General features: G+C 42.1%; 1 protein-coding gene, 1 long non-coding RNA gene and 1 pseudogene across 2 annotated transcripts in view; 1 reads left to right on the top strand and 2 right to left on the bottom strand.

Moving 5' to 3' along the window:
* Nucleotides 1-1,229, bottom strand: part of LOC147452576 (pentatricopeptide repeat-containing protein At5g27110-like) — a 3,701-nt gene extending 2,472 nt beyond the window's left edge. The window contains exon 1 of the mRNA XM_086518211.1: nucleotides 1-1,229. This exon is cut by the window's left edge and continues 2,472 nt beyond it. Within this exon, the coding sequence (XP_086374337.1) occupies nucleotides 1-1,088 (1,088 nt within the window). The 5' untranslated portion in view covers nucleotides 1,089-1,229.
* Nucleotides 1,230-14,687: 13,458 nt separating this feature from the next.
* On the bottom strand, nucleotides 14,688-40,679 carry LOC147452574 (uncharacterized). Its single transcript, XR_015188996.1, has 4 exons — nucleotides 40,442-40,679; nucleotides 37,487-37,547; nucleotides 14,923-14,962; nucleotides 14,688-14,799 (listed from the first exon to the last, which is right to left on the bottom strand). It is a non-coding gene; the product is annotated as an uncharacterized LOC147452574 (long non-coding RNA).
* Nucleotides 37,761-38,604, top strand: LOC147452575 (uncharacterized; annotated as a pseudogene).
* Nucleotides 40,680-72,089: the final 31,410 nt, after the last annotated feature.

Below are 72,089 nucleotides of genomic sequence, written 5' to 3'. Positions count from 1 at the left end.
AGAGAAAAGGCCTGTCTTCCGTGCCCATTTTGAGCGTAGGTTTCGATCATTGCAGTCCAAGCAACAATGTTGCGTGTGATCAACTGGTCGAATACCATTTCTGCATCTGCAAGGCTGTCGCACTTGCCATACATGATAATAAGTGCAGAACCAGTTACCGAGCCTCTGTCTAAACCACTGATATGCAGGCACGCATGCACTTGACTTCCAATAGCAAGAGCAGCATCACCAGCACATGAAGCAAGAACGCTTACAAAAGTGTGCTTGTTCGGTAATATCCCCTCTTGCTGCATCTGTTGAAAACAACCCCGTGCTACTCTTCCTCGCCCCAACTGCTCACAGACACTAATGATAGTGGTCCACGAGACTACATTCTTCTCTTGCATTTTGTCAAAAACTATCCTGACGTACTTCAAACTGTTGCATTTTCCATACATGTTAAGAAGAGCCGTATCCCATACGACAGTCTCTGCTCCAAGGTCAACACTCTCGATCCTTGTGTGCATTTGGTGAGCTAGAGTTATCTTTACCTCATTTGCACATGCGTCAAGAGCACTCACATATGTGATCTTACTCGGCAATATTGCTTCTTCCTGCATTCTATGAAAGGAACGAACAGCTTCCTTGCTCTGCTTGGCCCGTGCCAATGCCCTGATAATGAGGTTCCACGAGAATCCATTCCTGTAATACATTGCAATGAACAAGGTAAGCGATTCAGAAAGAGCCTCACACCGGCTGTACATTTGCAGAAGGAAATTTGCAACATAAGTGATATGGTGGACGCCACATTCAACAATAAGGCTATGTATGAACATTCCAAGAAGCAACTTGCGTTCATCTGCACAATGCTGAAGGAGTAATGCAAAGGCTGAAGAATCCAAGGAAGCGTGCGAAAGATGGAACTGATGCAGGTAGTCATCGAAGGGGATTCTGGTAGTGTTTGAATGACCCAAGAGCTCATTCCCGCCATCGCAACCTGTGGGTGCATGTTCAACGGAGGAGGTGAAGCTTCTGCTGACGATGGAGGCTAGGTTTTGTTGCTTGAAGAGGAATCTGTGCACTCTCCTACCCGAAGGGTTCAGGAGCATGCTTTTCTAGGCATGGGCATTTCTGCGTGTCTTCTCCATTCTCCTTGCGAGGACAAGGATGACTCCTGCATTAAGGACGGAGCTCGAGCCCGTAAGCGTTCGTTTCTCGTCAAGTTTTGTACCTGCTGAAAGAAAGTCCAATTTCCTAAGAGACCTCAACGCTTGGTTGGCCATACTAGATTTGGGCATGTGTTGATGTACACATAATTCATCTTACATAGTAAACATAATATTTTATTTCATTTTTAAAAATGAATATGTAATTCTTTGGAAACGTTAACGCAGTGTGCAAATTAAGAGAGAGCATTGACCTAATAAGCAAGATGTTTGCTCGTTTATATCATTAACGTTGCCACTGATGAGTTACCGACTGAAATGCTAGGAATAAGAAGAAAAGTAAGGGTGAAACTTTTCACACTACATGAATTCTGCAAATATATTTTAACTTCATGAACTCATCAAGTGCCAAACAGACACATGGTGAAGAGTTGGCACAATGTCTCCAAAATATATTGGGAAAGGAAGAGATGCCATGCTCCGTATTCAAGTGCACAGTCAAAATTTATTGGGAAAGGAAGAGATGCCATGCTCCGTATTCAAGTGCACAATCAAAATTTATTGGGAAAGGAAGAGATGCCATGCTCTGTATTCAAGTGCGCAATCCATTTCACCACATAAGAATCAAGAACGAGGTTAGAAACTTGAAATTTTAATCGGTGAGAGGTCATAATTTGTTCAGAATGTGTGGTGTACTTCTTGTTTTCATCCCTATTCTTTGCTTCAATGAGGCGTTCCTTGCCATGATGCCTATGCCTTGTTATGGTCTTTTGCAAGTCAAGGGTCGTCGATCTAACACTCATCTATTGCAGATTCACTCATTGATTTCAATGTTGCTATATCGTTCAATGATAGATCAACGTTCATTCATAGCCCCTGGATCATCAATAGCAATGATGGTGTGCACACCTGAAGAATTTTGATTCAATGATAAGCACGAAATCACTCTAAAGATGGCTCCAGAGAAGGAGAGTTTTTTATAGAATGGTTTACGCAAGGCTCACATGGAATGTATCTCATGAGACCATCTACTAGTTCAAATGGTTGCATGCATTACGTATGCAAGAGAAAGTGATTGCATACTAGCTTTTTTACAAATTGTTGTTTAGTATGTCTAAATTCAAAATTTGAATACATGTCAATGGTACTTTCGAATATAAGAGCATTATATAGTGTTCACATGCTAAGTTTTTGGTTCAAATGTGCAATCTCATGATAGTGTTGTCTCGATTTGAAGTCCACATGACGTTCTATTTTCATGATAGTTTGAGCAGTCTTTTGGATATTAGTGCTTCGGGCTATGATAAGCTAAAAGTATCCAAGCTTTATCTTAATACAATTAGGACTAACAACTTTTTCAGGGAGGTGTGTGTGTGTTGGGGGGGGGGGGGGGGGGGGGGGGGGGGGGGGGTTGGGGGGGGGGGGAGTGTCCAAAGGGGGATGAGGAGAATTTCTTTTCACATTGAATGACAGTGATTTTAGAATCATGCATACATTAATGCATGCATATACAAAACTATATTCTAAGAATAGCAAAAATAGAATTGGGGCTTCATTTTACTATCACTGACATGATTTTGGTAACTCTAGTAGATTCCATGTTAACTCTCTAGCATAAGAACATAAATGGGTATGCCATTCTTCTCACACATCTTGGATGAGAAGTTCAAATATTGTCAAGAAGACTTTGTGATATATGTAATGCACTTACATGACCTTGAAGAAGAGTAACAAAGTCTGATTCACAGTAAATACATACAGAGTTGGTGTTTGGTCAAGCATGGTAGTATCTTCCCTATCTAAATATCTTTTGAGGGATATAAGGGTATGGGGTGTGTAATTGACTAATTTCTTAAAGATGTTGATATTAAGCAAGTGACATACAGCATGGGGCTCATCCCACTCGTGCTTCCTTTTCACTATTATTGACAAAGAAGGTGACGTATTTTTTATGCATCCCTAAGCTATATTTGATAAATTGTGTGTCAGTTATATGTATCTCAAGAAGTTCTTTATCATGTGACTAATCCTATTGTGGATGTGCTTTTACTAGCTAGCTTCTCTTTCGATTCTATCATAGATATAAAATCATAGATATAAAATCACAAATGAGCATGTCCACAATTTTCTAGTTGGTAGTCTTATATCTTTCTCTATATCCCAAATAAATCCAATTGTGAGCTATGCGGATTATGATTCTTCAAGGTGTAGACAAGGTTATATATTATCATTGACGTCTTGAAAGTTGTCCTTATCTAATTAAATAATTTTAAGATAATTAATTAGAAAGGATGATGAAATCATGAAAAAATTATCGATTACTTACATGAACAAATGATAAGTTCTACAATTTTGTTAGAGAGAAAGAGAGAGGTGTTTTACATATGAAATAAGCAATTGAGATTGAGCTCGACGAACTAAACTCATGACCGTGTAATTGCCATGCAGGACCCAAGTGATGGTGAATATTCAAAGGGCATCATCGCATGAACTTTTCTTACGATTTCCATTATTGTATGTTGTACTTGTATACAAGTATGGACATCCATCAATTGGGCCAAACAAGGCCATTTGACTCATCCAATTGCACCATGTGTTGCTTCTTTTAAAGTTGGAGTGCTTGTGTGCGGTGCATGTGCAAATATGTGCACTACATGGACATATTGGCCTAGAAGTATGTAAGAAATGCGGAATACAATAAGGATCTAGTAGCAAGGAGAGTAGAGAGAGATATGATGCAAAGTACATTAGTGGCAAATCAAAAACTTTAGATTAGCACACTCTCACAACGTGATGGCGTCATCCACCGGCTATGCACTCTCAAGGTAGAGCTTAGAGGCGATGTAGATAACTAGAGCAAGTAGGAATACAAAGGACTAACAATCCTTCAACACGGATGTGTTGTGTGCGTCAAGATGCACACCATTTATCGGATTACTCATGAGAAGGCCTCCTTATATAGATGTAACGGAGCCTCTAAACGCCCATGTGTAGCCGCCCTTAGATAGCCAAGTCCAAGTAGAACTTGTTCATGCATCCATGTGTGTGTGGCCGCCCTTGTGTAACCAAGTCCAAGTAGGACTCTCCTAAGCGCCCATGTGTAGCCGCTTTTGGGTAGACAAGTCCAACTAGAACTCGGCCACGGCCAAGGAAATCCGACCACCATCCATGTGTGTGTGGCCGCCCTTGTGTAACCAAGTCCAAGTAGGACTCTCCCAAGCGCCCATGTTTAGTCGCTTTTGGGTAGACAAGTCCACCTAGAACTCGGCCACCGGCCAAGGAAATCCGGCCACCGGCCAAAGACCACCATTCGTCGACCACCGACCACCGGATGGTTGTTTTCCGATTGTCTACTTGAGCCTTATTCATTGCACGAGAGGCATCAATGCACAAGAGATCAAAAAAATTCCAAAGGTGCATCAAATCTTCCATTAATTGGTCCCCAAACTACATACATGAACATGAGATATATACAACAGAGCATTTTGTCTAGTAGCAACTAGGTATAAACAGATCCCTAATGGTGCAAGCAACTCCCTCTTGGATGAAAATGCACCTCATTCATTGCATGAGAGGCATCAACTCACAAGAGATCAGAAAAAATCCAAAGGTGCATCAAATCTTCCATTAATTGGTCTCTGTGCACAGAGAAATCTAACGTTGATCAACAAAACTCAATAGGCTTCAAAATAATAACCATAAAGCATAACATCACATATGATACTAGTAACCATAAGAGCATCAAGCTATCATGAGATGGTTAGATATCCACAAATAGAACTATTAGCTTGCATAATCAAGAGAGTAAAAATTGCATCCAATGTACAAAGTTGGCATCAACATCCATAGCCTAGCAAAAATTGTATAGAAACAAGATGCCTAAAGTACTTTACACAGCTAAAAGCTCAATTTATTATAAATTTGCATCAATTGTGCATAACCAAAATTCATGCACAATTCATAACTCTGACATCAACAGTTCAAAACAGTCTATGTTAAGAGAGCTCTCAATGTCTTGTAGTAGGCACAATATGATTGGCCAAAAAAAGATGGATCACAAAGCCATAAGTGTCAATGCAATCTCATATTGCATGATTTCCATCACAAAAGCCTCAAGCATGCACCACACAACAATATGTATGTTGACAAGAGCATAAATGTGTGAAATCAACAAGATTTGATTGAAATGAGACAAGAAAATGATTTAATGTTTGCTAAGAGCACATTTGAGGCACTATTTTCTCAACAACTTGATGACATATAGAAAAGCTTTCTTGGAGAGCAAACCTCTGCATTCTCAAGATTTGCAACCTTTGCATCCTCTAGCAGCTTGATTGGAGAGCAAACCTCTACATCCTCAAGCTCTGCATCCTCAAGCTTTGATGGTCTACTCGTGGTGTGGCCATGAAATAGATTTGCAAAGGCCACTTCTTTAGCCACTTATTCAGTGTTTCACTACTTGTGAATGGTTGTTAGGCAACAGTTGAGCTTAGCAAGATGTGGCTTGATTCAAAGCTACTCACGACTGGTACAACTACATTGTGTATTTGAACTGTTGTGTCTTCAGCGTTGATGAAATTATGAACTGTTGTGTCTTCAGTGCTTGGTGAAATTATGAAGAGATTAGTGGTGTCTAGATTAATTAAGGCCTATGATCTGAGGCTTTGATACTAGTAGGGGGAATCTTGGCTATGGCAGATGATGTCCATATCATGCCATGAGAGAGACATAAAAATAAGAAAGAGAAAGAATAAGCAAGAGAGAAATTTCACGATTCAAGAACCAAAAGAAAACACACACTTTTTCTATTCATTGATTAGCCTTTAGAGGTAAGATACAAGACCCTTTTGCAGAAGATGATTTAGGAGGTGGTTTTTGAGATGTAGCCGACCTAGTGATATCTTCCTTTTACATTATATATGATGATTCAACCCATTGGTTTTAGAAGGGGTACAAAAAAGGCATATCCTCGAGGGTTTATCCCCAACAATGTCCAACCCCTATGTATTTAGGCTCTGTGTGTGTGTGTGTGTGTGTGTGTGTGTGTGTGTGTGTGTGTGTGTGAAGGTAGTCGCGTGTGTTGCTGTCACACCAAATTTTGAAAAAGAAGCAGGCCATACTTTGCAACAAATTGCAAGGGGGCAAGTGGTGAAACCTCTACCTCCATCATTGATTGTTAGATTGCATCTTCCATCATCTCTCTTCGCAGGTGAGCTTCTGTAGATGGCCACCGCTGCCTTGCAAAGTTGGTTGAGGGTCCAAGGTCGTCCCTCTAGCAAAGGCTACATGCAAAGTTTCCCTTTTTCCTTCACAAATGAGAGGCAGCCACCTCGGCATGGCCAGAATTCCCTTGCCCCAGTGTGACATGTGCCTTAGGTGATTCAGTAGATCCCACTTCTCAATGGTGCTCCTATTTGTTACACCCACCCAATGCCCAGCCCCCACTCCCTCAATTTTTTTGTCAATTTTCATCGCAACTCTCAATGCTCCACTACATGTGTCATATGTTATCCCTTTGTTGCGCATGGTATGGGTGTGTATGCACAGCACCATGGCCATGTTCTACTTTCTAAAACCACAATTGGCCAATAGCTTATAAAATTATGGTTTGCATTTGATCGACCAAAATCGGTTAAATACAGTCCCAACACCTAGTTAAGGGCTTTGTAATCACCCAAGGTGAGAGGGGTCCACCTTTCAAAAATACATATAGCATGTGCGTTCAAGCCGTACTTATAAAACCCCTCTACACACTCACTTCAACATGAATTAAGAGACTCCTTTTCTTTTACAAACCTATAACTTTTTTAAAACTTTCATTTTTAACCTCTCGTGTACATGTAATTCTACTCTTTGAAGTATTAAAAAATCCCTCTAAGTGAATTCACGTGCTACACTTACATATTTTGAGATGGACCCCACCCTCGAGTGTGAGATCTCACTAAAATACAAGCAAATATCCAAATCTTCTTGGTCATCTCCAAAGGCTATCTACTCTTAAAAAATCCGGATTAAGTACATGGGATTACACCGGATTTTAATAAATAGGGATGAAATAGTTACAACCCTGTAGACCAAAATAGTGGCTTTCAGGAAAAAGTATCCACAAAATTGGTGAGTCCTTTTGGACCTTGATTGTCTTATTCTCCTTATTCACTTGACGCCTCTCTGCCTTCAAGGCTCTCACTGTTGTTTTGTGGTTTTGGCATACACTTCTTGCTTGTGTATGCTTGTGAGCGAATAGACATAGAAATGCATTGAATTTCTTAAACATATACTCTCTCTCTCTCTCTCTCTCTCTCTCTCTCTCTCTCTCTCTCTCTCTCTCTCTCAATCAAAATGGAGCTATAAGAAAAAATTTGCTTGAAGCACATAAACACTTTGAACTTTGCCTTAACTAGATACTCCCTTGCATGCTTGGAGTATTAATTAATGAAAGTCACAAAGTACAAATGATTCACAAAAGAGAGAGTATGCATCAAATCAAAAACTTCAATGTGGACAGGTTACAATTTACGAGTAGCCCACACAGAAACATCCTTAGGAATATTAGATTGTTGCATTTTTCCCAAAAGACTATCCACACACACGATTTAGTGGTGCCTCAAGAGGGGGAAATGAAGCAACCATATCATATCTTTGCCAGTGCAAAAAGCTGGCAATTCAAATGACAAAATCTGCATGCTAAAGTTTTGCATTGAAAAAAGCCTTTGAATCAAAAACTATGCATGCTCAGTCTTCCACACATATCTCATAGGCATTGAGCATATACACACCACGAAAGAAAGTTCCATATGTCAACATATTATCACCAAAAGCAAAATCATGCACAATTTATCTATCATCCACGACTTTGATTACAAGAACAAGTTTTGCAAGTGCAAATATACATAAAAGGTTCTCCTTGATCCCAAGTACATACAAAGCATCAAAAAGTGTGAAAGAGCTACCATCTCTAGTAGTGAACACGATCTTCCCAACTCCCTTAACTAGACAAGGGACATTATAGCCAAATATAATAGTATTCCCATTAGGAATAGTCTCAAGAGATGTGAACAAATCATGATAAGACATAATGTGCTTAGTTGCATCAATGTCAAATTACCATACATGATCCACAGATTCTACAATGCATTGTGAAGACATTGCACCCTAAAAGCCCATTCTACATCCAACACAACATTTGTCGATGGAAAAAGTATCTACAATGGCTATATTTGCTTCTTTCTTCCGAGCCTCTTTAGCCTTAAGCGCAGGACATTGCTTGATGAGATGATCCTTTGTCCTACAATAATGAAAAACTAGCCTTTTCTTTCCTTTTCTAGACTATTGATACTTACTACTTTTGATGAAGTAGCAATTTTGGGGGTATGCATGCTACCTTTAGAAGCATTGGAGGTGGCAAAAGTGGTATTCTTCTTTTGATGTTCAACCACAAATGCATGCTCAAAAGAATGTTGCTTGGTCCTTTTTTTATTGGATTGGGCCTCTTGAAGCACTACAAAGACAAGACTATTAAACTTTACATCATCAAGTAACAAGTTTATTCTCGGTCACAAGTCTAAAGGTGGAGGCAAAAGTTTGACATGACAAAGCATCAAGAACTATCTACACAAGAATACGAGGAATTCTCTTACGGATGGCATTTAAATTCTCGCTGAAATATATAACTTTGCAAGAAATAACATCTATATCATCCTTCTTGTGCACAACCTTGGACTCTAGCTCAGGTAAGCAATTTTTGCCACATTTGAACCTACTTACAAAGGAGCTAGTCTATCCCATGCATGTCTAGCTATTTGTGTTGAGTGAATATGTGGAGTACTAGAATGCTTAGTAGAAAGCAGAATCAATGCATGAGCTTACACATCCTTAGGTAAAATAATTCTAGCACTGGAAATGCTAGAATATACTCCATCATTTGAACACCCTTTGTAAGAAGGAGATGTTGCATCATGTATGCCCAAAGTGGGTAGTTTTTCCCATTTAGTTTGTCCTTAGAGATAGCATGTGGAAAACATCATTCTTGTCAACCATGGTTCATGACTACATCCGATGCAAAAGTTTCTATGAAAATTCTGACTTTGTGAACTTCAAAAATACAACATTGTGTGCCTTGTGTGTCGTCATAGGACAAATGTTTTGAATAACCTACAAAGAAACTAGTTGTTTGTACCTTGAACAAGTAGCGAGAAACATAAAGGGTTCCTTGAAACCATGTTCTCTAAGGAAAAATAAAAAGTTTTCATTAATGCAAAAAACCTTGTCTAGCATCATATAAATTTTACTTCCGAACATACTTTCTAAACACGTATGGAACATTATATATTGAATACCGTCGTATGTTTTAAAGACAAAAAACTTCCCTTCAATTTCGGATCCTGTAGCCTTTATGAGCATACCATGCATCTCACTCCTGTGAGAGATAACACCAATTTGTGTTCAAAACTGATGAAACCTATCAAAATGAGAGTAAAAAATCAATCATTGTCAAAGTGAGAGCAATTCTCGACCACGAAAAACATCAACAAGTAAGCTATAGTTACATAGAAAGCATGGCAAGAATACGAGGAAAAATGGACAAAGATTCTCTTGAAACATAACCAAAATCTCTAAAATCTCACCAAAACCACATAGACCATAAACAGACACTCAGTGTCTTAGTAGAATATTCGCACATGGTATACATAAATTGCCAAAAGTCTAAAAATCTAGCTCGCTCATGAATGACCAACCCTTTGGATAAATGTGCATGTCCAAAATCCCTATAAACCTATGAATCTACCATATGTGAGCTGTAACTAACTCAATCAATACCCGCATATGCATACATAGCAAAAAACCACACAAAACCGTGCTAGAAAACTTCGTGAAGTAACCCACACTGTCATACATGAGAACAATAGCTATGCCACATAAACCACACTAGAAAAACGTAACCTATGAGAAAAATGCCTAGAACCTGGCACACTACCTCATTGGTCAAACAAATCATCGCAACCAAAAATCAAGCACATGGATAAGCAACCACTTGTTTGCATATAGCATACATGTCCTCTAGGATTTGTGCTTGGGAAAAGTACAATTTGGCTCACAAAATCCCTATGAAGATTAAGATGTACCCAGGAGCTAAAGCATCAGCTAGAACCAAAATCTAGCATGAAATTGCACATGCAATGATGCAAATTTCAGCGCTCTCTCTCTCTCTCTCTCTCTCTCTCTCTCTCTCTCTCTCTCTTTTGCTTTGAGCTCTCCACAAGACCTCTACTCTAAGCTTTGATACCACTTGTGAGTGTGCTAGGTGCGAAAACGATACATGGTGCATGTGGAGTGTGAGGGAGAAGAAGAGTAGAAGACACGTTGTGTGGGTGGAGCTACTCACCACAATGTGAGAGAGCCCCTTATTCTTCTATCTAGTAAATAATCGGATGTGTGTACAAATGATGGTCGATCGGACGTGTTTAGTGCATCCAGCCAGGATAAGAGGCACACCGCCTTTACCCCAATACTTTTCAAGAGATTTGACTGATAGAAAAGTGCTACAATCAAGCTATTGATGTCCCACCTTATTTAAGGACACATCACTTTTTGCAAAAGGGTATGATGATGCTATCATTACAAAACAACATGACAAAGGTTAAAGTGCCCTTTATCCTATTAAGGTCACCCAACCATTTGAAAAGTGGGATTTAGTCTTTTTAGGTCCCATTACCATGTAGCCTGTAACATTCAATCATGATATATATCATCGTTGCCATCAATTAAATGATGAAGTGGACTGAAGCTAAGGCTACTTGCAAGGAAAATAGCTAAGTTTCTCTTTGAGAACATTATTACATTATTCAAATGTCCTTTTGAAATTGTGAGTGACAATGGTACCCATTTTATGAATGAGGTGAAAAGAGAACTCACATCAAGTTTCATGATATCCCACCACAACTCTACACCTTATTATCCACAAGCAAATGGCTAATCCAAGAGTAGAAACAAGTCTCTACTCTTTATTTTGATTAAGACAGTAGACGCTCATCATAGAGATTGATATTTGAAGCTTCTATAAGCTCTATGTGCTTTAGTTGTATATCTTAATGTCAAATCATCTCAATAGAAATTCCATTTAGTGCAAGCTTAAGCCAGGACATGAGAGATGGCTAGTTTCATAGCTCAACATCTAAGTCTAAAGCTCTCACCTGGAATAACTCTCAAATAACTAGATCATTCCATTTTGGCAATCCCAATGGTGAGCTAAAGCTCTTGATAGGAGTCAATCATGCTCTCGACGCTACCTTAGGCAACATTCATCACGATCAAAGGCTAGTTGATCAACTAGCACGTGGTGTCCATTCTCCACTCAAAGCATCGGTTCCCACTGCTACCACAAAACATAACTAAATACAGTAAATCAAACCATGAAGAAGCCACAATCATTAACTATAAATATCCACAAACATGAATCATAGAAAGTAGTACAGCTGGAGGTATGTACTGAATCTTCTTTGATAGTTATGGGAGAAAACATACACTACTGAAGCTCAATATATTTATGTTGTGTGAAAGTTGACATTTGTCTATGTTGCAAAATCATTAGACAAAACACTACCACCTAGAAAGGTGTGTCACCATAGAAATGAAAATTTCATTACCTAAATAAAAATAAAAAGAAATTCTTTACTAAGGTCTCAAACCTCAATGTCTAGAGGGAAAAAGCCAAAGAAAAAAAATCTCTCTAGTATAAGTGCATGCGTTTTGAGTGCACCATAGTCAATATACACAAGTCAAGGGTCTAGTGCAACTAGGAGGGATAAGAGAACTCTCTCCAAAAAATAAAATTTGCAATCTCCTAGCTCCCTGTCTAATGGTCACTGTTGGCTAGCCCTAGCTTTATATGCATAGTAGAATCTGTAGCACAATTTATGGGTCTAGGGATAACATCTGCTTGTGATTGTGTCATCAATGAACTCTATGGCTGAAGATCCCTCAATGGCTAAATCTTCCCTAGCTCTAAGACATGGGTGTGGTCAAAGGAATTGTAAGAGATCTATGTGAATGTGCTAGGGTCTGTGTTCTAGGTACCCAAATCTCTCAATGTCCTCTATAGAATCTTTGTGTTTCTAATGAATGTCTAGATGTGAGCCAACCATGGAATAAACCATCACGTGCACTATGTCTCTCAATTCAAATTGATGTATCATCACTAGATAACGTTTTGGTCCATGTCATCATGAGGGGCACGTAAACGTGTCTAGTGGCCCTACAATAAGCTCTTTGTGATAAGCTATAGGTATGATATGTCCTAGGTTGCTCATAGATAGTGCTACTCCTATGAGCATCCTCTAAGATAGGATCTATCTAATCTCGTGGTTTTTCAAGTGTTGTGGTAGAAGTTACTCTAGGAAAACTAGTCTCTAAATCCTTGGGTGTGACCTTTACTCCAAGGGGTGACAATCATGGTCTATAAGTACCTCATCTATCCCTGTCTTTCATGGGCAATCTACATACTCATTTGTTGATGAATCTGGCCCTTGATGCTCATGAGCATGTATCTCAATGGCATCATTTTTCCCCGAGGGATTCACTCTATATACAAAACGGGATGCCACCTGCGAGCGGACAACTTTGATAAAACACTAGGAAATATGCCCCCCCTTTCTACGCTTATACAACAACCAATGAAGAAAACTATCATACCCCTATCTTACACATAAAATTTAGGTCTCACATGATCTAGCTGAGTAAAACTAGTCAAAGAGTGTGTCGCATAGTGACTGACAACATACTAAGGAAACGACTCGGGTGTATCCTCAATGTGTCTTAGTTTGAATTTCAAACTATGTGCTTAGTCAGTGTGCACTCTGGATACTTTTCCAATTCTGACCCATCCAAAGCTAGTGTAAATCAACCCTTGACCTGCTCCAAATCAGCCCTTATTTATGACCGGCTTGATGTAAAATTTGGTGTGTGACCTGATAAAAACTTCCCCAAAATTCATCCAAGTTCTATTGCACACCAATGACCAATCATTACAAGTAATCAAACCGAGTTTGTTTTTCCACAGATTCTCGTATGCAAACAGTAAGGTTTGAAGCATGAAAATGAACACCTAACAATGTAACAATCTACCCACAACTTATAAATTCCTTTTGCCTTTCATCCCGCGAGTGTGCAATCTTGAGTTTTTCTATCAAGATCAATTCATGAATTGCATCAACCCACTAAAAGAGATCACCTTCAACCTTTTCCTATCTATATGTGATTGAATGTTGTGCAAAATTTTCCAGCCAAAAATTGTCTCAAATTTAAAATCGATCTAGGTGCACAATTAGCATGTGAGGTGTTTGCACCTCCCCACGTATGCCATATACACACTCTAAGAAACCACATTATCACGACCATGTTGTGGGCATATCTTGCAATCAACACACTTCAGTAACCACGTCAATTTTCCATATAAGAGTGAGCCACAATTGGCCATACACATCAACCAATTTACCACAAAGCACATGTTTCTCCAATAGGTCTTGAGTACCATCCCAATGTTTTCACTAACAAATTTAAACATAAAGCATGTTCATAGCTTGCAATTGGTGTGCTTCAAAAAACAATAATTTTTCTTTTGTTCACAGTCAAAAGAAACCACATGTAAAGCTGAACACTCTTCAACAAATTTTTTTGCTCAAATAGATTACATGTATAGTCAAAAGCTAATTAAGGTCCTTTTGTGCTTTGTTGAGGGTGACAGGTTTGGCATAAACATCACATCATGTTTTTCCAGCAATCGATGAGAAAAACAATCTCATTAAGAATTCTCACACCCACATTAGTGTCTTGCACGATGCAAGCTTCAAGTTATATGATCACATGTGGTACAAGAAACCCACACCTTTCCTTGCCATATACATGCTCACAACATCTTTCTAGTAACATGCTCCAAAATTAAATAAAATGTCAATGCACAAAGCCACAAGCCTTATACAAAATGTTGGTGCACAAAGCCACAAACCAATGGTCATATCCTTTTATCAACTCACTTAAAGACACCAAGTCCAATGCGAGATCCATATTGGAGAAATATTTCTATCAACACGCTCAAAAACACAACATTCAAATGCCAACTAGTGAGCATTGTCATTGGCAAGTGCACAAAATAGACCACTATCAAAAAATCTTTAGACCATACTGATCATACGATAGCATTGAATCATCTTTTTCACAAACATACATAACAATGACACAATGTCAAAAAGGACAATGAAAAAGCAATAAATATGAGTAACTAATCCACATAAACGCTTATATCGTAAATTCTTCTTCTTTAAATTTCATGGATGCTCTAAAAATTATTAGTCTCATCGTTTATAAGTAGAGATCTGCTGAGGTAGTATGATATAAACAATTGGAAAAATACAAAGACACTTTGTAGCTAAAACGTGTGGCCTTGTACCATATTGAAGCTCTTCATAAGATACAATTCACATTATAAAATACTTAACATGAGTAACTAACCCACTTTATAAAGTACATGTATCATATGGCATCTTTCATGGAAGTTTCACATAACAAAATGTTTTGTCATTATAAGTAGAGGTCTTTTGGGGAAGTATGATATAATCCATTAGGAAAATGCAACAAAAATCTGTAGCCAAAACTCTTGCACCTGCACCATATTGAAATTCACCATAAGATGAAAACTGATGTTAATTAAGAATCTAAAGCTTACAAGTTTCATAATTTACAAAAGGACATAATTATGAAAAGGAAATGAAGAAAAAACATATACCTCAAAAATCAAACTTGCATATTATCCATCCCCATTCATCCTACAGAAAAAACTCAAGCATGTGAGGATGATTTTGAGCATATAAGAGAATTTAACTAAAAATAGCCATCCACACAAGATCAAATAACCTTTCACATTCTTCAAATAATCAGTAAAGACCTTATAATCATTCGCATCAAGCACATATTTTCTTGTTGTGGCATCATAATCCAAGTGCGCTTTAGCAATTATGGAATCCAAAGATACCGCTTGATTGTCCACTAAATCATATGTGTAGCTTCTTGTACCCTTGGCCACTTGATACCATGATAGATGAACCTCCACATTAGGAGGACGATCTAGAAGATCAAAAGGACCACAAGTCTCTTTGAAACTACCTCCTAGCTTCCTTCTCATGCTCACAACTCTTCCCAAGTACCATGTCCCTTTGCTTACTCCTTGACTAGTACTTGCAAATCGACCATGATTTTTCTCCTTTGCACTGTCTTCCATTGTTGTCTTCTCAAACAAAACAGCACAATCTGATCCGATTACAAGACATGTGCGTGTATCTAATTGAGTCTTCTTTTCCAATGAGAAAAGAACTTCTATTTTTACCCTTGTGAGCTTATCCTTCGACAATGTAGGATTCCCATTTAGATGGCTTACAAGAGTGCTTTTGCATATGGTCTTTGAATCAATCAAAACAAGAGACGAGATTTCTTTCACTCCACTCTCCTCTTCATCAATAAGAAAATCCAATGTATGGCGGAGTTCACTTTCAGCCATGATAATGTTCTCATCCTCGGTATGCTTATCAACTTGAGTGGATGAGTCCTCTTCATTGTCATTGTCAATGTCAGCAACACTAAGAAGATAGGAGAGATCACACTCTATCCATGCATCAGTACACCAATCTTTATGTTGCATACCTAGTGTTGAACACAACATCTTCGCTTCCGATAAACCCTCTTTTAGAGCGCTAATCATATGTCCATCACTTTGCACACTGCTATAATCACCGAGATTAGCTAATGAAACACTTGCTAAATGATTCATCTGAAACCAGATATTCTCTTTCTTTGCATGAGCCATAGGAAAAGCAAGAGATGATCCTGCTTGCATTTCAGCAATCCTATTTAGAGCACTTGTGCTACTCAACAAATCATAACCATCATAGCATCTCTCGTTTCTTATCATGCCTCCTACCTTGCTGAAGAAGTTCTCACAAGAATCAGAACCTGTGGAGGAAAGAGGAACCTGCAAGTGGCCATACTTGTCCCTGAAAGCCTTTATCAATAGGACGACAAAATGGCAAGACAACTGAATGTCCAAAAAGGTTTCTCTACTTATAAAAGTCTGCTTCAAAGAGTATGCTTCATGATCCATAATCCACATGCGCCATACATTAGGAGAAATTTGGACTCACTTGTGGGCCCTGTAAGAAGTGCCACGTTGGCTTAGAGAGAGAAAATGAAAATGTTAAATTGTGCATTTTATGTGATACTTTTCTGCGCAACAAAAAGCCAAAATGACATTCTTTGGTAGGTAGCCGCCGTCTTTATCATTCTTATCCTTCGGTCTCTTGTCAGGAATCCAACTAACCGTATGACTAATGATTTGAAATGCCAACTTACAAGCGTTCCCTCCAGAAACATAAGCCACACGAACTCTATCAACTCTAAACTTGAGAATATGGCCTTCCCTCCCAAAACCTGAGATATTTCATGAGTTTCGAGTCTCTGTCTTCTTCTCTATCAACTCTAGGAATGAAGAACGCTTCTTTTCCTGATGAAAACACTAATTTGAACTTGCAATCCTCAGCCCCTTCATCTTTAACACTTACCCAAAGAAAGAACACACAACATCTTCATGTTGATGTATTGCAAGAGTACGCACCGTTGGAGAAACGTAGGAGGGAGTCTTTCTTATCTCAACGGGAGAAAGAACTTAGAAGGACAAACAAGGAACATCATTTGGATTTGTATATCGATGGGTCTATTTATCCAAAGGACCCTACGACAAATGTGCCACCTCCCTTTGCTAATATCACTTACCTCTTACATTTCACAGGCGATGGCAAGGATGGGCTATTGGGATACACCGAACATTTGGAAATGAGAGGATTGAATGCAGAAAGGCAAAGAAACTTCCTGGCGATGGAGAACATGCAGCTGAAGAAACTTAATGAAGCATGCTCAAAAGATTTCATCAAACAGAGAGACAATCCAAGGCCTTGAGAAGAAGATCACAAGTTTGCAAGAGAAAGACACCGTGCTTGGTAGTCGGAAAAGAAAACGAGATCTGTGCAACATTGAGAACATGAAGGTTGGTAGTGGTGGCCTGAAAAAACAAATATGAGCTTTAAGGTAACTTGAAGTTTGTTTCTTCAATGTGCTTCATTAAGAAATGGATACACTTTCCTATACATGGTCATAACACATGGTGCTTTTTTGGCAGGTCTTTACTGCATCTCAACTCGAACGGTGCAGGCTTCACTGCCGGAGTGCATTACAGCCGTCTAGTTCCAAAAGAAGTAGCTGAAGAGATGATAACTCAGAAAAAAATTTGTAAGTTGAATGGGAGGCTTCTTACCTCCTTCATAAACGAGAATCAGCAAGAACCAATGGAAGTGCAAGCAATACTTGATGAGAGTGGCATCTTGCAGATGGGATACAGGGCACTCTTTAAAGCATTAGCTAAAAAGTCTCAAAATAAACTTACAGAAAGGATCATTGCTGCCAAAGCCATCACATGTAAAGACTGCTCGCCGACACGTAAACGATGAGGTGTTTGAGAAACTTGGGTCACCATTCCATATTGAAGCAACGTTCTTAGGCAAGGGCGGGAGAGAGGTATAGTTTAACAAGCACAACAACCTCTTCGTTGATCTTGAAGCATTGCAAAGGTATGCAGTTCACTTCTTTGACATCAGTCGAGAGGAGTGCAGTGCGGTTCTCAAGTTTGTTTTGAAACTCGACGAGTGCGAGGTCCTGAAGAACAAGAAGCTGGAGAGAGCCACCATTACCCTCATGAACAGAGCTCTGGATCCATCAATAACGAAAGAGGATCCACGATACTTTAGCGTGCAATCCAAAAACAAAATTCTAACTCTAGGATCATTTCAGTTATACTTCGTTCACTCTATGATAACAAAAATATTGATTATTTGGTTGTTGATTTTGTTTTTTCGTTGTTCATTGCAGGTTGATAAGGAAAATTTTGAAATCCTCGATTGGGTTTTTAGTCAAACCCAAATTCCTTCTATCATCAATGAACAAAGAAACGGAGCCGTTCTTTCAATGGAAGGATTTGGTGACTACACAGTGGAATGGCACATGGAAGGTGACTTAAAGACTCTTAAGTGTATGTACAACATAACACACGGAGTAGCTGTGGAAAATCCATGCTTATATTGCATGCCTGATGCACAATCTCTTGAGAGTGTGCAATGGAATAGAGCTCGCAACAGAAATCTTCAAGATAAGACTTTTAAACCAGTGCTTAATATTCCTCTGAGTAGAGTTCACGTCTGTACACTTCATGCACTCTATTGAATAATTGAAAAGGTGGTTCATTTGTACATATGTTTTGCATGGACATTAAAGCCAGAGAGTGAGTCAAAAAGAGTGATCAAAGCATTAGAGGGAGTGCTCTCAGACATTGGTTTGCATGGAGGCAATGTCAAAATCGAAGAGGACCCTAAGATGTCTCAAAGTCGGTACAAGGTACAGAGGAAAGCATCGATAGGCGGAGTGAAGGCAAGAAGGTTTCTTGGGTTTAGCCTCAAAGATTCAGATAGAGAAGAAAGGAGAAACCTATTCAACAAATGGAAACAGTTACATAAAGTGGTTAAAGACAATGCTGGTGGTGGGGCAATCCAGAATCACAAGGGGAACATGTGGAAGTAAGCTCACATCATTTCAAGCGGCCTTGCTAGATTGGAAAAAGACTTATCTTAAAGGTGATGTCACTTGCGTTAGAACCAAGCGAATAGGGGCCCAATAATCTCCAAAGGGCCCTATTCGCTTGGTTCTGTCTTGTGACCCAAGCATTTGGAACAGGTGGATAAGAACAAGTCATTTAATGTTATCAGTGATAGATTTATAGGCCTACTCACTCACTATGCTCAAACTCAGGCACGGTCACATAAGGAGTAATTATTCCAACCATGCGGTTTGAGACTTTTAAGTTTACCCTAACGCAGTGACTTCGGTGCGCACACAATTAATAGCACACAGGAAGCGGAGAGAGGCAGGGAGAAAGAACCTGTCTTTGCAATATCCAATGGCGCCGATTTGGATGGTGATGTCGCAGGCCGTCGACAGCAAGAACCAGAAGGTGGCGATGGCGATGGCGACGCAGCAGCAAAGGACTCGACCCAGTGGAGGTCACTCAACACAGGACCATGAGAGGTGGCCAAGGGGAAGAGCACAAAAAATGCAAAGGCAACGGCGATTTGTTTGTTCTACTTGGACATGGATATGGCAACTGCAAGGGCGATCGGCGTCTAACTCTCAACGCAAGATCACGAGAGGTGGCCAAGGGGAAGAGCGCAGAAAATGCAAAGGCAATGGCGATCTGTTTGTTCTACTTGGAGATGGAGATGGTGACTACAAGGGCGATCGGCGTCTGACTCTAAACGCAGGATCATGAGAGCTGGCCAAGGGGAAGAGCGTAGAAAAGGCAAAGGCAACGGCGATTTGTTTATTCCACTTGGAGATGGAGATGGCGACTGCAAGGGCGATTGGCATCTGTGTCTGACCCTAAACGGTCACTCAAAAAGTCACATGGGCTGTGCTCACAAGGACAACCAGTAATAAATGGTCTCAGATTCCCATGCAGTACGATTTACCAACCACAATCTCGCGCATAAGTGAAGTTGTCACCCTCCCCGAGGTAAGCATTCTAAGTTTAGAGGCAGTACCCCTGCCAAACATCTCAACTATTCTGCCTCTTTTCGTGTCCTCTACTGCGCATCATTCTACTTAACTCTACCCCCATCGATGCTACGCGGTAAGAAAACCATCCCAACTCCATCACCTCTTACTCTCGCACATCCTTCTCCTACTCCTGTTTTGCAGTGCTTTAGTGACGCAGAACTCTACACACAGTGAAGAGGTATGCTACTTACTACCCTTCTGTGCACTTGTATTTTGTGTAGTCAGTACCAGGCAAATAAGGGAAGGTAAACCCTGTTTGCTGCACCTGTTCTCTTGGTACTGATCATCGTCTTTACCATAGGATGTTTGCTTTTACACTTTTCCTTGGTCAATACCAAGCAAATAAGGGAAGGCCACTTAGTTCGATGCCCCTATTCGCTTGGTACTGACCTCGGAAAAGTTAAGCGATGTCTGCTAGTACAGAGGTCAATACTAAGCAAATAAGGGGAAGGTAAACCTTGTCTGTTGCGGGTTTAGGGTTTTTTTACCAAATACGCGTTTTGAATTTATAAGGGAGAAACAAAATTACAACTTAACACCGGGTTTTGAGTTAGAAAACACTAGGGACAGGCGCAAAGGCCAAGTTTCAGACTTTACAGAGAGTGGCCTACTAATTTCCGGGGGTTTAGAGTCCGCAACAACCATGTAGTCATTTTCCTTCACAGCCAGACTATCTCTTCCTGAAGCCTGTTGGCAAAGTTAATGGCTTCCTCATATTTACTGGCTAGCTCAAGCACTTCATCCTTCATCTCCTGTAGCCAATTATAGATAGTCTCTACAGAGCCATTCTCGGCGAGCAATCGCTGCAGGTCTTCATGCCTTCTTGCTTCCAGAGAGTCTTTAAGGATTGAGATCCTGTGCCTGACGATCAACATTTGTTCCCAGCTTCAGGCTAGCATCCTGCACAGAGCATTTAGCAAATAAGCTCTTCAAACTAGGAGCTTGGAAATTGGGAGCAGAAAGCAAAGAATTACCAGTGGCTTACCTCAATAATTGACTCCCGTGTTGACAGCAGCCACTCCCGACATGTGTCGGTCGAGAACATTAAGGGTAACATCGGGGGAGGGCAAAGGGGGGACCTCCTGAGGAGGGCCCGGATGTTGTGCTGTTGGCGCTATGGGAGTATAGCTTGGGAAGGCATCACCAATATCCTAAGCTTCTTGTAGTTGTTCTCCAAAACCCTGAGGGAGGTTCTGAAAAAACTGCTGGTTAAATAGACTAGATGAACATGCCTAAAAAGCAGAGCCTGGGTTCTGGCTTATGAGTGGTCTGTGAGGGGTGGTACCGCCATGCGATTTCATGAGAGGTAGACGTGGGAGAGAGAAGCAATGGTACCACCCCCCCTAGATTAGGGGAGGTGATGGGAGGGAACAACATGACAATTAGGACCGCATGGACTTAAACGTCTCCTTCACATTGGTATTTTGTTGCAGGGGATGCAAACCTATTCGCTTGCTATTACACTTTTCTGAGGTCAGTACCAAGCGAACAAGGTATTTATTTGCAGGGGATGCAAACCTTTTCGCTTGCTATTACACTTTTCTGAGGTCACTACCAAGCGAATAAGGTATTTAGTTGCAGGGGATGCAAACCTGTTTGCTTGGTACTAACCTCAGAAAATATAAGTGATGTCTGCTATTACTATTTTCTGAGGTCACTACCAAGCGAATAAGGGAAGGCAAACTCTTTCCAATGCACCTGTTCGCTTGGTACTGACCTCAGAAAATATAAGTGATGTCTGCTATTACTATTTTTTGAGGTCACTACCGAGCGAATAAGGGAAGGTAAACTCTTTCCGATGCACCTGTTCGCTTGGTACTGACCGTAGAAAATATAAGTGATGTATGCTATTACTATTTTCTCAGGTCATTACCGAGTGAATAAGGGAAGGCAAACTCTTTTTGATGCACCTGTTCGCTTGGTACTAACCTCAAAAAATATAAGTGATGTCTGCTATTACTATTTCCTGAGGTCATTACCGAGCGAATAAGGGAAGGAATATTCATTCCGCTGCACCTGCTCGCTTGGTATTGACCTCAGAAAATATAAGTGATGTCTGCTATTACTATTTCCTGAGGTCATTATCGAGCGAATAAGGGAAGGAAAACTCTTTCCGATGCACCTGTTCGCTTGGTATTGACCTCAAAAAATATAAATGATGTCTGCTATTACTATTTCCTAAGGCCATTACCAAGCGAATAAGGGAAGACCAACTCTTTTCGATGCACCTGTTCGCTTGGTATTGACCTCAGAAAATATAAGTGATGTCTGCTATTACTATTTCCTTAGGTCACTACCGAGCGAATAAGGGAAGGCAAACTCTTTCCGATGCACCTGGCTGCTTGGTACTGACCTTTTCTAAAATCTAAAGTCCCTTGTGCTGACAAATGAATTGTCTTTTGGTGTTATGCTATTTGTAGAGATGCCTCGTGTATAGGCCACGGCTAGGAGGGCAACAGGTGAATCTTTGAATGCTCAAGCAAGAAGACGCCGATATGAGGCGCACAGAGGTGTACTGCAAGAGCTGTGCAGGATAGAACAACACGTTCAACCTGCTATTTCACGTCTCCCTTTCCAACGAGTAGTGCGGGAGATTTGCAAGCAGTGGAGAGTTGGCATGCGATGGGCCAGCAGTGCACTACTTTGCCTTCAAGAAATTGCAGAAGACTACCTCGTTGAATTCTTCGGCGATGGATATATCCTGGTTGCCCATGCACACCGCGTTACTATCATGCTGGGGATTTTGTTACTCTTCGGAGGCTTCGTTTCCGCTACAATGGGCTGCTTCAGCCAGTGCCTATCCGGGATAGTAGAGCCATGGATATTCTCAACATCCCCCCTCTCCATCCTCGTGCACGACAGACAGAGCCGTCTAGGGCTGAAACAAACAGCAGAAGGACCCGATCACGGGTTGAGAGAAATGACACAGATGGGAAGGCTGAGGTAGCCGCAGAGGGGCATGAGCAAGCCAGAGTGGACCCCGAGGCAGTCATGGAAGAAACAAAGACAGTTATCAAGGAGCCAGCTAGACACCAAAATGAGCAAGTCATGGAGGATCCGCAGCCAGTAAGGGACGATGAGGGGCAAGAGTAAGCCAGGGTGGACCCTGAGGCATCTATGGAGGAACCAATATTGAAGAAAAATGATCCGGAGCCTGTGCCTGTTAGGGAGGAGCCTGAGGCAGCTGAGGAGCTAGCTCGAGAAAGGCAAGGGCAAGGCTCTGTATCACAAGGGCCATCCAACGTATCAGATGAGTCAATTATTTTAGAGCAAATCAACGAAGAGAATGAAGAGGATTTGAGAGTTCTGTTTAGCTCAGCGCCTCTGCATGCACAGATACTGCTGCCTGGAAGGTTAGAGGAGGCCTGTATTTTCAACCTCAATCATCAAGACTTCCTGTGCATGCGCAGCTTCACCAACTCCAACGCAACGAATGAGGTCGTCAATGTTGCTTTGTGGTAATTCTCATGCTCTTTAAAAGTCACGTTTGGTTCATTAAATGGGTCTCTATCGAGACATGGGTCAATACCAAGCGAAACAGTGGCTTATGGAATTGGATAGTGGTACTACTTGCTCGGTATTGACCCATGTCTTTGCGACAGTCGTCATGTTTTTCTTTATAATGGCTCACTACCGTTAAGACATGGGTCAATACCAAGCAAGTCAGTGGCGGATGGAATTCGATAGCTGTCCCACTTGCTCGGTATTGACTCACGGGTTTGTGGCAGTGACAGCCCGCTGAAATACCTCAACTCTAATCTCTGCCATTTATTCATGTTAGCCACGCTGTCTCGCTTCTTTCCCCTGAGGTTCAAGACAAAGTATACGTAATAGATCCGCTGATATCGCCTTATCTGCAGAACAACTGAGTTTCCTTTTTGAGTATGATGAACTAGTTTAGCAGAGTCAACTTTGATCTAGCGTGCTTTCTGGTCACTACATACAATAAATCGTGAGTTTTTTCTTGCCTTGTAAAAACCATGTTGCATTTAGAAGCTGGCAAGGACCAATCCTTGCTGTCAAAGGATGGAAGTGACAAAGGAGCTACACGACCCCAACCAATGAAAGTTCTCGGTTCCACATATGACATATCATAAAAGAAAATTTCATTATGTCTTCCTCGGTACATTTGCTCACCAATAAACGCATGGAAAGCATAAAAAATCACAACTATGCTCTCAACTAGTTGCCAATCTGTCCTATTCGATGGATAAATATCTGAAACATACCAAAGATAATATCCACCACTTAACCTTCTAATATAAGCATGCACTAAGCGAGATGGTGAAAATAACTTACAATTGGGTCGATGCCTTGGAAAACTTGGAGGAGATGTTTGCAACCTTAAGTCTGCATGCTGGAAAGCATGTTGTATGAGGACCTCTTTCACCCGCTTGCTTTGTGCACACACTTTAAACTCTTTAACTTGTCCCTTGAAAGCCTCCACGAAATCATTCCGTTGCCTCCTCTTCCTCCTCCTAGTTTGTAGTAGAACCCAACTTCCGATAGTTATTCGAGATGGTATCCATGCTTGATCGTCTGTAGTATAACTGTTAAAAATGCTAACAGAGTCAATGGTAGTGCTAGGCCTTCGAGAAGTAGACATGGTGTGCAGTAGAATACACAGAAAGGTTAGCGCAAATATGAAAAAGGGAAGAAGTTTTGAGAGGGAAGTAGAGCTACTCAAAGTCATATTTGGGCGGGAACAAAGATACTAGATAGAGTCTTCCATGAAAGTTCTGAAATTCCTCGGTACAGAGTTAGTACGACTTACGACATTTATGCCTTGAAAACGTGAAATTGTTTAATTTGATGAACAAAAGTAAGGGAAGAAGTTTTGAGAGGGAAGTAGAGCTACTCAAAGTCATATTTGGGCGGGAACAAAGATACTAGATAGAGTCTTCCATGAAAGTTCTGAAATTCCTCGGTACAGAGTTAGTACGACTTACGGCATTTATGCCTTGAAAACGTGAAATTGTTCAATTTGATGAACAAAAGTAATATTTCCTCCCTTTTTTTAAAAGAGCTTGACTCCAAAATGTCGATTTTCAACGTAACATTAGCCTCTTCCTCATTGGTCGAGCGCCACTCTCTCTCTCTCTCTCTCTAGAACTTAAAGGCGCAAAAGTGAGTCCAACTTTCTCCTAATGGTCGAATCACAATGGAAGATTATATAAGTATTTAAGCATGAGAGTTACTCCTTGATACTATTTAAAGCTCTAACATGTGACAATACAAAGGTACAATATAAGATTGATGATGTAGGTACCTAGAAAAGAAAGACACCCTCCCAGTCGCTTTGACCCGATAAAATAAGTTGAGAGAAGGAGATAAAAATATATCAATGTATGATGAGACTATCGATAGGTACATCTCCGTAGCAAGTGTTCGCTCTCGACGTATAGTGGATTGGGTTTGCAACAAGCTTAAGCAATTTTGAACATTGCAGCTTGCTATTCTTTGTGCGGACCTCCAATTTTGGCGATCTTTTCTTTCAATGTCACCTTGTTGAAGACCATGCTCCTCAACCTTGAAAGTTTGATATACAAGAGCTACATGATTTAAAGTAGCCAAGTCTTGGCCAAGGACTAATCTTCTAGATGCATTATCAAGAGGATTAATCAATTTCTTTCCATTGTGAATGAAATCTGAATCATCCAAACCAGAAATAGACCCATCAATCTCAATGAAAGCTGTGAAAGGCCAAGGTTGCCATAACATTGAGAATCTATTTCCTAGAGATGATGTATAATCCTCTAGCATAAGCTTTTTTCACCTCAAGTCTCCATCAGAAGCATCGCTCACAATCCCAACAACCACCTCCTTCATCGTCATCCAAGAAAGGTTTCAGATCAAACATCTTGTCTTCAACCTTATAAGTGTCTTGCCAAAATCCCCAACAAAGAGTAGGTAGCAAAATAAGTTTCTGCATATTGTGCATAGACACATTAAGTATACAATCTTCCTCCTTTATTCAAACATGAAATGATTATATAAAGATAGATACCTAATGCATTTTGTGACGCATTTGTGTTACTGTCGTTGCAAGGCTCTACAATAAGATTAAAAAATACACTTGAAATGTTAAACACACTAATTATTTTTCATGTAAAAAGAAAAAAGATTTTCTACTCACCTAGATTAGTGTTGCATTTGAAGAAACCATGTAAGTTCCTTTGTTCCTTATCTTCAATCGGCACTTTGCTTGGACTGCCCACCTTTGCTATCTTTTCATCAATGTCTCCATTAGCCGCTTTGATATGAAGCTTGGACTTCACATGTTCAATCATGCATGGGCCAATCGATCCAGTTTTGGAAACAAAGGTATCCATTTCTTGTCCAAACTACATTCCACAAATATTTTTGACAAATTCTCATACTCTCCAAGAGTGTCAAGAACAACACTAAAGATGGGAGAATTGTCTCTTTCAACGGTGGAAACTTCAAGCAAGGCTTCATCCACCTTCTCCTTATTTTTGGACTTCATGTCCACTTTTGAGAGCTCCGCCATTTCATTGTCGTGCTTTTGCTTTCTTCTTTTGCCCACTCCAAGGTGGCGCCAATGAGCCATTGTGTTGATGTGTGAGTGTAGAAAGTTAGAAATTGTATCATGCCCTCCTTGCACGTATGGATTTTCACATTCGACACACCAAAGTTGGAACATAGCTTGCCCATCCTTATCTTTTGACATCAACTCAAATCTATCATGATGCTCCATGGCTTTAAGTTTCTCTTTAGAAACCTTGACATCTCCTTCCCACTTTCTAACTTCCTTTGTAGAGGCTAAAGTGATCTTTAGCATCTTGTGTGAGGTGATAGCCACATCTTCACACATAGGAATGTCATGATTACCAACACTAGGTATTTGGTAATGTATATGAGGACCATTGCTAGAGCTCAAGGTAGGTGGATCATTGCTTAAACCCATGGAATCCACTTGTGGATGCTTGCATGCATTACTTTTTGCTTTTTTCCGAATTGTCACCTCCTCCACTTCAACTTCCCACCTCTCCTCTTGTGATGGTGCTAAAGGAAGCATTTTGGACCCTCCCAAAAACACAAAGTCATCACAAAATATCTTGTCACAAAAGCAATTTCTGCTCTCAAGTCTTTGTAAGTACCTCCGAACTTTAGAAGAACAAAGCCTAAAGTTGTGTCTTGGTCTAAACTACCCTCATTCAAATGCACGACAATCTCTTTTCTTGCCATGGGTAGCTCAAAGTATCCTGGAGTATATATATCTAAATAAACAAAACAAAGCAAAAAAATAAACAAGTTACTCATTTAAAAAAATCATAGTACCTTTTTACAAAAGTTCAAGCGCACCCTAAAACCTAAACATTCACTATTGCATGATACTTAAATGGTATTCCCTATTGGCTTTGTAATTCACCTAAAGATAACCTTGGATATTTAGCTGGATTACTTTGATCGATATGTAGCTTGAGTACCTTTTCCTCAAAACTTAATATAGCTATTGGTATTGAGTGCCTACCTTACTCTTTCACTTGGCTTTCCCATAGTGGATAGCTACCGGGCAAAGTTGGTACTGTCCTTGTTAAAATTAGCACATGTAGTACATGTGATTCTACAACATCTAGATTCTACATGTGATTTAGGCATCATCTGGGACTCTACATTAAAAAACACATATGGTTTTTCTAGCTCTTATTGTCTACCTGGTTAATTTTCATAAGCACCATATAAAGCTACATTGGGACTCTACATGAAAAAATATACGGGTTCTTTGTTTCTTATTGTCTACCTGGTTTTCATAAAAACATTCACACTATGCATAAAAGAGACATTTTTTAACTGAGTACAACAGGTAGTTTTTAGTTTTTGTGGATCTCTAAATTAATGCCGGGTTGTCAGAAAAAGGATTGTAGTTCTTGCTGCTTATGGGATCTAAATTACTGATCTTTTTTTGGCACATCACACTACAAGAGGCTATTCATATTAGCGACGCTCACACAGCGACGCTCAAAAAAAATTTTCCCGACGTCGCTATGAGCGTCGCAAATTTCTTTGTAAATTTGCGACGCTCATAGCGACGCTGACTGGGAAAAAAATAACAGAGAGCGCCCAAAAACTCAGATCTCAGATCTGAGTTTTTCGGCGCCCTCAAGCAAGGAGCAGGTAACGCTCTCCCTCTCTCTCTCTCTCTCTCTTTCTTCTCCACACACACACACACACACACGAGGAGAGGAAGGAGAGCCAGGTATGCTCCTTCCCTCTCCTCACTCTCATGTTCCCTTCCCCTCTTTCTCTCTCCCTCTCTCTCTCTCTCTCACACACACATACACACACATAGTGTTTTTGAGAGAGAGAGAGAGAGAGAGAGAGAGAGAGAGAGAGTACAAACATAAACAAAAATGCACACACACATACATAAACAAAGAATGCACACACACATTGAGAGAGGAAAAGAGAGAGAGAGCATGCATAAACAAAAAACGCACACATTGAGAGAGGAAAAGAGAGAGAGAACATGCATAAACAAAAAACGCACACATTGAGAGAGGAAAAGAGAGAGAAAACATGCATAAACAAAAAAACGCACACACATTGAGAGAGAAAGAGAGAGAAACTAATTTAACGTCGTAGGAAACTAATTAAAATTAAAAGACCTAAAGATTTAGCCGACGAGGAGTTGAACTCAAGACCTATTATTCAAGAGGGAAATGGCATAACCAATCTATCATACTTGGCATGGGTGATAGAAAGGTTATACCATTTATCTCTTTTTATTGGCACACACATCCACACGTGCGCACACACACAAGAAGAAGAGAGTTATAACGTCGTAGGAAACTATCCTAAAAGACGTTAAAGATTAGGTTAGATGTAGACTTACGTTAAATTAGATTTAGGTTTATTTTTAATTAGATTTACGTTTATTTACGCTAGATTTAGATTTACGTTATATTAGATTAGATTTAAGTCTCCATAGACTGCGATGCCTGCATGAAGCGGGTGAAGAAAGCCCTCAATGGAATATAGGGTATTGCTGCCTTCACTCATGGTGGGCTCCGTCGATCCAAAAGTACTGGTGAAATGTCTTCAGAAGATAGGGAAGAAGGTGGATCTTCAGGGCGGAAAGAGTCACTACATCCCCGACACAATGACCATCCAGACAACCTCTAGTCATTCAACAGCAACTTCAAAGTTAGTAACAAGAGCAAGAACGGTCTAAAGGGCCAATTGCTGTCGTCAGATGTGGATGGAGATGAGGCAGCGTCACCGCCGGAAGTTAACTCTCACATCTTTAGTGATGAGAATGCCAACTCTTGCCGAGTTATGTGAAAAATTATGTGTTAAATCAGTTTCAAGGTTCTTATAATCCCTGTTAGTTTAGTTCTTTGTTTTTAATATAACATAATTTACGTTAGATTTAAATTTATGTTATATTAGATTAGACTTAGGTTTATTTAGGTTTACCCACACACACACATACACACACACACACACACACACACACACACACAAGAAAAAGAGAGTTTTAACGTCGTAGGAAACTATCCCAAAAGACGTTAAAGATTAGGTTAGATGTAGACTTACGTTAAATTAGATTTATGTTTATTTTTAGTTAGATTTACGTTTATTTAGATTTACGCTTATTTACGTTGGATCGAGTCCACGCAAGAATTACTTACGGTTTAGGGTTTAGAGTTAGACGAACAGTGAAAAGATCTACTGTGAAAAGATGTTAAGATGTTGTGAAGTGCTACAGCTAGAGAAGAGGCAAAGGGGTTTTGTCCACTACATGCAGTATCATGTAGACGTGGGTCTGTAGATTTCTTGTACCCACAAATATAGGTATTGACCAATAAAGACGAGATTATAACCCGGTGGTTCTGATCTCTGTGCACCTCTAGACCGAGGTGTGCGGGGATTGGACATGACTAGAGAATGTGAGGTAGAGAGAGAGAGAGAGAGAGAGAGAGAGAGATAAGATGAAGAATGCCAATAGAATATTAAATTTGTTGTCCAGGTTATAAGATTTTTATCCTCATTATGAGTAGTGACGAGGATATGGTACCGTCCAACCGAAACACCTATCTCTCAACGAGGGTCTTATGTCCTTGTAATCAATGCAAGCATGCTGTGCGACAGACAAGACGTGTTTCTTTGCAGCACGTTCGCGAATTTGGCGAGTTCGATCCATCTATTATAGATCGAGTTGTTGCCAATTATAACTCGTCGGACTCTGACGCTGGCCAACAAGCAGTAATCTTGCAACCCAATAGACGTGTTCGCAGGCGCTTTGGTCAAGCAGCATATGTGAGGCCACAAGATGTAGCCTCTGACAGCTCGGGGGATGATCATGCAGAGCACATTCCCAACGAGGCAATGTTTGAGTCCGAGATTGATGAAATGATCGAGACGATCATGGATTCAGAAAGTCTTATCTATGATGATATGAAAAGTGAAGCCAATACGCCATTGTATAATGGAGCACGTATGTTTAGATTGAAAGCACTCCTGGTTCTTCTCAACATGCAGGCAAAGTTTGGATGGAGTGACACTAGCGTCACAACGCTTTTCAGGTGATCTATTACAATTAGTTTACTTTAATAAAACTCTAAATGTATAATGATCTGATAGATTTTTACACGACTGTATCGTATTTTTATGTTGTGTAGATTGCTTAAAGAGCACATACTACCAGCTGACAATGTGATGCCAGATTCCCGAGATGAAGCAAGAAAGATTTTGCGAAACTTGGGGATGGATTACAATTCTATCCACGCTTGTCCTAATGACTGCATTCTTTTCAGAGGGGAATACATAGACATGGAGAAGTGTCTGAAATGTGATTCCGAAAGATATCGAGTAGATCTCCACGGGACAAAAATTCCACAAAAGGTTTTGCGACATTTCCTCTGCTTCCTCGCATCAAGCATTTCTTCGAATGTAAGTCCATGGCCGCCCTAGCATCATGGCATGAGGAGAATAAATCTTCGGATGGTGTGCTACCAATTCCTGCAGATTGCGCAGCCTGGAAACATATAGATGGAACATGGTCGGATTTTGCCAGGGAAGCTCGAAATTTGCGCTTAGGCCTGGCTATGGATGGCGTAAATCCATTTGGTCAAAGATCAACATCTTACAGTGTATGGCCCGTTGTCATCGTCAACTACAACATTCCCCCGTGGTTGACTACAAAGAAGGGGCACCTATGGCTAAGCTTGATTGTGCCAGGGCGATATAAAGTGGGGAATATGGATGTGTATCTTCGTCCACTATTGGAAGAGCTACAACAATTGTGAATTGGCATAGAGGTGGTGGATATGAGCCGACACACAGAACGACGGAATGCTTTGATCAGAGGCATTCTAATGTGGACCATGCATGACTATCCCAGGCTAACAGAATGCTTAGGTGATCTATTGACACTCCTCACTCAGACACTGTAAATCTTGTTTTTTCCCATAGTTGATCTATTATCATGTGTATACATGCAGGGATTCAAACAAGCGGATACAGAGCATGTGTCACATGTGGACCTAGACTGAATGCACGTAGGGCGCCCTCACTGAAGAAGCAAATCTACGAAGGTCATCAAGCGTATCTTCCAGAGAATCATGTGTTACGCGACGGCTTTTTGGGAAGAGAGCCACCAAGGATGTCTGCACAAGCATGGTTAGAGCAGAAGGAGATGTGCGATGACGAATTGCCTCCAGGGATGAAGAGACTATCTCTATGGTACGAGTTACCATACTGGCCCCGACTCATGATCAATCACTTGCTCGATCCAATGCACATATTCAAGAATGTGGGTAATCTACTATGGGACCATCTGACCGGTAAGAAAGATACTTTGGGAGCCAGAGTTGACCTTAGAAATGTGGATCGTATGGAGCAATATTGGCCGCAAACAGCGTCTGATGGATCGATAAAACTCCCTAAAGCACCATGGATTTTCACAGGAGCCCAAGAACGCAAAGTAAAAGAGACCATTCGATCTTTTCGGACCCCCATTGGCGTAATGCACTCGCTCCGAACGTGTTTTACTAAAGAAGGAAAGCTTACCTGTTTGAAGTCACACGATTGGCATAAAATGTGTCAGGTACGTTCATAGTGGACTTTAATATCATTGCATAAAATGTGGACTTTAATATCATTGCTGCACATACTTTACAGTTTATTTTACCGGTTGCCATTCAGGGATGTTTGTCTCTCGACATCCGTAACACAATCTACAAACTTGCAAAGCTGGTGCAATGGATCTCACAAAAGGAGATCAACGTAGACTCCATACCATTCGCCAAACTAAATGCTGCGGAGCTTGTGTGCATGTTTGAGAAACATTTTCCTACTACCATGCTAACCATTCAGGTGCATCTTCTTGTTCACATAGTTGATGAGGTGGAAATAGCTGGCACAGTTCATTCCAGATGGATGTTCTTCTTAGAACGTTTCATGAAAACGCTTAAGGGATATGTGCGTCAAAAGGCACGTCCGCAGGGTAGCATGGCAGAAGGTTGGTTGGTATCAGAGTCCGTAGTGTACATTGGAGAGTGGCTAGACAGATTTGATAAAGCCCGGGACACGCTATGGCGAACCATAGATGATGAGCGCATATCTGGGATTGTCATGTGCAATCTCGGTGTTGAGAAGAAGATGACGGAAGATCTAGAGGCTAAAATCAACCGATTTTGCATGCTTCACAATCCAGTGATGCAAAAGTGGATTTCACAATATGAGGATGCAAAGCAAGAGCGACAAAGGGCACGAATCGAGTGGAGACGGGGAAGACGACCACCGATGCACTATCCGACGGTTCTGGAGAGCCTACCAACCTTCATGAGCTTAAGATGGTTGCACAACCAATTGAAAAGCGCACAACAATGCGGTGACGAAGTGACTGAGGAAGAGTGGGAGTACTCTCGGGGTTGCGCGACCAAGGTAAGTTTGCAATGTACGACTAGCTAGTGACTTTATTTCTAAACGTTTGAACGGCCACTCATAATCTTTGTTCGTTGTAGTATAAGTCATACACAGCAGCATGGTGTAAAGGTCGACATTTTAGGGTGGAACGAATCGACAAAAAGCGTTTTACTCAAGATTGTGGAATCATGGCAAAATTTGAACAGTCTAGTCGACGACGTTCCTCTGATGCAGATCCTGTGGTGGCGGAACTCACTTACTTCGGCACGCTGCAAGAGATTTTGAGGATCGATTACAGAGGATTTTTTGTCGACTTGTTCGACGTGCAATGGTTCAAGATAATCATGGAGGGTCGCAACGCTACTGTGCGTAGAGGAGAGTCTGGTTTTCTTGAGGTGGATTCTACTAAGAAATGGACTGACCTAAGAGACACTTTCGTACTACCAGAGCATTGTGAACAAGTAAGTATGTAAATAGTTAACATCCCCCTTTTACAAGTTATGTGCTTCAAAGCTCTCATGTAAGTTATGTGGCTCTGGCAGGTAATATTTCATCCTACAAAGTCTACATCAAACTGGTGGTACGTCATAGAGGTAGCCCCTCGTAGTGCAAGGACGTATAAAGGCTACCATGTGCCAATCACAACGGCATCAATGGAGGAGATCAGAGAAGATGCTCAATCAAAAGCCGCTGCGGTGGTGCCAGACGAGCATCAAGATGCTACTACTCTATATGGGGTGCATGCAGAGGAGCTACAAAATGAAACAGAGGATATGTGTTTAACGGAGAGCTCTATATAGATATAGGAAGTTATGCTGAGTTATGCGAGGATGAGAGAGAGATCTCTTAAAGCCACAAATATTGTATTTGAACAATTTTGCTCCGTGTTGTAAAAGCTCTGGCTCTCTAAGTACCTTCCATGGTGTATAACGCTCTTTTCTACTCGCGCTCACATCTTTTGATTGAAAATTCTGAGTTTTCGACTTGCCTCTTCTATCACTCAATTCATTGCGTCATTGTATTTATATGCGTCATTACGTCATTGTATTTAATGGTCTTTGCGTCATTGTCTACTCTATTCATTCAATATTAAGTTTAAATATTCGTGTGTTTAATGCAGGTATGGATGATGAGGAGTTTCTTTCTTCTTTGTCACCGCAGCAGAGACAGTGGTACGTGGAGCGTCATCGCTCTGGCGCATCATCGCGCGTTCCTACTCCATCCGCATCTCCCTCTATTTCGGAGCATTCGGCACGCTCCGAAGCTTCGACGTCGACGAGACGAGCTTCACACTCGTCTAGACACCAGCGCTCTAGTGGTGGCGGTGGCGATTGTTGTGGGGATTCCGCCACCGATGCCTCCACACCGCCTCGTGTTCGACGAGGCTCTTTACCCTCCCCTTCTTTGCCCGCCCCCACACCAGCCACAGCATCGCCATCTACGCCAGGTTTTGCACGGCTGACTGTTCCTAGCAGCTACACACCTCTACCTACTCCGCTAGGGGCCACCCACTCGACACTCCTCGCTTCGGGGCCCAGATGCCGGTGGAGACACCTGACGTCCGTACCCCCATCGACACGCCGCTAGAGATCCCTGCCGGGACACCCAGGTTCATGCATCACCGGCCAGAGGGCTTGCCTTACTCCGTCGACTTCAGCGGCGGCATCATCATGGATGATGACGGCAAGAAGGTGATCTCGCGCATGCGTGGTCTTTGCTCTCAGCTGTTTAGACACTACATACTAAACAAATGGAGTGAAGTACCAAGTGATTTAAAAACAGAGTCATCAGCATACTTCATGATGAGTTTCCCGTTCCAACACGGGATCAGCGCTTCAATGAAGACCTGATGAAGATTCGAATGCGCGAATACTACAAACACAAGCGTTCCGAAGTGCAAAAAGCAATCAAGCATGGGTGGAACAGGCCAGATTGGCTGGCCAAGGAAGATTGGAAGAATGCGAAGAAAGCAGCGTGCGAGAATCCCGACAAGTGGAAGCAACAAAAGGATGCAGCCAGAGCGCGAGTAGAGGCAGGGAGCTCGCACCACTTGGGGAGCGGTGGATGGGCATCATTTGAGGCCGATTTTGTAAGTGTTTTCGCATTGCTCTTTATGTTCGATAGTTTAGGGTTTATGAGTTTTTTAATTCTAACATAATGAATTCTTTGTATGTTTTGACAGTGGTCGATGACAGGACGTGATCCCACACCGTACGAGCGCGAGTACGCAGGCAGGAAGGGCTTAAACGCCCTGATGGACATTCTCAGTTCTCGCGGCGGCATGGTTAGTATTAGGGTTTACTATTTTCTATTTTTTGTATTGTTTAATAAATGTCGTTATATGTTTATACTTACTGAAAGCTGTCTTATTGTCTTTTTTTGCAGAATCCGACAGATACGCTGCTTGGACGCGATAAGACGTCTGACTAAACGACGTCAGTTTAGCCGTAGCTAGATAGCATTAGTTTAGGGTTTCTCATAGCTTATGTATCATGAGACGGATTTTATACGTCTTTTTGAACCATGTATATTATTACATTTGTCACCGCAGTTCATTTTGCCAATCAATTCTTTATGCCTATGATGTTGTACAATTGTCATTATTACATTTGCCAATCAATGCATTTTGCCTATGATGTGTACAATTGTCAATTTTACGCTTGTGAATTTTGCAAACAATGCGTCTTGTGGGTGACTATTTTGGGTCTATTATCTACCCTTGCACTTTTTTTAAAAAGTGAATCAAGTACAATATGGTTGATGGGTGGCAGGGCATTCAATGTCCTGTCACCAATTTTTTTTTTCTCTCGGACGTCGCTATAACCGTCACTATTTATGGCTCTGTAGCGTCGCTATAGACTTCTGTGTAAACGTCGCTATAACCGTCGCTATGAGCGTCTCTATATAGCGACGCATATAGCGACGGTTATAGCAACGCTCTCGTAGCGACGCTATTAGCGACGGTTTTAGTGACGCCGGGGGTTATAAAAACCCAGTGTATTTCCGTCGCTAACAGCGTCACAAGAGCACACAACCTCTTGTAGTGTCACATAAATGGCATGCTTGTATATTTATATGCTTGTGTACCCTTATGTAGTACTTTTTTAACAAAAGTTCAAGCGCACCCTAAAACCTATGTATATAATTTTGACGTGGAAGAGAACTCTTTTATTTGCATTAGTGGATGTTGAAACTAAAAAGAAACTCAAAGATTTCATATCTTAAACCCTAAACCTCCATTCAATTTATACACATAGACATATCCTCAAAACCAATCCCTCACGAAGTCAAGAGTCGCTATGTAACTTAGTTCAAATCTACTAGGGCTCTTCATAAGTACAAAGCCATTTTGCTAGAACAAGATGGATTATCATACTCATTATGTAGTGCATCAATGATAAAGACATGTTTCCATCTCCATAAGCTATACATAAATATACTTTCAAAACAAAGCCCAAGTCCATGCGCTTGACCAAGCTAAGAGGCGCTACGTAACTTAGTTCAAATCTACCAAGGCTTTTCATAAGTACAAAGTCGTTTTGTTGGAATGAGACGGATTATCATACTCAATCTGTAGCGCATCAATGACATGTTTCCACCTCCATAGTGGGTCATTTTGTGATATTTGATTAGGCCCAACTTCTCTTTTGCCAACAGTAATTTTAAAATTCCTTCCCAATCAACCAGATCGTCAAGAAAATCTTTTGTATATTCCAAACTTTTTCCCCCTTAGAAAATAAGTTATATCTTGCTTCTGGCCATAACACTTTTATCTCCGAGCGTTGTAGAAGATCTTGGGAATATTGTGATGCTAGATCTTCTCGCAGTCCACGAGAAAATGTTCGTAAAAATAAAGCTCGTTCTTCATCTTTTTGAATCCCAGTGGACAAGTGATTTTGAAGAGATATTTTGTAAGTATTTCTTTCCTTAGGTACACTAGTCAAAATATTTTTAATCTACTAACCACATATAAAAAGCAATATATAAGTATAGGTATCCATTCATTTGAACTAGCAACCAAAGAACAATAAAAAAATAGTACAAAATTAAAATAGTAGCATTTTAACAATAATCAAAATATTAGCATCTTTAACACCAAGCCATTAGCATCATTAGCATTTTTGTGCTGGCATCATGTAGATCCTAGACAAATGAGTTCATTCCATGCCATCAAATTTTTGTCTGCTTAGGTTTTCACAGCTTGGTTATGATGTTTTCAACCTACCTATCAAGTCTCACTTGATTTAGATATGATTTGACCAACAAACAATCAATTTCTCTATTTCAGTGACAAACCTAGAAAAAATGTTAATTTCTACGAAATTTTTATCTTTCTTATACGAGGAATAATGGAAAATTACAAAAGAGGCCGAAAAAGTACCGAATGACTGTTTGTTGGAAGAAAACGACGCAAACAAATAGCATGCTTTGTGCATTTTTTTCACTTGTATTATTTATAGTCTTATTGATGGACAGTCTACTGTTTTTGGGTGATAATTTTTTTCTAGACATTCAAACTTCAAGCCCACTTCATGCTTCATGCCAAATAATAAACAAGAAAGCAAGAAACAAATCTTTGTTACTAAGGGTGCAAATTAGCTAGAACAAACACGGGTAACATCCTCTTATTTTGTTGCATGTACAATCCAAGAGCAAATTAACTACCACAAAGACTACATGTTAAAAGCTTGAAAGCTATGAAAAATTTAAAAATGAAGCCAAATCCTGAGTGAGGAACGAGCCCTCACCTTTTATGTTGCTAACATTTTGCGAGAAGCTATCAACGTTTTGATGGTCGAGAACAAGTACCTACATAACCAAACAAACATGATTTCATTACCTCGTAAACAACAAATTCTTCTCAAATTGCATAAACTTCATCTTAAATAACAGCTGCAAACACAACAACGACCGCAACAACCTTTGACTTATATAGGTCGTGTTGTTTCCGTGGAAGGTAAGAGCCAAGCAGCATTGAAGCCTATGATACAGGCAATGTCAAGGAAAGGAGTCGTACTAGTTTTGAAAGAATCTTTAAAGTGAGCACAACATATAGCAAACAATCAACGCAACATAATGCGACATCAAAGGAGGCCTTTCCCACTTTCAAGATCACAAGGCAGCAACTATAGAAGGATAAGGAAGAGCTAGTGAGCCTAGAGACGATGTGGAGAAGGGGGATGTTTGATACTAGGATACTTGAAGGGAATCTTCCCATTATGGTTGATGAGAGCCAAGGACAATATGGGAGTGTTGCTATTGCTTTCTCCAAGATCCTTGAGACAGATGATGCCCTTAGTTCTCTGGGTGCCGATTGGGTTCAATTTCTTATTGCATGTATCATCGAGAGCTATGTTGCTCTTGCGGATTGGGAGGCACTAGAATTGTGGCTACATGAGCTACAAACTTTGCGAGTTCAGCATGCACGTAAGGCTTATGCAGGGGCTTTGACAACAGTGGACATGACATGAATTCTATGCATTCATTTGATGCTTCCTCATATTGTCCTCAACTTCCTCCTACCCAACCATAGAAGTTGCCACCCCTGGTTGGGCTACACTCCACAATCACGCTCGGTTCCCATGAATCATGCAAAGCGCCTACTCTTTGTGCTGTCTCTAGTGCGCCCAGGGCCCATGGCCTCCAAACCTGACTCAGCCCTCTTCAAGAAATCATACGTGTGGCAATTTGCGACACATGCACAATCCCTTCCTTTGATCACGAAAGCCCATGCACAAAGCAGTTGTTCCATGAAACGTAAAACCCTATGTTTGTAAATATTGAATAGATGAGGTTCATGTGGTTGATACCCTTTTGAAGAGTTAGGGTTTACATCATCTTGATCCCTCCTGTAGTCTACTGCCCATGGAGCTAATGCCAACATCAACATGAATCCACTCATCCATTGCTACCCGAAGAGAGAGAGAGAGAGAGAGAGAGAGAGAGAGGAATTTCCTTGTCATGTAGGCCCCTGCACTGGTTGAGAGAGACAATATTGGCTGAGATATGACACCTATCAGCTCGCGAGTGTGTGCTCGAGAAACGATTTCTGTTCAAGCCTCTTAAGCTAGACAGAGAGTTAAGGGAGGATGGAATAGCACCACTAATGTTGTTCAAATGCAAATTGAACTTGCGCAGGGCAAGAAGTTGGCCGACTTCAACCCAGTCGACAGAAACTCTATCGGTGTGCGGTTGCAGCTTCCACACTGCAAACCCCTTCGGAATGTCATGACAAATCCTTCGATAGGATACTGACCTAGAGCTGCAAACACCCGGCCCCTGTGCCTGAATAGGGTGTTCCCATTCGGATATAATTTAAACCTGTCTCTTCTGTGGGTCACTGGAAATCCTTTCCCACCCACCTGGCTCCACTCATCCAGCACCACATTGTAAGCGAGAAGAGCACCTTGCCTGTATGCGAAGTACAAGAAGTCGGCACGCGCGAGCTCCATTGTACCACGGACCTTAGCATCGCCAAGGTGGAGCAGGGCCTTCCTGCGTTCCAAGTTGCAGCGCCAGAGTCGTAAAACTGAAGATCTCCAAGAAGATCACGCATAACTGTACGTCAAGGCATTAAGAACACGCTGTAGCTGTGTTCATGAGCAGGCCATGCCTACAAGTAGATGTTGCCCAAGCCAAAGTCTACGTGAGCATATTTGAAAGCATGTGTGTGGTTGAGGGGTGGAGGCAGAATGGTATGGACACCAATGGCAGGGTTGAGCACCAGCAGGTAATGAGCTGAGTGTTCAGAATGACCGCAAGGGTGGAGACGATCAGGGCCCAGCTGAGGACGAAAATCATGCACATCTCCTGAGTAGCCGTCATCCAAGGCTTGAAACAGTGCACGATGATGAACAGACTCGAAGGGGCTGCATAGGAAGCAAATGTCTTACGTGTTCTGCAAGCTATTTTTTTCTCTGTCATGTGTGGACACATGACAGAGGGAGCTTAGGCCGCTTGCAAGCTACTCCATTTTCTTGCATAGCCTGTGAGACAAGGTGATCTTGATGCTATTCGAATTAGCTCCACAGTCCTTTAGCCTCAACACAAGGGGCAATCCTGTAACAATGCCAGCGCTCCGCAGAACTCCGCAGGCTCTGTCAATGGTGACGTGGACCAAGACCTCCTGGCTGCTTTCCACAGGATGGCAATGCCTTTTGAGAGTCCTCCTTGTCATCTGCGGAAAACAGCCCAGAGCTTCTAGGCCCTACCCCTTTCCGCTGCATATGGGAGTACTCAGCAAGCTCGCAAGGTTTTCTGCACAGTCTTTTCTACGCGCCATCATCTGTCAGAACTATGGAGGTGTTGTTGGGAAGGACGGGTGTGAAATCGGTACTCGACGGAGTTGCCTGTTGACGAATCTCTGCATCTCGCTGGATAATCGAAAGTGGTGGGACAGAAGAAAATGCAAATCATGGAGGTGCTTCTGATTCTCTGGGGTTGATCTCACTGGCAGACGTAATGGGGAAGCCTTTGAAAGCATTGAGGCCACCTTCATTGCGGTTGTGAGCAATCTGAACAAACAGTAAAGAAGGAAAGGGTTACAGAACAGGCTTGCATGCACGTATGTTTGTGTCTGTGCAGGAGTGGAGCCTCATCATCACATGCAGAGGTGAATCAACTAGTCTATAATTGCCTCCTTCATTAAACTCGCATCATTGAATAGACCATTTGTGCATACTACATTGGGAGCTTCTACTTACTACTTAATGGGCTTGGCTGCAGGTCCAAGGCGCACTATCAAGAATCTGATTAAGAGAGCTTAGGGAGTCTGTGATGTGGGTCTCTACAGAAAGAGAGTGGGAGACGCAGTGCTCTGCATTGTCCGTCAACTCAGTAACGGGCTTTTATACTCAAGAGGCCACACAGCACATAAGCCATGCATGGCCCCATTGTAGTCGTTGATGTATCTGCCCCTCACCATGTAGCCAAGTAGCTTAAACCCAGACACACACACACAGAGAGAGAGAGAGAGAGAGAGAGAGAGAGAGAGAGAGCCTATTCTATTGCTTATCGACGTATCTTATTCGATGCTTGATAAAGCTGCTTTCCTCTCAGGCCAAACGCAGAATAACAAATTTGGAAGGTGCATGTACCTAAAATCCAGCAGTGTTGCAATTGAGCTTCGACTGTTGTGCGTTTTTGGAAGCCTCTGCCTCTGTCTCTGCCCCTCTCTCTCTCTCTCTCTCTTCACAACTAAAAAAAGAGCATGTTCAACTCACGCGCCATTTTTTGGGGGGCAGCTACTATTGAATTTTCATGCAACTTTGGAACTTGAGCTCTTAGACCTACATCACACATGGACACGGACACGGATACGGACATGAACTTGAGCCACTTTTTTTAAAATAGAGAGAGAGAGAGAGAGAGAGAGAGAGACCTATGTAGTTTGGGTCCGATTTTTTGTCTGCCTTCACCATGCATTGAGGGTACTGTCGAGGGTAAGGGCGTCAAAAATCGGACCCAAACTACATAGGGCTCTGGTTGAATATCGGCCTGCTAGGCTGCGTGTAGGCTTTTTGGGGGGGGGCAACAGACATTTTAAACATATGTATAGCATGTGCCACGGCGTGTGCAGATGCATGCACGTAGTGTAGTGGTTAGGGAAGTGCTTCTGGGACGCGAGGTCGGGGATTCGAGATTGCGTGTGAGCTCCGTGTGTTGACTTTTTGGTCAACGGTCACCTAAAGGCTACATTCGACCGGCAACTAGCATGCTTTGCTTTGTCAGGAGGCCTAGCAGGCCGAAATATAACCAAAACCAACTACATCATGTCATGCGCTCTATAGCCCCACCATACAATCTCATGCACAAGTAAAACCCTAGCTGGGTTCACTTCACACTCAAATGAACACTAATGCCCGTATCACTCTATCACACTAGGGTGCTCATCCCCTGTTACGTGTCCTGTAGCCAAGAGCTACCACCATTTGAAGCCTATCAAAATGCTTCCCGCATTTTAATTTTTGAAGGTTGGCCAGGTCATGAAAAGATCGTCGGGCTTGCTGGGTCGCCCCTCCAAGCAACAAAATTTCACTACTACCTCGTCAAATTACCACACGCCATCTCAACACAATCGTGGTATGCCTGCCCCATTGTGACGAGAGCTAAGACTAAAGTCAAAAATTTAAAAATACCTCTATCTCGCCAACAGACTTTGAATGTTATCTCTAACATTGAAATTTCAAATTTGGCTCTAAAATTTAAATTTGCAGGTGGGAATTTGGAAAAGAGAGCAACTCTCATTGAGGAGAACGGTACTCAGACGTGAAGCAAAAATTGCATCTTTGCATTTGTATGTAACAATAAATGTGAGCCTTGAGATAGCTAGCATAGGGAATGTTTAGAGCAATCCACGATAACAGGGATGAAGCCCTAGTCTAGTCCAATGAATATGTGATGCATCAGCGGTTTTTTGGCCACTACACTAACACCATTATCTTCATATGGGAGGAGCAACATCTCTTTTATTGCCGAAAAGATTGGCTCAACATCGGAGCTCCTTACTGGCTCCTTTACCTTACTTGTGCCTTATTAATTCTAAAAGCGGTCATGCAGTTTGCCATGTCACTTGCAAAAAATTTAACATTTCACAAAGGCCTCCCCGTGGCAGGCCAAAAATATTGGAAACGCCATCTATGAGGGTGCAAATCAGGGAACAAAGCAGAGGGCAACATGCCATATTTTCCTTAAAAAAAGCAACAACCGCTTTGAGCCCACACAAGATGGAGGGAAGACACCTATTTATCTGTTGTTTCGAAAAGGAACCATGCCACATAAGAAAGACCAAACTCGGGCAAATCCTTAGCGCCCCCCCCCCCCCCCCCCCCCCCCCCCCCCCCCCCCCCCCCCCCCCCACCACCACCACCACCACCACAAATGGCAGCCAACTAGCTCGCTTCACAAGTTCCTTGTTTATTAGTGATTCATTGTCGTCAGCACTCATTAGTAGTGACATATTGCTGAAAGAAGTATGTTGTTCCGCCTTTTACTACTACAAAGCCCAAAAATGCATGAACTACATGACAATACTCCATATTGGACATAGATTCAAGCATACCCATGTCCCTCTCCATACCTACCCACGTTTAAAGAAAACAATTATGGGTATGACCAATACATATATATCAATGTCGTTGACATTACAAGTGAACATGCTCATTATCAGTACCTTAAGTACACATGAAGACGGTGATGCACTAATAATTAGGGAAACTTATACTCATGACCATCACGTATGTGTGTTGTACAACCACGTGGTCTATATATGAAGAAGAAAATATAGTTTGAGGGAGCAACGATAGGCCTTCTCTTGATTACTTTCATAAATGAGCTGAATTAGATTGCAAGACATATCCTTTCCTTTATGCTTGATGTTACTGCGGCACAAAGTGCTCAAGAGGTACACATGCTGCTGTATGATGATGCCATAATGGTGAACATTGTAACCATTAGCTTCATCATGCATATTATTGACTACACACTATGGCATCCCTACTACATCATCAATACCCAATAGAGGGTGTAGAAACATTGAAATAAAACTTACTACAATGTGCAACATGGTTATCGCAAGGAAACCCTGGGTGGTTTTAACTAAAGGTGAAAGGATGACCTTTTGCCATATCCAATCAGTTATGCTTGCATCTTGAAGACATGTGGCCTTATGCAAGACCTTCACAAGATGACAGAATTTGCAATGAGGGATACGGTCTTAATCATAGGAGAGATACAATCTCTTAGTCCTTATCACAAATCAACAAACTCAGCATTGGCCCAACACTAGGTGTTTAGTTAAGGATTGTGCATGCCATCAAATATTTCTTCATATGTAAAGTAGGTAAAGCAATGAAGCTCTATTAGATGGTGAGGATAAACAAATATATTCATTCTTCTTGATGTTTTGGATTTAAAAAACCCCTTCAATAAATTTACATCTATTGATTATTTATGTCCCTAATGTAAAATAAATTATGTAAAACTTTAGCAAATTCAATACCCTTCCGTTGACGCACGTGCTATCTTACATATTCCATAGTGGACACCCCGGGTTGGGAAGCCTAATTTTGAAACACAAAAACTTCCTCTCATTTTTCCCTTTTCTCACTCCCCCCCTCCTCAAATAAATATGATACCCCCTCCCTTATTTTTAAGCTTAAGAGATAAATTAATGGGGGCCTACCCCTAACTTTTATGCTTATGTAACTTGTTAAAAAACCCCCTCCCTTGCACTTACGTGGTGCGGTAAGTTTTTCATGGTGAATCCCCTGGGGTTCACACACATCACGACCATAATATGGTAACAAATCCTCCGTGGGAATAATGCACTGAACATGGGCTAGCACTCACGTATAGGGAAGTGGCAATGTGCTTTGTGATTTGTGCTTCAATGTGCTTTGTGCCAATATGGAACATTGGGTTCCTCACAATTGCCAAAACACTGTAATTGTCAATGTAGATCATGGTGGCAGACTATTGTCCAACACGAGTACAACTACCATGTACTCAACCTCACACCTAAAAGTGTCCATTGTAGGTTGCTTCTTGCTCAACCAAGATATGTGTGAGCTTTTGAGCATAAAATGAAAACCAATAGTGGACATAACAACCAGTCCAATCCAAGTTTGAAAAAGCATGTAAATCTGGTGGCAATGATCCCCACTTGGGATAAAACAACCCAAGATGTATTATTCCACTCAAGTAGCGAATGATCGCTAGATTGAATGATAGAAACACGACGTTCAATGTGAACTAAGTGTGTGATTTTGTGAACTGCATACTATGTGGATGTATTGTCTTGTAGAGATAGTCACGGGCATGGTTTGCTTGATTGAGATGTGAAAAGAAACAATATGAATCTGATAGTAACAAGATTTAGCAAATCAAGGCATCCATAAAAAGATCGATCTAGATGTGATTGCTAAATGGTTACATGATTATGATTTGTATCTCACATTGATTGGGCTAGATGGGCCAAATAATTGCCTTCCAATGCATAGAACGTAGGCTATACATAAATCTAGTCATCAATGAGACTGCATGTTGATTATCTGGTTTTGTACTACGTACATAGATGAGACAACCAACAGCCTAGTGATCGAGTGTGAAATCAAAGTAATCTCTAGCATGATGAAGACTAAGCTTCAAACCTATCTCTAGAGGAGTAGCAAAAGGCTTGCAACCTGGCAAGGCCAAATCTACACAAAAATGTCTCAATACAGTTTGTTTTAGACAAAGCAATACCTTCATTAACCTACTTAAATTGTATGCCCAAATATGATGTATAAGGCCTAAATCTAACATTTCAAAAAGGCATTCAAATCAGCCTGAAAATCACCAATGTGTCCCTCATTTGGTCCAATGAGCAACATGTCATTTACATAGACACAATGATAAAAAATACATCATCCACATACTTGGCATACCTAGTGCTCCTAGGTGGACTATTTTGAAAACAATATGCATCCAAATAAGCATGAATTTTCACATACCAAGCACGCGTAAAACTATACATTGCATTTCTAAGCGTGCACACCTTGTTTTCTATACCTAGTGTTCCTAGCTAAACTATTCTGAAAACAACATGCAGCCAAATAAGCATGAATTTTCACATACCAAGCACATGTAAAACTACGCAGAGCCTTTCTAAGCCTGCACACCTTGTTTTCTATTGGAAGCATTCAACAGTAGTAGCCATTTTCACCTTCTTCATGCACACAATTTTCCATTTGCTATGTATAGAGTCACGAGCTCTCTACGAGTTCCAAGTTGTTTCTATTAATTTATTCTATGTGCTTTAGGTGGTCGCCATTCATTTTTAAAACCCTAGGCATATAAATGAATTGTAGGTCATGTGGAAGGGGAGAGATTATTTTGTGAGAAAACCTAGAGTAGAGAAGAAGAAGAAGGAAATTATGGAGGTGGAGGCTTGGAGCCGTATCTATTCTCTTCACAAACCAATTAATGCATGCAATGAAGCTGAGTCCTATTGCTTCTCTCATGATTTTCATTAAAATTGTGTATTAGTGTCTTGATTTGTGTGTATTAAAAACTAATCTCTTGACTGCCTACTTTACGTGTGTTTGATTATGGTGTTGTGTGCATGATTAAATTAGTGTGTATTCATGCATACATAGCTCTAATCGTAACCCCATGAGCTTGGGTGAGCTCGTGATTAGGATGTGTCTACAAGGGTTAGTAGGGAGTACAACAAAGAGCAATGTGTGATTAGCGTAAGGGTTAGCGTGTGTATGACCACCAATTCCTTCCATTAGTTCTCTCTTCTTCCTATTCTAGATGGCCTCTCATGATTTCCTCCTCTTCTTTTACTCATTACTCTCACTCTCACACATGTCTTATGCTTCCATGCCCTAGCCAGGTTGCTACCATCCACGGATTGATAATTTTGTTGATTCGTTGGAGCTAGGCTGCAAGGGAGCCAACATTTGGCACCATTGTTGGGGCTTAGCATAAGCTAGAGGAGAATTTTTTAGAAGATTGAGTGTTTAGGAGTAGGTCTAGGTATAGAAAACTCCCTCTTTTTTACTAATTTGTGACTAATTTAATAGCAATTTCAGTGCTATACATGTGTATATGCCTAATTAGAGGCTTGAACATCATTCTTTTGAAAGAAAATTGCAAAAATTTTACTTAGATTTTGTTAGAGTTCAGTTTCATATCCGGTGCTAGCTCTAGTATCTCCCAGGAGTAGATTAGGGAGTGTGGATTGTTTTGTGGCTGTGTTCGGACGTACTTGAGGTAGATGTACATGTTCACGATGGTGCACTTCACAGTGTTGCTCACCCGGTAGACTCGCATGAGGCGGGACCCCCGTTCCTAGGGTTTCTCGGGGTTAGAGTCTCGAGTCTTCTACATTTCTACTACTAATTATGTATGTCAGGTCACTTTTAGTGAGTTTATATATTTATTAGCATTTTAAGCCATTTATCTCAGATCGTGGGGTTTTGCAATAGGTAGTGAAAATTCGGGATAGGCCTATATATGCAACCCCTCTGCTTGTACTTTTGGCATGTGTTATGCAGTGCACACACTCTCTTGCTAGTGTTTTGCTGTTGCTAGCATTTTGTGTGTGCATCACATTCTCTCTCTAGCATTTTATCTCACCTCCATTCATCTCTCTCTCTCTCTCTCTCTCTCTCTCTGGCTTTTCTCTCTCAGCAATCCCTCTTACTACAAATAGCACTCCCTCATCCTTGCCATGTGCACACCCTCTCGGTGTGGCATTGCATGTGCGATGACTTCCCTTGCGCGTTCGGTAGGTGATATGCACTAGGAGCTTGAAGACGAGGAGATCCATCACGATAGATCTGAGATCTATTGGCTGCCTCGTACAGAGAGGAGGTTTTTTCGCACTTTTAGACAAGTTTATCACCCGATTCACCCTTTTTTGTTGCGCCTTTGACATGGTATCAGAGCCACAACATGCTCTAGAATCAGATTGATGATTTGTAAGAGTTTTTGGTGCTAATTTTTTGCAACAAAAAGAGACGGTTTGCTGTTTTTTCTATGTTTTTCATTCTTTTGGGGTTGATTTTGGTTGTTGTGGGCAAATTTGCAGATTTTCTCTTCTACCTTGACCTAGCCTCATCACTTGCCTAAGTTCTCTAGCACCATGGAGAAGAGTGATGACTTTGAAACAAGTTCAACCCGTGATGAAAAAGTACATCATGAGGATGAGACCGGTGGTGATGAACCAACCGTCAAAAAAGAGTGGGGAGATTGGTCCCAATTCTACTTCGACGTAGGTGATCAACCAATCAAGATACCTATCCTCCCTACCTTTCCCTCTGGGAAAGCACAAGGTAAGACTAGTTGCGAAAGGCTTTCCTCAAAAACTTGGTGTGGACTATGACGAGACCTTTGCACCGACCGCAAAGATGGAGACCACTCGGATAGTTTTTTCCCTTGTTGCCATTTTTGGGTTGCCAATTTTTTAGATGGACGTTGTTTGACATTTTTCATTGGTGATCTAGAGGAGGAGGTGTATGTGAAGCAACCTCCAAGGTTCAGGGATCCAGACTTCACAGACATGGTTTGTAGGTTGCTAAAGGTTATCTATGGCCTAGCAATCCCCTCAAGTGTGGTACCAAAAGATAGACTCTTTCTTCATACAACACTCCTTTTGACAATCTTTTGCAGACCTAGAATTATACATTTACTGTGAGGGAGGATTGGTGACACTTATTATCCTCTATGTGGACGATCTTGTGATTATAGATAGCCATGTTGAGCACATTTGTAGTACTATAGAGACCTTGGCTAAGGAGTTTGAGATGGTAGATCTTGGCTTGCTTCATCACTTTCTTGGATTGGAGATATGACAGAAGACAGAGGAGGACATCTGTCCCAAGAGCTCTATATCTAAAAATTGTTGGAAGCATTTGATATGACCAAGTGGAAACATATCTCAACTCCTATGTATCCCAATCAAAAGTTGTCACAGTTTGATCTCCCAGTTGTAGTAGATGCTACTCAGAAACTGGTCGGTTATCTTATTTGGGTACTCAACACCCAGTTTGATGTTAGTTTCCCGGTGGGACTTCTCAATTCTTTCATGCGAAAACCCAGTTTGATGTCAGTTTCTCAATTCTTTCATGCAAAAACCTGCCAAGTCACATTTTGATCAAGTTCTTCGGACTCTGTGGTATTTAAAGGCGTCCAAGTCATTAGGCATTCACTATGCAACTGGATGTACAGACTCCTACATCATTCTACAAGGATGGAGTGATTTGGATTGATGGGTGGAGATCCACATGGTCGACAGTCGACTACAGGTTACACCTTTTCTTTTGGCTTGGAGAAGTTTCATGGAGCAACAAGAAAAAACAAACAATTGCCTTATTTTCCACAGAGGCAGAGTACCGAGCTATTTGCAGTGCTACATGCGAGTTAGTGTGGATACAAAGGCTACTTTTGGAGATGGAATTTCCACAGCAAATGACCATTATGTGCTTTGACAACCAGAGTTGCGAGGAACCCGATGTTCCATGCTTGGACAAAGCATATAGAGATATAGCACCATTTTGTTCGTGAGAAGACCAAGGATGGCTCTATCTAACATGAGTACATCCCGACTTTGGATAACCTTGCTGATATCATCACCAAACCTCTTCCACATGTGACATTATCCTCTCTTGCCAGGTCCCTTGGACTTGTTTCGCATCCAGGAGCTAAGAGGGGGTGTTAGAGTTTAGTTTCCTATCTGATGGTAGCTCCAATATCTCCTGAAGTCGATTAGGGAGTGTGGGATGTTTTGTGGTTGTGCCCATCCATACTTGAGGTAAACGTACATGTTCATGACGGTGCACTTCATAGTGTTGCTCCCTCAGTAGGCTGGCATGAGGCAAGACCCCCGTTCCTATGATTTCTTGGGGTCAGTCTCAAGTCTTCTATAGTTCCGCTACTAAATGTGTGTGTCAGGTCACTTTTAGTGAGTTTACATATTTATTAGAATTTTAGGCCATTTATCTGGGATCGTGGGGTTTTGCAGAAGGTTGGGAAAATTTGGGATTTGCCTATAAATGCAACCCCTCCCCTTGTACTTTTGGCATGTGATATGCAATGCAGAGATCTAATGTTTGGGCACTCTCTCTCTCTCTAGAGTTTTTCTATTGTTGCTAGCATTTTGTGTGTGTGCCATATTATCTCTCTAGCATTTTCTCTCACCTCCATTGATGTCTCTCTCTGGAGTTTTCCCCCTCAACGATCCCTCTTCCTACAGATAGCACTCCCTCATCCTTGAGTCCACAGTGTATCATGTTAGCCCTTCATGAGGATCGCCCATACTCTGTTGTGGCAAATTGTTGAACCTGTATACTAGACCCTTGTATGCTGATGAGAATCGGAGGATGTACATGAGAAAGAGAACCTGATCTGGAGAGTACCCTCCCTACAATACAGTTAGTGCTATCCCATAAGGTTTCTTACAAGGTATCTATAAGAGAGTTTATGATGAGGCTACATATACGTTGTTGTGTGGACTAGGCTATTTTCTTTCTCAGAGTAGTGATGTTGAGCCTACAGTAGACTCGATGACCATACCCTCTACACATTTGACATGACTTAGATCACCTACAGGATTTACATCATCTTTACCATCTAGGATACATACCTTTACTGAGATCATGATAGAAGCAAGGGTTGATATGGAACACATGAGCCAAAGCCTTACCATTGCACCACCATACTTACCATGCATAGAGACAGTCACATCACATGCTTTGACTAGAACTACAACTAACAAACAGGCTAGAGAGGTTGTAGCGGCCGCACCACAAACCACGAGCACACCAGACACTGAGCTTACTAGATTGTATGCATCAAATACACTGACGAAACATATATCACCACCTAGAGGTACCACACAGGTACCACATGAGGATAGAGTTTCCACGACGAACATAGAGCACCAAACAAAGGATTCATCCTTTGGTTTGTTGATCTTGAGGGACATTCTTGCATCAGAGGCACCTTCTCAGATGACATTGGCTTTTGATATGGCAGGTAGTCAGAGTTCATAGATGTCACATTGATTCGTCGAGTGAATTCTTTATAGATGAGCTCAAGGGCACATACATGTCCTTGTTGATTACCCCATATGATGTTGTAGACAGAGCACATATTGATGATTGTTTGGACATTTGAGGACATCTTAGGTTAGTGCAGTTACATAGATCGAAGCATATATTGACTTATGTTGATGATTGTGGGCATAGATATTGCCAAGAGTAGACCACAGGATGACTTGAGCCAACCATGAGCCTTATGATATATCTTGTTGGAGATCCTCTTGATAGGATTTATAGGGACACACATGGTACTCTATATTCCCATATGATTAGATTGCCATATTCTCCATGACATGGCCAAGATCTTGCAGTGATGACCACATAGAGTCCAAAGACACCTGCTAGACAAACTTCCCTTGCTAGGTCACCTCCCAAATATCCATCACATGGATAGATTTTGCCTCAGTGCATAGTTGATAATTTGAGGTTTAGAGTGATTGAGGTGAAGGAGACAAATGCTCTAATTGATGATGAGTACACCATAGAGCACTACCATAGAGCCACCTAGAGTGACTATTCTAGAGGTTGTTACTTGTTCTATAAAGGATGTACAACCTAGTGAGATTGATCCTACACCAGAGACAAGTTTTAAGCTAATAGAGATAGATAGCATGCCGTATTCTACACTTATTGATGATTCTAGTGCATCTACCTTAGAGATAGATGTCCCACTAGAGCCTACACTTGATGAGATTGCTTATGCACATGACCACAAGAGTGTTGACCTTACGATTGAGCCATTTGAGACAGAGATACTTGCAGATAAGATAGAGAAAAATGCCCAGGGGATTCACCATGAAAAACTTACCGCACCACGTAAGTACAGGGGAGGGGTTTTTTTTACAAGTTACATAAGCGTATAAGTTAGGGGTAGGCCCCCATTAATTTATCTCTTAAGCTTAAAAATAAGGGAGGGGGTATCATATTTATTTGAGGAGGGGGGGAGTGAGAAAAGGGAAAAATGAGAGGAAGTTTTTGTGTTTCAAAATCAGGCTTCCCAACCTGGGGTGTCCACTATGGAATATGTAAGCACGTGCGTCAATGGAAGGGTATTGAATTTGCTAAAGTTTTACATAATTTATTTTACATTAGGGACATAAATAATCAATAGATGTAAATTTATTGAAGGGGTTTTTAAAATCCAAAACATCAAGAAGTATGAATATATTTGTTTATGCTCACCATCTAATAGAGCTTCATTGCTTTACCTACTATACATATGAAGAAATATTTGATGGCATGCACAATCCTTAACTAAACACCTAGTGATGGGCCAATGCCAAGTTTTTTGATTTATGATAAGGACTAAGAGATTGTATCTCTCCTATGATTAATACCGTATCCCTCATTGCGAATTCTGTCATCTTGTGAAGGTCTTGCATAAGGCCACATGTCTTCAAGATGCAAGCATAACTGATTGGATATGGCAAAAGGTCATCCTTTCACCTTCAGTTAAAACCACCCAGGGTTTGCTTGCCATAACCATGTTGCACATTGTAGTAAGTTTTATTTCAATGTTTCTACACCCTCTATTGGGTATTGATGATGTAGTAGGGATGCCATAGTGTGTAGTCAATAATATGCATGATGAAGCTAATGGTTACAATGTTCACCATTATGGCATTGTGTGCTCCTTGCCGCACTGTCGAAGCAAGGGACTTGCCGATACACCGTGTACGAGCCGCAGACGGCTCCAAGCACACAACTACTTTAACTAGTAAGCTCAAGAGGGCAATGGTGTGTCACTCACCGCCTTATGCTCCTGCCGTAGAGGATTCCTCGCCGCGAAGAAGAGGGAGACGCCGCTACGCCGCACTCAACCGCCTCGCCGCCGTCGTGCCGCCGCAACGCACGATCGCACAGACACTCTCACACACTCTCTCTCTCTCTCTCTCTCACATGCACACACACAAGGAGATGGTGAAGGAGAAGGTGGAGATGGAGCAAGAGCAGCTTCTATTGCACAATGAGAGAATGAGTAAAAATTAGGTTTAGTTGGCTTTTATATGAGCTCACCCCATTCACACTTGGGCGCCCATGCTTAGCCAACTAACCCTAGCATGTTCGTGTTAGAGTGCGCCTCTCATCGGCGATCACTCTACCTTTCCCTATTGGACCGACAAGCCCGATGCCTGACTCTACTTAAATAAATAATACGGTTACAGTGTCCGTCGTAGGCGATAGGGTGTCCGTGAGCCACGAGGGTTAACATTGCCCCCCTTCCTGATGTAGATTCCGTCCTCGGAAGCTATTGAGTTGAAGCTTGGTATGTCCATGTTGTAGAGCATCTAGATTTGAATCTGCAAGGCAAAGTCACTATTTTAGCAAGCGGAATTATATGGCCATAAATCATGAGGGGAATGTAAAGTACATGTGGAAATGAGTAAATGCAAGAATTATGAAATGTTAGACTGCCATTAAGGACAAATAAATTGCACTTTGAGTAAATTAATTAATCAAGAGTTTTGAGCTTATGGGTGAGTCTATCAATTAGTTAGCTATGACTAAGGTTAAAACAACTACTCTAGTACTAGCTAAGAAGATTATCTAAATGCAAGATTCCCTAATTATGCTTTTCAGCTTTGATTAGCCAACTCGCTCTCACAACTGCAAAAAAAAGCTTGAAATGTTAACTGTAAGCTCAATGGAAGTCTTTTAATTTTTATTTTTATTTTTATTTTTTAATACTTTTTTACTTTAGGTCACAATCATGTGACGTGTGTGCTTATTTTGTATGTCCGGGGTTTTTTGCTTCTCAAGGAAAAGCGCCCACGCTGGGAACCTCTAGGGCTCTAGTACCATAGACAATACATGTGAGTGAAGTACCAATTCAAGCCAGGATTTCTCTTCCAGCGTAAGATTTTTCATTTGTGGCACTTATGTTTTTTTTTTTTTTTGCTTCCATTTCCTTGGTATTCGCACTAGTGTTTTTTATTGTTTGAGTGAGCAAGCCTTTCTCTGCCTAAAACATTCATAAGGTCTCAAATACTCGGATAATTTTATTAGCTAGGCCTAGTGGTCAAGTAAATGAGTTAACCTAAAGTCACGGTCTCCTAATCTCCAGGCTCATCCATAAGATTAAACTGGAGTTCAATCAACTTAAGCAAAGACAAATTTATACATCTATAATGGCAGATAACATCCTAACTATTGCACTCAAACAAAGAATGAAAAATCATTATTAGCAATTACACATATCCACCAACATGAATCATGGAAAGTAGTACACCTGGAGGTATGGAGTGGCTCATTTTGTTGAAGCAGATGTCCTCAGCCATGTGGATGGAGATCCATATAAGTCCTACCTAACACATCCAAAAACAGGCACTATACCTCTAGGAGGCATGTCAGTGTGAAAAATTAAAACTCCTAAAAAACAAACTCAAAACACAATCTAGACTAGGGCCCTAACCTACCTATCTGTCACCCCTTTTAGAATCAAGGAAAGAGGATATTATATAAACCGGGTGGCCACCCTAAGGCTAGGCCTCTATCCTCATCATCTAGATAAATAAAATCGTTGTCCGTGAGGCCATAGTCTTCCTCGGTCTCTATTAGTTCCTCTTCATCATCCTCTTGTGCAAGCATGCTAATCAAGAACCTCGCGATGCGTGGATACTCATCTTGTGCAAAAGAATAAGCATGTGCCATTGGAGACACATTCGCTACTGGGTAGGGATCACTAGTTAGCCATAGACGTATCAGCCATTCTAACTCCTCAAAATTTCTCTCACATGCAAGGCTCTCTATCAAATCCCATTCGCAAGAAAGTATAGGGTAGCATACGTAGAACACTTGAGGAAAAGACAAGGGGTACCTTTCATCAAAAATAGAAGTGCATGCCTCTGGTGAAGTAGCCATTTCTGACAAGACAGATAGATTTGATTAGGCTTTTAAAACATAAGAGTTGTTTTTGTGTGTTTCTTGAATTGACACGGTGAATTTGGACTTATATGTAAGATCTGATAGGGTGCTCTCTCGTTGCTAGTCGCTCTTGCTCTTTACTATTTTTGTTTTTTGTGAGTATAAGGCTATATATATACATTCCCTAAGATTGGAATTGAGAGGTCAGGGAGGAAGGTTGAGAGGGGAGCGAGTGAATGATTGATGTTAGCAAACACTCCCCCCTTCCTTGGGTAGATCATACCTTTTGGAAGGAGGTCGTCACCTTTTGAAACCAATTGTTCCAAGTTGTTATGGGTGAAGGTTTTAACCAATAGTTTTCGACCGCCCTATGCGTTTCATCTAGTTGCAAGGGTGGTAAGGTACTCTCCCATGATTTTATTGGCAACGTTGTTGTAGGTGGTGAACTTACCCCGGGTGGTGCAAACTCTTTCGTGCTTGTATGGATATGTACAGTGGTAGGTGGAGGTTGTGTCGAAGCTTCTATTTGCGTATAGGAACTACATGAAGAGCAAGAAGCTTCATTTGATTTCCCTGTTCCTAAGCTAGGTGGAACAAATTGTTCTTTCTTTGGTACCCAAACTAGCTCTAGATCGGGAGTGTAACATTCCATGATTTTTTCTTTTCCGCGATTTTCAATTTGTTTTGGAGCCACAGGATTGGGTTTACATGGGCCAGGTGACAGGTAAGAGTACACTTTACGTTTGGGCACCCAGATTTGATCATTTCCTTCATAGTATCCTTGGGCTTCCAATAGTCGTTTAGGAATCCAACGCAACGTTTCTTTACATTTCTTGGAGTGAGTGGGACGGTTCTTACTAGGTTTCCGTTTTTTTGCATCAACAATGCTCACTACAGAGGCTTTAGGGACCCACTTGTATGTTTTCTGTGTTATATTAGGATGGTTCTTGTGTGTCTCAAGCTTTCTTTCAACTACATCAGTTGAAGCTCTAGAGAGTTGGGCTATGGGGACGTATGGTTCAACCTCCTGGACATGCAATGTCTTGGGTTTTATTTCCTTAGGCAATATCTCAGGGACTATGGCTTGAGTGGTAGGGCTAAGAGTTGGTTTTTGCGTTGTAACACCCCCAGTCCCCCAATCAATAGTGTATTTGGTGGCTATCATCCACGTGCGGCCTAGGTTTATATTACCCTCCATAGTTCCAGTAGGCATGACCAAAAAGTCTTGAGCTACAATTCCATTGTCATAACTGACAGAAGTGTGCCAGATTCCAAAAACCGTAGTTTTTTTCTTGTTGACACCCTTGACTTGGATAATACTCTCAGATAGAGGTGGCTTCCCTAACTGACACCACACCCCATAGGATAGCAGATTATATTTAGCACCCGTGTCCAATAAGGCGTTATATAGCACTTTTCCATAGGCACTGTTTAACTCAATAGGGTATCGTAGAGGTGTGTCAGAGTCCAACCCCTCCTCTTCGATTTCCACGTGGAATGCATTTGTGACTCCAAGGTTAGCCTCTCGTTTTTGTCTTATACGTTGTTGTCGCTCCTTAGCCTCAGCTTGAGCTTGTATCTTGTTTAACTCGGTTTGTGCTTTGGCGGCCTTCTTTTGATGAATGGCCCGTAGTTCTTCTTGGCTTAAAGGATCATAATATCTTTTGAATTTACTCCCATTGAGGAATCCAATGGTTTCAACTCCATCAAGAGTTTCCACACGAAGGGTACCTTGTGGGGTAATTTCACATACTCTATATGGTCCTTTACCAGCATATTTCAACTTTTTCTTCTCTTTACGTACTCCATACATAAGGACTTTATCACCAACTTTGATGTCCTTGTCCTTCACATGGCGATCAAACCACTTCTTTCTCCTATCCTTTTCCACAAGAGCATTTTGCACAGCCAACTGTCTCTCTTCGTCTAGTTTTTCTAAGATATACAAACGCTCGGTTAAGGGGTTACCATTCCATCCTTCTTGCGAAGCTACCCTAAGACTAGGAATGACAAACTCCCAAGGCATAACCGCTTCTTGGCCGTATACCATTTTGAATGGCGTACAATTAATAGCCACTTTATAAGCAGTACGATAAGCCCATAGAGCAGATGTCAACTTCAAATCCCAATCAGTGCGATTAGCTTCTACCGTCTTGGTTAAAATAGAGATTAGAGTCTTGTTGGTGCTCTCGGCCTGTCCATTAGCTTGCGGGTAATAAGGTGTAGACTTATGGTGGGATATCATAAAGGTCGTGGTAAGCTCTCTTATTACCTCATTTATAAAATGGGTACCATTATCACTAACAATTTCAAAAGGGCAACCAAATCTTGTGATAATGTTCTCAAAAAGAAACTTAGCTGTTGTCCTCGCGTCAGCTTTTTGTGAAGCCTTAGCTTCAGCCCACTTTGTTACATAGTCCGTAGCAACTAGAATATATCGAGATTGAGTGTTGCGAGCTGCGGGACTAATTGGACCTACAAAGTCTAAGCCCCATTTTTCAAATGGTTGGGTTACTTTAATAGGATGTAAGGCATTCTGTCTTTGCGCTGTGTGGTTTTGTAACGTTGGCACTCATCACACCCTTAACTTGCAAAAGTTTTTTTCTTTTTTACAAGGAGGCGTGTATACCCTCTTATACTAGGACATAGATTAAAACTTCAAACGGTACACTGCCTTGTACCAAAGGTAAGACAAATGGTTGATCTGATGCCAGAACCTCAAAAAACCGCTCCCCACCCAGCATGGTGTCAATGACGTGCTGGTAGTGAGCCTTCAAGTCCAGTATTACCTTGATTGAGCGTACACGTGTTGGTATGTGTGATCTGTCTTGAGGTAGGTTGTACTGATTCATGTGAAGCTTAGAGGTGCTTAGTCACTGTCCAAGCTTGTGGGAGAGGGTGGAGTTCTTTCCTGAAACAAACTCAGTAGATCCCTAGTTTCTCTAGTGAGAGTGTGAGCCAATGATTCCGTTATCTGTGCTGCAGCATCAGGTGCGACTTGAAAACTGACTGTGATAATTACCTCGGTGACTTGAGTTACCCGATTCTCAAAGTATAATAGTGTTGATTCTCTATTGTGCAGAGCTCCTTCCATTTTGTTGTTGTGGGTTGTTTGTAGGTTGCGGACATGGTTTCGACCTTCTCCTTCTTCTTCTTGGCACTTGGCCTATGCATATCCACTGGGTTTGGCGTGTTGGTTGACTCTCCCACTGAAAATCGATCACCGTTACGCCTGGCACTCGAGGTTCGATGGAGATGCGGAGTTCGTCTAGTTGTGCTTGGAGCTCTTCTTCTTCTGTCGTCCAATTAGCAAAGCCTGCTAGCCATTCATCCATTTATCCATTCACAATAGTTTAGGGGTTTCAGTCTTGTAAACTGAAGGGTTTCATGAAAAGATCCTCAGTGGGGGGCACCAAATGACGGGAGCAAAGCGAACCCCGAACCCCCGACGGCCTCTAAAACACCGGGGACCGAATGGCGCGCCTCGAGCCTGTCATGGTAAAGCAAACAGGGGGCACCACCTAGCTTCAGCGGCTAGGACGCAAACAACACACCACCATAACAAAGTTTTCATCCAAGAGAGATGACTGCTTGGGAGTAGTGATGAAGAGGAAAGGGAATGAGATCAAGTGAGAGAGAGAGAGAGAGAGAGAGAGAGAGTGAGGGAGGGGGTATAGCGGCTTAGTACTTAGGCACCACAAAAGGATGGCGAATCCGCACACCCTTCACACATACACAAGCTCACTCCAAACACAAGACTAGGTGGCGATTCCGCACACCTGACATGGGCAAAACATTGCAAGAAAACATACTCACAAAACCTCAAGCTTTATTTAGAGAATAAGGTGATGAAATTGGGAGCATAGGGTAGGGGAATGAGAAGGGAGAGAGTGGTAGATCACATGGCGGATAGGTGGGAGTTGATGGCGAAGACTCGCACAAGGGTTATGGCCATCATCCTTCATTTAGTTTCCCTTCATCTTCCATAGCCAAGGGTGTAGAGGTCATGCTCAAGACAAGCATGGTGATTGCGGTGATGGTGATGGTGTGGGTGTGTGTGTGTGTGTGCACTAGGCACACACAGTGCATAGTGTGTTCTTTGGTGATGTTGTGTGTGTTTAGTGTGATGGTGACCCCTCTTTATATAGGGGAGGAGGGGGGAGAAATTCTAGAATTTAGAAATGAAGAAATCATTATCTACATAGGCCATGTGACTGTAGGCCCCACTTGTCTGGCTCTGTGTATATGTGCCACAACAACAGTCTCATGAGAGAGAGACTAAGAGAGAGAGATGGGTGGATGAAAAAAAGTGAGAGGTGACATGGAGAATAAAGTAATTACAAGAGGGGAGTGTGTTCAGAGGTGAATCTGTGTGCAGATGTGTGTGAACACAAGAAAAATCAGGTAACCACAGGGTGGGGATGGGTCTGTGGGCACCTTTTTTAGTGAAACTGAGTGTGTTGTTGGGGTATAAAGCCCAATGTGGTCGCCCAGGTAAGTGGGCGGGCCGCCAGGTATGTACACATATTCTTTTGTAAAAACCTAATAAGAACTCACTATGCTCTACACATTACAGTAGAGCGAGTTCACCATATCGTCGTGCTCTTCTTCTCGCACTCTCTCTTGCGTCGCACTTCCGCTCGTACTCCTTCAACTGGTATCAGAGCTCAGATCGAGGCTCGGGGCAGCACTGCAGGAGGCTAGAGTCACCAACTTAGATTGGAGTGAAATTCGACAGGCGAAGACACGGCCCCAAATCTCGTGGGATAGCCCGAAGGACTAGGTGTTTTCAGAATTTCATTCTGAGGTCATCTCGGCCACCGTTCGGCTTCGACAAAGGTCCGCGCAGGCCATTTTTGACTACGTGGTCTCGACGGGTGCAGATCTGACTCTGCAAATTTGGGGTTTTTCGGCCTACGACTGCAGGTGTTGAGGATATCGACACTCCCAGAGTGTTGATTTGTGGCTGTCTACACATCGAAGGATGGCTCACAGTTCTTGGAGGCGTGTCACATACGACACGGGCGTATCTACACACAGACTGTAGGCGACATCCACTAGTTCATCAGGTAGCTTGTGTTTGCTGCTTGATATTCCAGATTTCATCCTGACATTGCAGGTACTTCCACATGGGATGTATTGTCAGATATGATGTATGTCTGTTGAGGGTTTGTTGGCTGTGAGTCACGCAGCAAACAACCGCTGCAGCGGTTACAGCATACAGTGGGAAATTTGTGGATGTATGACTTTGTGGGAAGTCTATGTACTGTCAGATTTACTGCAGCCTTTGTTGAGGGTCGAGTGAGGTTTTATTGAGCTGGGGGATTCTCGAATGTTGAGATCCTTTCGGTGATACAGGTCTTGGAGCGATCCCTCGAGCACCCTTAGATAGGCAGCTAGGATGTATTGACTGTGAGTTAGACAGTTGGGATTGCATCTTTTCTTTACTGCCGTTGAGGCATTGTCGCAGTCTATGCTTACAGGACAGTGACAGGACAGTCAGAGACAGTACAGGTGCAGGACAGGTTTACCCACAGCTTACAGTGTCAGAGAGACAGTGTTTTTTTGAGCTGTTTTTTGGTCTGTTTTTTAGCACACCAGAGCCATTTTACAAAGGAGACTCTGCCAAAATTTCTGCAGAATCTGAAGCTTTCTTGGTTCATTTGACAGGTTGATATTGGTTCAGAGGTCAGTTTACAGGGGAAACTCTGCCGAATTTTTCCCAGAAAAGTAAACTACTGTGAAGCGTAGCTATGGCTGGATCATAGGACACTACTCTTTACAATATCAAGAAGCTGGATGGAACCAATTTCCCATTGTGGAAGAAGCAGATTTGGCATGTGTTGGTACAAAAGAAGCAGATAAAACCTATAAAGCTCAAGGGGATAAAACCAGAAGATATGGACGAAGATGAATGGAGCGAAATGGATGAATTGGCACTTTCTACCATTATGCTGACTTTGGCAGAAAGCGTTTACTTCAATGTAGCACACGAGATGTCGGCTTATCAAGCATGGTTAAAGCTGAGTGATCTTTATGAGAAGCAGAGTGCAGCTCACAGGTATACTGGCTTAAGAAGCTTGTTGACTTGAAGATGAAAGAAGGGACACCTATGTCCAATCATCTAAATGAATTCAACACAATCTACAGTCAGTTGTCAGCTCAAGGTGTCAAGTTTGATGAACCTGTTAGAGCTATGTTCCTGTTGATCACATTGTCGGAAAGTTGGAACACTTTTCGCACAGCTTTGAGTAATTCTGCACCTCCAGATGGTTTGAACATAGCAGGTGTAGAAGGAAGTCTGCTTACTGAAGAAACCAATAGAAAGACAATGGACAAAGGCAAAGGAACAACCTTAGTTGTCAGGGGAAGGACCAAAGAAAAGTAAAGAGAAAGCTGAAGACCATGGTGAGAAGAACAAGTCGTCAGTGAAGATTCAAGAAATAAATGTGACAAACACTGTTGCAGAGGATGACAGTCTAGTGTCAGGAGACATCTACTTCTTGAAGAATACAATGGACTCAGCTCTTCTTACAGCATCTGATGGAAATGCACTGAGTGACTGGATTATAGACTCAGGGGCATCACTTCATGTGTCTCCAAACAAGGAGTGGTTTACTTCTTATGTGACCACTAAAGATCATGTTCGGCTAGGCAATGGGCAGACATGTGAGATCTTAGGTGTTGGAGATGTTCAATTGAAGTTTCAGAATGGCTCTTCTTTCACGCTAAAGAATGTGAGACATGTTCCCGCAATTACAAAGAGCTTGATTAGCACAGGTTTACTTGATGATGCTGGCTACGTCACCACTTTTGGACAGAACATGTGGAAGATATCCAAGGGTTCTATGACAGTAGCACATGGAGTAAAGTCTGGAGGACTTTACATGATTTATGTATCAAATGTCTCTAAAAAAGTAATCAATGTAACCGAACAGCCGAACGTTTCTTTGTGGCATAGCCGGTTAGGACATATGTCCAAGAAGGGAATGGAAATCTTGTCTCATTCTGGTTATTTGCCTGGCTTTTCATTTAATGATTTTGAATTCTGTGAACATTGTATGTATGGTAAGCAAACACAGGAGCCACATAAGCATAGAAGCAGTAGAAGAGATACACAGTTGGCACTTGTTCATAGTGATTTCTGTGGACCTATGCCTAACCTATCTCTAGGGGGAGCTTCTTACTTTATGACATTTATAGATGATTACTCGAGGAAAGTATGGGTTTACTTTCTCAAGCACAAGGATGAAGCGTTTAGTGTTTTCAAAACGTTTGTGACACTTGTGGAGAATCAGAGTGGCAAGAAGCTTAAATGCTTACGCACTGACAATGGTGGAGAGTATATTTCGAAGGCCTTTCAGGACTTTTGTGAGTCAAAAGGTATAAAACGTGAACTTACTGCTCCTTACAATCCTCCTCAAAATGGTGTTGCTGAGAGGATGAATAGGACCATACAAGAGCAGGTCAGAAGTATGTTGTCTAATGCACAGCTGCCAAATGGGTTTTGGGCTGAAGCTGTATCAATAGCTGTTCATCTTGTAAATAGATCTCCTAGCAAGGTTTTGCAGAAGGATTCAGTGCCAGAGATGGTATGGTCAGGCAAAATGCCCTCATACGATCATGAATGAAACACTCGAACAATGCGTGCATATGAATCATGCGAACACATAATACTTCCTGTGAGGATTCTTTGGACTAAGGCTTGAGAGCCAAGATCGGTTCTTCCTGAATGTCGAATTGTCCTGTGGGGGTTCTTTGGACCTCGACTCAAAAGCCAAGATCGGTTCTTTGTGATTGATCGAATCTGCAACGAGGTTAGCTTCGCTAGACAAAGCCTCCACTAACTCATCATCCTTGTAAACAATCACGTCATCTTCATGCAACTCATCATGCTTGTGAGAAATCACATCTTGATCATGCAAATCATCATGCTTGTCATTGGCATCCAAATCATCATGCTCATTGTTTCCAAGAAATTCATCATCATGCAAAGCATTGTCATTCAAATCATCATCATGCAAATCATGTGTGTCTTGCTTTGGAGAAGGCGAGATTGAGAGAGTCTCCTTTTCCTGATTCTCTTGCATCTGTGGCTGAACTTGAGAAAAGAGTCGCAAGAAGTCTTGCATTCTTGCTTTGTTCTCTCGATCAAATCTTGCTAGTCTTTCTTTGTTCTCGCGATCAAATTTTGCTTCTCTTGCTTTAGCTTCCAAGCGTGCTTGCTCGCTCTCACGCGCTATGGCTGCCATTCTTTCTTCGCTTTCTAACTTCCTGTCCATCATCCTCTTGTCGAAAGCCTCCATAGAAGTTAGTGCAATCCTTGTCCAAGATGGAAAAGAGGGAGGGTCGGAAAAACCTTTTGGTGCGGAAAATTCTTCTTCGCCTCTCTCATGCTCATCACCTCCAAGCGAAGTATCCATTCCGCTTCGAGTGATGACCATTCTGAAGTCGTGGGTTCTTGTGGTCTTGGGTTCTTAAGTTCACGAGGAACTTGGGTTCTTGCGGGTCTTGGGTTCTTGAGGATCTTGAGGTTCTTGAGGTTCTTGAGGTTTTCTTTCGCTTGCAAACCGTGTTTGAGAAGGATCTTCTCTTCACCCGAGTTCTACTCCTTTCCGCAGGCGCACCCCTTGGAGGCCTTGCGCTCACACCAAGGTTGCTTTTTCCCACCTCACGTCGATTGGCCGGCCGCTAAGTGCACGGTCCGCTCTCAATGAGTGAAAAGAGACACAAGGGGAGGTTGGACAAGCCCTTCTTACCTGGGATTCCTGTCACTCTTCAAAAACACGATTAAGAATCGACACGCCCAAGTGAACTTGGGTTCGTGAGACCTCAACAAGCCAAAAAAATTCTTGTGATTCTTGTGATTCTTTCCTTGAGTGATACAGAACACTACCAAAGCTCTGGTACCAATGTTAGGTGCAGCGGAATGATTGTTTGCGCTTTGCTCAAGATGAGTGCTCCAAATTGTGCTCAAGGTTCCTTTTGTTCTTATGGAAGGTAGAGCCTTCCGTTCTTAATGAGAGAATGCTATGATCACAAACAAAGTGAATGGACACTGTGTGTGCAAGTGTATGAGATTGAGAGAAAGAGAGAAGAGAGATACGACACCAGAGACGTTGTAAAACCCTCCTCCGAAGGCCGCACTCTCGTCGGCGAGAGTGGTCTACGATTGATTGCACAAAGTGGTACAATGAAGATGCATGGGAACTGATGCAACTTGGGACTATGACGGCGACGGCGACGATGATGACTTAAAGGCTGAAATCTGCGATTTTGCTATCTGCTGAATTCTAACTCTATGTCAATGACGATGTCGATGGCGACGGTACGACGACGACGCATTGAAAACGCAGATGCTGAAATCTGCGTTTTTCGGGCTGAATCTGTAAACCTTGCGGAAATTGACCGTGCGGCAAGGAACTGTTGCGGGAAGGTGAGATCTGCGAGGTTCGGGACTTGATCTGCGGGTACTAACTGCTGAAAATTGAAAACACTAATGTTCCTTGACTTTCCGTCGTGGTAAAGGTGCAAAACGCTGGTCTCCCGGGGGTGTCTGCTAAGAAGTTGCCTGTTGAGTGTGTAGCTCCTGCTGCCTCTTCTGCCATTTAGTGCTAACTTGGGTTTGCTTATATATTTTCTTAGTAAAATTGCCCTACCTACTTTTGTTGGAAAGTCACTTAAATTAATAAGTGAAAAATGTCAAAAATAGGAAAATAGGCTAAATGTACTGGAAAATTCCCCTGATGGAATCTGATGGATTCTGATGGGAATACTGATGATCATGTTGTTTGCAACCAGAGGATATGCATCTCGGTCTTTCTTTATTATTTAGGAGGGTAAATTACAAAGCAGAGTCCTGGGAATCCTTTAGCCCAAATTTAAGCAGCATAACAGCCCTAAAACTTGCGCGAAACCAATTCCCCTGCTAGAACTCACATCCACTCGCATAAAGTCTCTGATTTCTGCCCAAAAACAGTAAATATAGCACGCTGTATTTACTGGTTTTTGCCCTGTTTTCAGCCCCAAACAGTTCCCTAACTGTCCTCTGCCAGCGGGGCACTATTCCCAATGATTCTTGCGTCCGTATGGCTGAAAAATAGTCAATTTACAACACATGCGCAGCGCTGAAAACGCACCTGTACGGTGAGGTTATGACCCTCACCGGTGCCTGCTTTGGAGTAGCAGTTAGCTACCCCTGTTCCTTCTCAAGGAGGCTCTTGCCTCAGCACAAAAGCATGAAACCACACAGTTGTACATCAGTCAAATGAAGAGCCCTCTTGTAGGGCATCACATAACTGCACGTAGGGGAGAGAGAGAGCAGTGTCTAGTGTGCATGGCATCACTCCTAGCACCACATTGTACATAGAGTGGAAAGAAAGCACTCCATAGCTCTTAACCTGTGACAATTGCAAAATGAGGCCTCTCCCAGCTTAAAAAATTCAGAGCCCATTTTTCTGAATGAGGCAAGTACATAGGAAAGTGCCACTTGGCACATTTACAAGCATTTGTCCGTTTCGGGGTTGCCGCCTAAAAATCTTCCGATCGGTTGCCCAGTTGACTTCGCGGCAAAGCTATAAAATGTTCCCCTTGTCATTTCGAAGGTAATGACGTGAACACATTTCACGGCCCAAAATAGCAATTCCCTAATTTTTAGGAGATTCTTCCGTTGGGCTCCCACTGGTCATCTTGTTAGGGTATAAAGCCCAATGTGGTCGCCCAGGTAAGTGGACGGGCCGCCAGGTATGTACACATATTCTTTTGTAAAAACCTAATAAGAACTCACTATGCTCTACACATTACAGTAGAGCGAGTTCACCATATCGTCGTGCTGTTCTTCTTGCACTCTCTCTCGCGTCGCACTTTCGCTCGTACTCCTTCAACTGGTATCAGAGCTCAGATCGAGGCTCCGGCCAGCACTGCAGGAGGCTAGAGTCACCAGCTCAGATTGGAGTGAAATTCGACAGGCGAAGACACGGCCCCAAATCCTGTGGGCGAGCCCAAAGGGCTCGGTGTGCTCAGAATTTCATTCTGAGGTCATCTCGGTCACCGTTCGGCTTCGACAAAGTTCTACGCAGGCCATTTTCGACTACGTGGTCTCAGTGGGTGCAGATCCGACTCTGCAAATTTGGGGTTTTCGGCCTACGACTGCAGGTGCTGAGGATATCGACACTCCCAGAGTGTTGATTTGTGGCTTTCTACACATCGAAGGACGGCTCACAGTTCTTGGAGGCGTGTCACATACGACACGGGCATATCTACACACAGACTGTAGGCGACATCCACTAGTTCATCAGGTAGCTTGTGTTTGCTGCTTGATATTCCAGATTTCTTCCTGACATTGCAAGTACTTCCACATGGGATGTATTGTCAGAGATTGCCCCTCTCCCCATCCTGTGTGCTGTTAATTGTGTGTGCACCGAAGTCACTGCGTTAGGGTAAACTTAAAAGTCTCAAACCGCATGGTTGGAATAATTTCTCCTTATGTGACCGTGCCTGAGTTTGGGCATAGTGAGTGAGTAGGCCTATAAATCTATCACTGATAACATTAAATGCTTTGTTCTTATCCACCTGTTCCAAATGCTTGGGTCACAGGACAGAACCAAGCGAATAGGGCCCTTTGGAGATTCTTGGGCCCCTATTCTCTTGGTTCTAACGCAAGTGACATCACCTTTTATGACATTAGCGCACGGGACAGAACCAAGCGAATAGAGGCCTTTGAAGATTCTTGGGCCCCTATTCGCTTGGTTCTGACTCAAGAGACATCACCTTTTATGACATTAGCGCACGGGACAGAACCAAGCGAATAGGGGCCTTCGGAGATTCTTGGGGCCCTATTCGCTTGGTTCTGACTCAAGTGACATAACCTTTTATGACATTAGCGCATGGGATAGAACCAAGGGAATAGGGCCCTTCGGAGATTCTTGGGGCCACTACTCGCTTGGTTCTGACTCAATTGACGTCACCTCTTATGACATTAGTGCACGGGACAGAACCAAGCGAAAAAAGACCTTGAGGGGTACTCGAGGCTCAATATTCGCTTGGTTATGACACCAAATAGTTTTGGATTGCTTTTTCTTTCAATCATGGGGATCATAGTCTTGGAGATAGACGTGAGCAAGGATACATGTGAAGAAAAACTATTCACGTTCTTATACAACGCCCATGCTCATCACCGTGCACCAGAACTATCATGAATGTTTAATGCAGAGTTTTCTATACAAAGGATTATAGATTGCTCATTTGAGTACCTACAAACCCATTTGCAACAGTATGAGGCAGTCACTTGTGACAATTCCATACGGGTTGATGGCATGAGATATGTGCACCTAGCTGATCTTGACCCTGACAAGAGTGCTTCAAGGAGACTGAATCGCTGTATAGAAAAGTGTGCCTCCAATGCATTGCTTGTACAAGACAAGTGTATGAAGCACTTCAAAAAGTTTCGCTTAGTGGAATTCTACCACGAGTTTGTCTTTTACTTATACTTGCAGACGGATGGTGAGTCAGAGACTTCCCAATCAACAACTTTCAGTAGTTGTCCATTTGCGCCGGAGGAAGAGGTAGAGGATGTGGAGGTGCAGTTCGACCCAGAAGAGGAGCGGGTAGAGGTACTAAAGGAAACATTTGATGCGGGTTTAACTCTTGTTTCTCTTGCGGATGCAGCAATAGGGTGCAAGCAAGAAAGTCCAAGTAAGGAAGTGACTTTGCCTCTGAATTGTGCTCCCAGCTTTGCTATAGTGGGCGACACCCACTATGTTCTGCTCACAGATATCATGCATGAGCTCAATATACGGGAGGACTACTACCTAGCTGCAATTGATAATTTTTGTGAGGCAGACATGGGGTTTGTGGATGATGATGGAGTGGACCAACATCTTATTGCTGACACAGCTGTCCGCGACTCACAGTTCACTTCAAGGTGGCAACTGATCAAAGATACATTCAATGAAGCGAAGTCCGGAGAGGCCAATTTGCCAACATATAAGCAGTTTGAATCGACAACAAAACAACTCGGCTTGGAAAACATGGGTAGGCCCGTGGCACCCAGAGGTCAGGTAATGAATAGTCAGTCTATTCACTTGTGGGGGAGGTCGATGTTGGAAATGGACGAGAATCAGATGGTAACTTTTGTCGTGCATTCAGATGGTATTGGAGATGGCCCAGTGATAAAATATCATGATCATTTTTTTTGTTGACAGGTGCTAGTGTATGACGATTAGAAGAGCGGGAGCCTCACGGCAAGGGCTTGTCACTGGAGTCCAAGGCAAGGATGCGGCGTTGTCTCACTACATTGGGCGTTTCAACCACAAAAAGGTTTGTAGAAACAATTCAAGCACTTGGCAATTGTACTCATCTCACTTACGGCCCATAAATTCATTACAATTTTTATGTAATTCATAATATACCACAAGGAATACTCCAATGACAATGCAAAGTTCCCACTGTTTGCAATGAAAGTTATTAGAAGATTGTGTGGTGGGCACCCCCTCCCACTAAACGCAGAAAGACTAATTCTGATTAAGAAACAGTTTTCTCTACGCGTATTTGGCATTGGGTATGGGTGCCAAGCACTCAGAGTCCCCTATTTCATGTCCTACACAGCTGAGGCTCTTGCTGCAGGGGTTGAAGACCCGGAAAGCTTAGATCCATACAACAAGCGGCTGTTTCTGAGGGAAAGAAGACGCATGATGCCCGTGGAGATGCTGCCATCAACAGAGGAACGAGCTCGTCTACAAAGCTTGCACATCGAAGAGGTACAAAGTGAGGAAGAAGAAGGTGCATCGAAGAGGATAAAAACGACGGGCTTAGGTCCATCTTCTCCCGCTCCTGACTCGTGACCGTCGTTCCGCCGCATTTGAAGCTCCCCAAGCCATCTGTTTCTTCTCTTTGCGGATGTGTTGTAAAGACCGTGTAATTTCTGAACTCTTAAGAAGTTCCTTCTACCTTGCTCTATGAATTAGTCGTCTATAAGTCCATTGGTGTAACTCTAATAGGCTATTGGCCCTATCTTTTCCTCCCCCATGTCTAGTGTGCTTAAAATAACTTGTTCTTGCCATGTAGTGGGTTTTTTCCATGCCTTGTTTGGACCATATTGATAGTGAGCCGTGTGTCTTGGCAAAATATGGACCATGGTTAAACAGTATGTGCTGCATTGAAATAAAACAAAATGGTCAGTAGAGTACAATTTAAAATTTTGTTTTGTATACGTAGAATGCCAACCCACCATGTAATGTGTGATATGTTGCCCACCCCACCCTGTAAGGTAAGCTTTTTTCCAATCCAGCAAGGCTGCTTGAAATAATGTGAGCTTACTTTGGTCCCAAGAATGCTGCTCAACGTAGTGGAAAATTTTATCTAGTGATTTCCACACGTTCGCCTTGTGATTCTGGATTGCCCCACCACCAGCATTGTCTTTAACCACTTTATGTAACTGTTTCCATTTGTTGAATAGGTTTCTCCTTTCTTCTCTATCTGAATCTTTGAGGCTAAACCCAAGAAACCTTCTTGCCTTCACTCCGCCTATCGATGCTTTCCTCGATACCTTGTACCGACTTTGGGACATCTTAGGGTTCTCTTCGATTTTGACATTGCCTCCATGCAAACCAATGTCTGAGAGCACTCCCTCTAATGCTTTGATCACTCTTTTCGACTCACTCTTTGGCTTTAATGTCCATGCAAAACATATGTACAAATGAACCACCTTTTCAATTATTCAACAGAGTGCATGAAGTGTACAGACGTGAACTCTACTCAGAGGAATATCAAGCACTGGTTTAAAAGTCTTATCTTGAAGATGTCTGTTGGGAGCTCTATTCCATTGCACACTCTCAAGAGATTGTGCATCAGCCATGCAATATAAGCATGGATTTGCCACAGCTGCTCCGTGTGTTATGTTGTACATACACTTACGAGTCTTTAAGTCACCTGCCATGTGCCATTCCACTGTGTAGTCACCAAATCCTTCCACTGAAAGAACGGCTCCATTTCTTTGTTCACTGATGATAGAAGGAATTTGGGTTTGACTAAAAACCCAATCGAGGATTTCAAAATTTTCCTTATCAACCTGCAATGAACAACGAAAACACAAAATCAACAACCAAATAATCAATATTTTTGTTATCATAGAGTGAACGAAGTATACCTAAAATGATCCTAGAGAATGTTGTTTTTGGATTGCACGCTAAAGTATCATGGATCCTCTTTTGTTATTGAAGGATCCAGAGCTCTATTCATGAGGGTAATGGTGACTCTCTCCAGCTTCTTGTTCTTCAAGACCTCGCACTCGTCGAGCTTCAAAACAAACTTGAGAACCCCATTGCACTCCTCTCGACTAATGTCAAAGAAGTGAACTGCATACCTTTGCAATGCTTCAAGATCAACGAAGAGGTTGTTGTGCTCGTTAAACTGTACCTCTTTCCCGCCCTTGCCTAAGAACGTTGCTTCAATATGGAATGGTGACCCAAGTTTCTCAAACACCTCATCGTTTACGTGCTGGCGAGTAGCCTTTACATGTGATAACTTTGGCAGCAATGATCCTTTCTGTAAGTTTATTTTGAGACTTTTTAGCAAATGCTTTAAAGAGCGCCCTGTATCCCATCTGTGAGATGCCACTCTCATCAAGTATTGCTTGCACTTCCATTGGTTCCAACTGATTCTCATTCATGAAGGAGGTAAGAAGCCTCCCTTTCAACTTACAAATTTTTTTCTGAGTTATCATCTCTTCAACTACTTCTTTTGGAACTAGACAGCTGTAATGCACTCCAGCATTGAAGCCTGCACCGTTCGAGTTTGGATGCAGTAAAGACCTGCCAAAAAAGCACCATGCGTTATGACCATGTATAGGAAAGTGTATCCATTTCTTAATGAATCACATTAAAGAAACAAACTTCAAGTTACCTTAAAGCTCGTATTCATTTTTTCAGGCCACCACTACCAACCTTCATGTTCTCAATGTTGTACAGATCTCGTGTTCTGTTCCGACTACCAAGCCCGGTGTCTTTGAAGGGGATCGGGGAGCACACCACAGACGGAGAGTGAGAGAGAGAGAGAGAGAAGGAGACACACGACACACAGATATGGGTGGGAAAACTCCAAGAGTGAGCAGTCCCCTATACACTTATGCTATGTATAAGGTATACAAGTCAGTGGGCGCCCAGACTCTGGGCGGCCGAGCAAGGCACAGACGCCTATACCCCAACAACCTCCCACTTAAAGGCGATTGTGCCTTTAAGCAAGGGAACCTAGTCTAAAGACTACAAAAGGTGAGAGAAAACGGCTCTCAATCGATGCCCACTGGCTGGCTGTGATCGTGTGCATCCGGCTGTCCTGCTCCCGTGTAAGTCCATACACCACCAGACGTACCGCACACGTACTGCAAGTATGTACACAATACCTGCATATCTCCCTCGTGCACTATGCCATCATCAGTCAACAAACGACTGACAACCCTAACTGTAAATGCTCCCACTGCAGCTGCGATATCCGGTCTCAAGATCAGCATCTCATACATGAGACCACCGAATGCCGATGCAATGCTAGCGGGCCCTGCTAGCTCTACGGAGCATGCATCAACATATATATCCCTGGCAATAGGCATCTCTGACTGACAAGGCGTGTCAGCCACATGCATCTCCTGACTGTCCGCAAAAGACGCATCAACCTATCGTGCAACCTTAGAGCAAACCAGCTGCTCTAGGTGTCTGCTCGAAGACATATCCTGCACAACTATATCCCCATGCTCACTGTCGAGCATAGAAAGGAATGATTGCATAATCGCTGACATCTCAGCCTCCTCTGCAATCATCCACTGCAAACATGACCACTCAATCTGCTGTGACTCACTAGAGCTCTCATGCTCTAACTCCGTATGCATAGACTCTTGCACAACCTCCTCCTGGCGTGACTCACTAGAGCAAGACCTCTCTACCTGTCTATCTTGCATAGAAGTATCTCGCACAACTAACTCTCTGCTTTGCTCAGTCACTAGCAAAGCATGCATGTCTAACTCTGTCACCTCTCTGTGTGACTGCTCAAGTCGTGCCCCAACTGTGTGCACAACGAGCTCACTACTCTGCACTCCATGCAAAGCATCCTGCAACCCACAAGCAAAAGAGACTCGCTTGCTCTCTCGCTCTCTACCTGGTTGCGTGATCACAGAGACAACACCGTCTCTCGCGTGATCCACATGCAATGGGTAACCTGTACCACTCCTAGCACCTCTCGCAATCACTAGCGAACCCAAATGCATCACAAAATCTCACTCTCGTAGCGAAATCTGACATCCACAATCTCTAAGCTGACCAATCGAGATCAAACTCACTGTCAAATCTGGTACATAGCGCACATATCGTAACAAGTAAGATGCACCACTCGATAATGACAGTCTCACATCTCCTGCACCTGCTATCGCATGCACCGATCCATCGGTCAAACGTACACTGCCAAGCATCCCGCTAGAATAGCTACAAAACCTTGCACGATGCGGCGTGACATGAAACATAGCATCTGCGTCTAGCAACCACTGCGAAGGGAGTGCACTATCCACATGTATAGCATCCCGTGCATAGCTCGAGGTAAAAGTGACATCCCCGTCACTAGTATACTCCGACACTACATGTGCCTCAACTGTCAAAGCAACTGAGTCCATGGAATCACTACATACATCTCTGAGACTGCCATGTCTCCTACGATGTCGCATACGACGAAAACAACGCCATCTAACGTGTCCAGAATGACCACAATACCAACATGTCACCTGTTGGCGTGCTCGTGAATGTACATGTCTCACACGAGTCCGTGATGACTCATATCTATCATACATATCATGTAATATGCGCCAAAGTGCTCTCGAAGTAGCCTCATACATAACAAGAGCATATACAGATTCCGCAAGGTG

Source organism: Adiantum capillus-veneris, chromosome 8 (assembly GCF_014529385.1).
Source record: "Adiantum capillus-veneris isolate H3 chromosome 8, ASM1452938v2, whole genome shotgun sequence".
Lineage (NCBI taxonomy): Eukaryota > Viridiplantae > Streptophyta > Polypodiopsida > Polypodiales > Pteridaceae > Adiantum > Adiantum capillus-veneris.
This window is presented reverse-complemented; position numbering and strand designations above follow the sequence as displayed.